The 72,089-nt window shown below is 46.7% G+C and overlaps 1 long non-coding RNA gene across 1 annotated transcript in view; it reads left to right on the top strand.

The window, feature by feature from the left end:
• LOC147109327 (uncharacterized) overlaps positions 1-1,140 on the top strand; it is an 8,128-nt gene extending 6,988 nt beyond the window's left edge. Inside the window, exon 3 of the long non-coding RNA XR_015080424.1 lies at positions 1,024-1,140. This is a non-coding gene — a long non-coding RNA (uncharacterized LOC147109327). The remainder of the gene's footprint in view (positions 1-1,023) is intronic.
• Positions 1,141-72,089: the final 70,949 nt, after the last annotated feature.

Below are 72,089 nucleotides of genomic sequence, written 5' to 3' on the forward strand. Positions count from 1 at the left end.
AAACACTTGGGGCATACAGTCGATGAAACACTTGGGGCAGGCAGTCGATGATACACTTGGGGCATACAGTCGATGATACACTCGGGGCAGGCAGTCGATGAAACACTCGGGGCAGGCAGTTGATGAAACACTCGGGGCAGACAGTCGATGAAACACTCGGGGCAGGCAGTCAATGAAACACTCGGCAGACAGTCGATGAAACACTCGGGGCAGGCAGTCGATGAAACACTTGGGGCAGACAGTCGATGAAACACTCGGGGCAGGCAGTCGATGAAACACTTGGGGCAGACAGTCGATGAAACACTCGGGGCAGGCAGTCGATGAAACACTCGGGGCAGGCAGTCGATGAAACACTTGAGGCATACAGTCGATGAAACACTTGGGACATACAGTCGATGAAACACTTGGGGCATACAGTCGATGAAACACTTGGGGCAGGCAGTCGATGAAACACTTGGGGCAGGCAGTCGATGAAACACTTGGGGCAGGCAGTCGATGAAACACTTGGGGCAGACAGTCGATGAAACACTCGGGGCATACAGTCAATGAAACACTTGGGGCAGGCAGTCGATGAAACACTTGGGGCAGGCAGTCGATGAAGCACTCGGGGCAGGCAGTCGATGAAACACTCGGGGCAGGCAGTCGATGAAGCACTCTGGGCAGGCAGTCGATGAAACACTTGAGGCAGGCAGTCGATGAAACACTCGGGGCAGACAGTCGATGAAACACTTGGGTTAGGGTTTGGTGAAGTGCGGAGTGGCTGACTGGTGAACCAATTGTGGCAGGGAGCGGCAAAAGACTCAGCCAAGCAGCTGGCAAAAGGCTAGGACAGCTGGCAAAAGGCTCGAGTGGGTGCCATCTGTTGAAATATTCAGGTGGTTGGCCAGCAAAAGTCTCAGGCGGGTGGCTGGCTAAACATGCAGAGCAGGCAGGCAGGCTAGGAGGCATTTAACTTTCTTATATTTGTCTGGCATTTGGGATGTGCCTCCCAGTGAGTGAGGACAGGCCTTTTTTTTTTTAAAGACAAGTAATGGATCTTCCATGGCACTGGCCAGGGCTGCACCAGGAGACAAGAAAACAGTTACAGCCAAACTCAAACCTCAGGCCTTAAGTAGAAATACATTTCCGACAGGAGTCAATCTTATAGGTAAGTTTAGAATTCTACACGTTTATTCTATTATAAATTGTACTTACTGCTTGTGTGTAGTTGTCTGACTGAGAAACCAAGATGGCAAGCAAAAAGCTCTTTATAACAACAACAACAACTTGTATTTATAGAGCGCCTTTAACGTAACAAAACGTCCCAAGGCGCTTCACAGGAGTGTTATAAGACAAAAAAAAATTGACACTGAGCCACATAAGAAATGAGGGCAGATGACCAAAAGCTTGGTCAAAGAGGTAGGTTTTAAGGAGCGTCTTAAAGGAGGAAAGAAAGGTAGAAAGGCTGAGAGGTTTAGGGAGGGAGTTCCAGAGCTTAGGGCCGAGGCAACAGAAGGCACGGCCACCAATGGTTGAGCGATTATAATCAGGGATGCTCAAGAGGGCAGAATTAGAGGAGCACAGGTATCTTGGGGGGGTTGTGGGGCTGAAGGAGATTACAGAGATAGGGAGGGGCGAGGCCGTGGAGGGATTTGAAAACCAGGGTGAGAATTTTGAAATCAAAACGTTGCAATACCGGGAGCCAATGTAGGTCAGCGAGCACAGGGGTGATGGGTGAACAGGACTTGGTGCAAGTTAGGACACGGGCAGCCGAGTTTTGGATCACCTCAAGTTTACGTAGGGTAGAATGTGGGAGGCCAGCCAGGAGTATGTTGGAGTAGTCAAGTCTCGAGGTAACAAAGGCATGGATGATTATAAAGGATTTGAACCAGTTTCATTGGTTTCGCATCTGTTTTTTGTCATTGGTGGTATTGATTTAGAATTGTAATTTTTATTCTTGCTTCCTATATGGTGATTTGTCACTGCTTTACAAATACAAAATTTAAAGCAAGTGTGACATAGACATTTGCATGAGTCACGCAGGGTGACAGAGGAAGTGTGATCATTAAAATGCACAGTAGATGCCACTTTTGTGGCATTGATCATGGCGAGTCAGAGGCTATGCTGTTTCTTAACAATAAGGGTGTTATATCATGTAACATGTAACTAAGAACTTTTGCCGGTTTAAAAACCTAGGTGGTTTTTACTTTTAACAGCAATAATTGGGAGATGATAAGGCAGAAAAAAACCAGAGCCTAAATGATCAGGATAAATTCAGATAGCATCACTCAAGAAAACAAGCAAGAGACTAACATTGGATAGTTAAGGTCGATGGCAACCCACAACTATTTACACCGCGTGCCTCCTCTCCCATTGCTTTTGCCTCTACTGCTCTACCTGGAATGATATTGATCACAGGCTCGGGACTTAAGTTCTGCTTCAGTCTCAATTGGAAATGGTTACTGGAGCTGCAGCAGTTGGGGGAGGGAGGTGAGAGAGACAGTCTGTGTGTGTGTGTGTGTGTGTGTGTGTGTGTGTGTGTGTGTGTGCGCGTGTGTGTGATGGGCACATGTACACCAATGTCCAACAAACAGAAACAAAATCTTAAGTGGGGAAAAATACCAGTTTACCATGTTACAGCAGTGAAGGCTGCAAGTTTGATTCCCCCATGCCAGTGAGTTGCTGATGCCAGCCACGTTGCTGTAAGAAAGTGATTAGCGGGTGGGAATGATGTTGCATTTAAAAAAAAGATGTGGGCTGCATTGTGCAAAGTAGGAGGATGAAGTATCTCACTACAAAATATAAATTGGTAACATTCTAATTATTTGACCAATATCATATAACTAGAGCTGTAGAGAGGGCTTTAAACTAACTAGTGGGGGGGGGAGGTTCCTAGAGAGCAAATAATAAAAATGACAACAGAGAAGGTAATAGACTTAGGTAGCAGTGGGGAAATTAAAAACCAGAGCGTGTCAGGAAGGGGCAGAAGGTATGGAGTAAAAGGTAAAGTAATAAAAAGGGCAAAAGCAGGAACTAAGTGTCACAAAACATCTTTGAAAGTTCTCTATCTGAATGCACGTAGCATTCGTAACAAAATAGACGAGTTAATGGCACAAATAACTACATATGGGTATGATCTTGTGGCCATTACAGAAACATGGCTGCAGGGTGACCATGCCTGGGAATTAAACATACCAGGTTATTTAACGATTAGGAAGGACAGGCAGGAAGGAAGGGGAGGTGGGGTGGCTATGTTAATAAAGGAAGGAATCACTGTAATACAGAGAAATGATATTGGGTCAAAAGATCAGGATAATGAAACAGTTTGGGTGGAGGTAAGGAATAATGAGGGGAAAAAAACACTAGTGGGCGTAGTCTATAGGCCTCCGAACAGTGGCAACTCTGTTGGACGGAGTATCAATCAGGAAATAGTTGAGGCTTGTAATAAGGGAACATCCATAATTATGGGGGATTTCAACTATCATATTAATTGGACAAATCAAATTGGGCAGAGCAGCCTTGAGGATGAGTTCATTGAGTGTATTAGGGATGGGTTTCTTGAGCAGTATGTAACTGAACCGACCAGGGGGCAAGCAACCTTAGATCTGGTCCTGTGTAACGAGACGGGATTAATTAAAAATGTCCTAGTAAAGGATCCCCTTGGAATGAGTGACCATAACATGGTTGAATTCCATATTCAATTAGAGGGTGAGAAGGTTGGATCTCAAACAAGCGTGCTAAGCTTGAATAAAGGAGACTATGAAGGTATGAGAGCGGAATTGAGTAGAGTGGATTAGGAAAATAGATTAAAGGGTAAGATGATACATGATCAGTGGTGTACATTCAAGGAGTTATTTTACAACTTCCAAAAAATATATATTCCACTGAGAAGAAAAGGGTGTAAAAGAAAAGACAGCCATCCGTGGCTAAGTAAAGAAATTAAGGATAGTATTCGACTAAAAACAAGGGCACATAAGGTAGCCAAATCTAGTGGGAGGATAGAGGATTGGGAAAACTTTAAAAGACAGCAAAAAACAACAAAAAGATTGATTAAGAAAGGAAAGATAGATTATGAAAGTAAATTAGCAAAAAATATAAAAACAGATAGTAAGAGTTTTTATAGTTATATAAAAAGAAAAAGGGTGGCTAAAGTAAATTTTGGACCCTTAGAGGATGAGACCGGGAAATTAATGGTGGGAAATATGGAGATGGCAAAAACACTGAATGAATATTTTACATCAGTCTTTACAGTAGAAGACACTAAGAATATCCCAACACTGGACAAACGGGGCTAAAGGGGGGGAGGAGCTAAACACGATCAAAATCACTAAGGAAGTGGTACTCGGTAAAATAATGGGACTCAAGGCGGATAAATCACCTGGACCTGATGGCTTACATCCTAGGGTCTTGAGGGAAGTGGCGGTAGGGATTGTGGATGCATTGGTAATAATTTTCCAAAACTCCCTGGACTCGGCAAAGGTCCCGGCAGACTGGAAAACTGCTAATGTAACACCCTTATTTAAAAAGGGCAGTAGACAGAAGGCTGGAAACTATAGACCGGTTAGCCTAACATATGTGGTAGGTAAAATTTTGGAGTCCATTATTAAGGAGACAGTAACAGGACATTTGGATAATCATAATTTAATAGGACAAAGTCAGCATGGTTTTATGAAGGGGAAGTCATGTTTGACAAATTTGCTGGAGTTCTTTGATAAAGGGGAACCAGTGGACGTAGTGTATTTAGACTTCCAAAAGGCATTTGACAAGGTGCCACACAAAAGATTATTGCTTAATATAAAAAATCACGGGATTGGGGGTAATATTCTGGCATGGATAGAGGATTGGCTATCTAACAGAAGGCAGAGAGTTGGGATAAATGGTTCATTCTCAGACTGGCAATCAGTAACTTGTGGTGTTCCGCAGGGGTCAGTGCTGGGTCCCCAACTCTCTACAATCTATATTAATGATTTGGAGGAGGGGACCGAGTGTAACATATCAAAGTTTGCAGATGATACTGAGGGTCAGGACTGGCAGCTCAATATTCCGGGGTATAGAATCTTCAGGCGAGACAGAGGGGGGTGTAAAAGGGGAGGGGGTGTTGCAATATTAATTAAGGAGTCAATTACTGCTGTAAGGAGGGATGATATATTAGCGGGTTCCTCTAATGAGGCCATATGGGTAGAACTTAAAAACAAAAAGGGGGCAAGCACTTTGCTGGGAGTGTACTATAGGCCCCCAAACAGTCAGGGGGAGATAGAGGAACAGATATGTAGGCAAATCTCAGAAAAGTGTGAAAATAATAGGGTAATAATAGTGGGGGATTTCAACTTCCCCAATATAAATTGGGATAGTCAGAGTGTGAAAGGCTTAGAGGGTGCAGAATTCTTAAAGTGCATCCAGGAGAGCTTTTTGAGCCAACATGTAGAAAGTCCTACAAGAGAGGGGGTGGTACTGGACCTAATTCTGGGGAATGTAGCCGGGCAAGTGGTGGAAGTGTCAGTAGGAGAGCATTTTGGCGACAGTGACCACAATTCGGTGAGATTTAAGGTGGTCATGGAAAAAGACAAAGACGGCCCGGAAATAAGGGTTCTAAATTGGGGGAAGGCCGATTTTAATATGATAAGGCAGGATCTGGCCAAATTGGACTGGGAGCAGCTACTTATAGGAAAATCCGCATCAAAACAGTGGGAGACTTTCAGAAGGGAAATAGAGAGAGTACAATGCCAACGTGTTCCTGTAAAGGTCAAGGGTGGGACCAACAAGCAAAGGGAACCTTGGATGACAAGGGATATACAAAAATGCATTAGAAATAAAAGGGGGGCTTTTGGCAGTTACAAAAGACTAAAGACGGAAGAAGCCCTAGAGGAGTATAAAAAATGCAGGGGCATACTTAAAAAAGAAATTAGGAGGGCGAGGAGGGGCCATGAAATAACACTGGCGAGCAAAATCAAGGAAAATCCTAAGATGTTTTATAAGTATATTAAGGGCAAGAGGATAACCAGGGAAAGGGTAGGGCCCATTCGGGACCAAAGTGGCAATCTGTGTGTAGAGCCAGATGATGTAGGCGGGGTTTTAAATGAATTTTTTGCATCTGTGTTCACTATGGAGAAAGACGATGCAGACATAGAAATCGGGCAAGGGGGCTGTGACATACTTGAACATATTAGCATCGAGAGGGAGGAGGTGCTAGTGGTTTTAGCAGGCCAAAAAGTGGATAAATCCCCAGGCCCGGACGAGATGTATCCCAGGCTGCTGTGGGAGGCAAAGGAGGAGATTGCAGGGGCTCTGACACAAATTTTCAGAACCTCTCTGGCCACAGGGGATGTACCAGAGGACTGGAGAACAGCTAACGTAGTACCATTATTCAAGAAGGGTAGCAGGGATAAACTAGGGAATTACAGGCCAGTGAGCCTAACATCTGTGGTAGGGAAATTATTGGAAAAAATTCTGAGGGACAAAATTAGTCTCCACTTGGAGAGGCAAGGGTTAATCGGGGATAGTCAGCATGGCTTTGTCAAGGGTAAATCATGTCTGACAAATCTGATTGAATTTTTCGAGGGGGTGACTAGGGGGGTGGGTGAGGGAAATGCTGTGGATGTGGTTTACATGGACTTCAGTAAAGCTTTTGACAAAGTCCCGCATAGGTGACTGGTCAAGAAGGTAAGAGCCCATGGGATCCAGGGTGCCTTGGCGCGTTGGATCCTAAACTGGCTGAGTGGCAGGAGGCAGAGGGTGATGGTCGAAGGTTGCTTTTGTGACTGGAAGCCTGTGTCCAGTGGGGTACCTCAGGGATCGGTGCTGGGTCCCTTGTTGTTTGTGATCTACATAAATGATTTGGATGAGAATGTAAAAGGTATGATCAGTAAGTTCGCAGATGACACGAAAATTGGTGGGGTGGTAAATTGTGAGCAGGAAAGCCTCAGGCTACAGGACGATATAAACGGGTTGGTCAGATGGGCGGAAAAGTGGCAAATGGAATTTAACCCTGAAAAGTGCGAGGTGATGCATTTTGGACGGACAAATAAGGCAAGGGAATACACAATGAGTGGTAGGACCCTAGGAAGTACAGAGGGTCAGAGGGACCTTGGTGTACATGTACATAGATCCCTGAAGGCAGCGGAACAGGTAGATAAGGTGGTTAAAAAGGCATATGGGATACTTGCCTTCATTAGCCGAGGCATAGAATATAAGAGCAGGGAGGTTATGATGGAGCTGTACAAAACGCTGGTGAGGCCACAGCTGGAGTACTGTGTGCAGTTCTGGTCGCCTCACTATAGGAAGGATGTGATTGCTTTGGAGAGGGTGCAGAGAAGATTCACCAGGATGTTACCTGGGATGGAGCGCCTCAGCTATGAAGAGAGGCTGGACAGGCTGGGGTTGTTTTCCTTGGAGCAAAGAAGGCTGAGGGGGGACCTGATTGAGGTGTACAAAATGATGAGGGGCATAGATAGGGTAGATAAAGAGGAACTTTTCCCCTTAGTAGGGGGGTCAATAACAAGGGGGCATAGATTCAGGGTAAGGGGCAGGAGATTTAGAGGGGATTTGAGGAGGAACTTTTTCACCCAGAGGGTGGTTGGAATGTGGAACTCAATGCCTGAAAGGGTGGTAGAGGCAGGAACCCTCACAACATTCAAGAAGCATTTGGATGAGCACTTGAAATGCCATTGCATACAAGGCTATGGACCAAATGCTGGAAAATGGGATTAGACTGGACAGGGATGGATGGGCGGCGCAGACACGATGGGCCGAAGGGCCTCTTTCTGTGCTGTAAAACTCTATGACTCTATGACTAAGATGGGGGGGAAAGTAGTGAGTGAGGAGGACATAAAAATCCTTTAAGGGGACATAGACAGGCTAAGTAAGTGGGCAGAGATTTGGCAGATGGAATACAATACTGGAAAGTGTGAGGTTATGCACTTTGGCAGGAAAAATCGTAGAGCAAGTTATTATCTTAATGGCAAGAAACTGGAAAGTACTGAAGTACAAAGGGATCTGGGGGTCCTGGTGCATGCAACTCAAAAGGTTAGTATGCAGGTGCAGCAAGTGATTAAGAAGGCCAATGGAATGTTGGCTTTCATTGCTAGGGAGATAGAATATAAAAATAGGGAGGTATTGCTTCAGTTGTACAAGGTATTGGTGAGACCGCACCTGGAATACTGCATACAGTTTTGGTGTCCATACTTAAGAAAGGACATACTTGCTCTCGAGTCAGTACAAAGAAGGTTCACTCGGTTAATCCCGGGGATGAGGGGATGGACATATGAGGAGAGGTTGAGTAGATTGGGACTCTACTCATTGGAGTTCAGAAGAATGAGAGGCGATCATATTGAAACATATAAGATTGTGAAGGGGTCGGATCGGGTGGATGCGGGGAAGATGTTCCCGATGATGGGTGAAACTAGAACTAGGGGGCATAGTCTTAGAATAAGGGGCTGCTCTTTCAAAACTGAGATGAGGAGGAACTACTTCACTCAGAGGGTGGTAGGTCCATGGAATATGCTGCCCCAAAAAGCTGTAGAAGCTACATCATTACATAAATTTAAAACAGAAATAGACAGTTTCCTAGAAGTAAAGGGAATTAAGGGTTACGGGGAGCGGGCAGGAATTTGGACATGAGTCTAGGTTCGGATCGGTCATGGCCCTGTGGGCAGCGGAGCGGGCCCAGGGGCTGTGTAGCCTGATCCTGCTCCTATTTCGTGTGTCTAATTCTGTTAGATTCAGGAGATGGTTCTGTGATAGTGGATTGGCGGTTAGGATCAGATCAGCCATGATCTTATTGAATGGCGGAGCAGGCTCGAGGGTCCGATTGGCCTACTCCTGCTCCTATTTCTTATGTTCTTATGTTCTTAAATTGTTTATATCACAAAAACTTGCATTTCATGCAGTAGGCCGTGGCCTATTTTTGTTCTTAGCCGTCACTGAAATATTCTTATACAATTCAAATAATTTTACATCAAATTATTTGGTGCAGTGATTAACTTCAGTGGTATTAACATGCAAAGAATTCTAAAAAACAATCCTTTGCACTTCTCACACCAGTTTGCATTTTCATGGATTAATGCCACACAAGGATCAGAAAGCAGGTGAAATGCCTAAAATCACAGAGGATTTAGAACTTAGCAAGTAAAAGTAAAAAAAAGGTATGTAGATAAAAATGAGTAGAGGGTTAACAGGTAATGCTTCAGATGATCTAGATCAAAGAACTTGATAAACCTTTTTTGCTTTACTCTTGTGATTTATGTTGTTATGGCCTCATAACTGTTACATAGCTGTCTTTGTGTGCTGGTAAAGGGGATAACATCTGTAACACTGTACATACAGATTATATCAAAAGGTCAAACATCAAGAGTAGGCATTTCAACAACTGTGTGATAAAAGTCAGACCAGGTTGAAGAATCCCGCCAGCATGACAAGAAACAGGTACTGAGCATTTATCTGTTACAAATCAGCTTTGATTGAATCCATGTCACTGCTATCTCAGCACTGAGAGCACCAGAAACTGGACACCTACTGAGATCTTGATTTCTCATACCAGGCATGCACCAGCATATTTTGAGATGGATGAGAGATCTTTCCTCGATCCACTTTATTTATAACAGACTAGTTTTTCTGTTAATACCATAGACTTTTTTAAATTGTCCATTTCTTTGCCTTTACAGTATCTGCTGGTATGGTGAAAAAATGAACATAAATGGTACGCAATATCATGAACCAGTTATGTAAAAGTCCTGCAGAAATGTATTCATATGTAGCACATCATGTTTTTCATTTGATGAGCCGTGTGACAAATGTCCTCTGTTCAGGCAAATTCTTGTCGGATATTTTGATCTTCAAACAACAACAAAGCTTCTTCTTTATGGTTCCCTTGTTAAGACGGGCCTTGCTTTTTGCTGAACTCAACCTTTTCATTGAAACAATGAAATTCCTCAAACTTCTGCTTGCTGTTTTTACAGGGACACTTGCCAATTGATCCCTGAAACCTTACCCGTACTATCTTTATAACATCTGATGCCATTTAGGTTCTCAGTTATTTATTTGTTAAGGTTTTTTTTGAACTTGACAGAGCGTGCATGCTTTTTTGCATATTATAGGTTAGATTACAGGTAAGTGCAGGTACGTTTGTCATCTTAAATAGCACTGTTTTGAGGGTTATCAGCGTCGACCCCTGATTGAGGGTGGGGGGCTGCTAGAGCCAGGCAAGGAGAGAGGATTAAGGAGCTCAGAGTGGGTATTGAATGAGGAAAATGCTTAGGGTGTTTGTAATTTCTCTAGGTATTAATGCAGGTACAGGGAAGCTAAGGTCTCTCTATTCAACTGATGGTCCTGGGGTCTTTGTCAGGAGAGGGGAAGACGAGGGTTGTGTTGGCTTACAGAAAGAAGACCCATCCCTCCTGGTGTTTCTCCAGTCCCATGCATGGGCTGTCTACTGCTTGTTTAGATTGGCAAATGTTCTAAGGTTGCTTTGTCCACATGTTTATTCATTGGTGTCCAGTCCCCATAAGGTCTTAGAAGAGTTCCCCCCTTCTCTGAACCACTTTTGCCACCTTTACTAATTCACTTGCTTTGTTCTCAATTAAATTATATATAAATAAAACATAAAAATTGTTCCACCCCCCCTTCAAGAGCTCATGGAACAGTTACTGTTCATTTTCCCTTTGTGGGGGATGTTGGGTTTCGCCTTGACTCTGGGTGAACATTCTCGCTGCAGGAAGTGAGAACTAGGTGAGTTCAGGAGTTGTGGGGAACCATTCTTCTTTTAGGGACAGATCAATTAGGCATTAGGTGGGAAATGGGGGGATGTTAAGTGCAGTCAAGGTTTCCCGTAGCCTCCATGATTTTCATGCAGAAGGCTGGGAGTGGAGTCATGGCCAGGATGTATGCAGTAGGATGCCTGTTTGGCCATAGCTCTACCAGCACTCAATTTGTTAGATCCGTGTATTTTTGATGTTGTGTGTCCTTCAATAACTAGACACGAGACTGCAGGAACAATCAACAGGTATTTACTGGATGAGGGTTACTTTAAAACTAAACGTACAGATCCCTACTCAGGGTTTATATACAGGTGTGGTCACTGCCGGTACTATAGTATACAGGAGCTGTAAAAAGTAGTTCTCCCCTTAAAGGTACATACACTACAATTCCTCCCCTTTTAGATTGACAGTACCATAACATTCATTTAACAATTAACACTTTTAACATGCACATTAACTGAAAATAGTCCATTTATAAATTCAGTCTTTGGGGCGGCTTCCTGATCCTTTCTGGATAGCGCCTTTCCTGAATGTCTTGTTCTTGGTGCGGAGGCCCCTTGTCCGTCAGTTGGTTCATCAGCTTCCGATGCTAGTGTTTCTGGGGTAGATGCTACCTGTATGTCGGGTTCATCACCAGGTGCGTGAAACATGGGGTTGACTCGTTCCTGTGACTCTAGGATCTGGTCGACATGGCGTCTCACAATGTTCTCCCCAACATCCACTGTGTACATTAGTGGCCTCTGCCGTGTGCATATCGTTCCTGGTTGCCATTTCTCTGTTCGGTAGTCGTGGGCCAAGACTGGTTGCCCTACATTGAAGCTCCTTGTCGGTTTCTCATTGATGTGCTGGAATTGCTTATTCTCAACATCTCTTCGTACATTTGGTCTGAGCAAATCCAGACGAGATCTCAACCTTCGGTTAAAGAACATCATGGCCGGGGTCTGGTTGGTGACTGCATGTGTCGCATTTCTGTAGGCTAACAGGAAATTGTCCACCTTATGCTGCAGTGGAATGTCGTCATCGCACATGGCCCTTACTGCTTTTTTAAAGGTTTGTACGAACCTCTCAGCCAATCCATTTCTGGCTGGATGATATGGGGCGGATGTGTAATGCCTTACCCCATTCCTTTTCATGAATCTTCGAAATTTTTCGGACACAAACTGTGGTCCGTTATCAGAGCAAATCTGCTCTGGCAAGCCGTTCCTGGCAAATATGGTCCGTAGGACTGCAACAGCTTTCTCCGTGGTGGTGGACGACATTTTGATCACCTCAGGCCATTTCGAGTGCGCATCCACGGCTATTAGAAACATTGAGTCCATGAATGGACCAGCAAAATCAATATGCACCCGTTGCCATGGAGATGAGGGCCACTCCCATGGGTGTGGAGGGGCATGTGGTGGTGCATTTTGGACCTTCTGGCATCCTGAGCAGCTCTTTGTCAGGTCCTCGATTTGCTGATCGATCCCTGGCCACCACACATAAGCCCTAGCAAGGCTTTTCATTTTCACCCCTCCCAGATGGCCTTCATGAAGCTCATTGAGCGCTCTCTCCCTTAACTTGCGTGGAATTACCACTCGGGATCCACACATCAAGGTCCCCTGGCATACTGACAGCTGTTCTCTTCTGGATGAGAATGCTGGCAACAGTGAGTCGCCATGTGTTGGCCATCCCTTCACCGTCAAGTCATATACCCGAGACAGTGTCGGGTCATTTTGGGTCTCCTTCTCTATATCAGCGTCAGTTACTGGCAAGCGTTCAATTATAGTCGAATGAAATGTTTCGACAGGGTCCACTGCTGGTTCTCCCTCTGCAGTAGGCAGTGGCAGGCGTGATAGCCCATCAGCGTTTCCATGCTGTTTCGTGCCCTTATACTCGATTTCATATTGGTTCGCCCCTAGAAAAAGCGACCATCTTTGTAGCCGTTGCGCAGTCATCACCGGCATGCCCTTCTTTGGATTAAAGATGGAGACAAGTGGTTGGTGGTCCGTCAGCAAGGTGAACTTCTGCCCGTGCAGATAGTTGTTGAACTTTTTCACTCCCCACACTAGGCTGAGGGCCTCCCTGTCAATCTGGGCGTAGTTACGCTCGGCTGAGGTTAGTGACCGAGACGCAAAGGCTACTGGCCTCTCCGAGCCGTCCGGGAACTTGTGCGACAGCACCGCTCCAATGCCATAGGGTGATGCATCACACACCAACCGAATGGGTAGTACTGGGTTGAAATGAGCCAACACCTCTTTTGATGTGATCAATTCTTTGCACTTCTGGAAAGCTCGTTTACATTCATCATTCCACTTCCATGGTACCCCCGTTTGCAGTAGAGTGTTCAGTGGGTGTAGTACTGTAGACAAATTTGGCAAGAACTTATGGTAGTAGTTCACCAGCCCGAGGAACGACCTCAGTTGTGACACATTTTCCGGTGCTGGAGCCTTGACTACTGCCTCAATCTTTTCAGGGGACTTATGTAACCCCTCTTCATCAGTAACGTGGCCACAATACGAGATCTGTTTCTGGAAAAACTCGCATTTGTGGCGATTTGCTCGGAGCCCATATTCCTTCAATCTAGTGAGCACCTGCTCCAGGTTGGCAAGGTGAGCACTGTCATTTTCACCCGTGACCAGGATGTCGTCCAAATAACACTGGGTCCCTGGAATCCCTTGCAGGACTTGATCCATTGCCCTTTGCCAAATAGCCGGAGCTGATGCAACCCGAACACCAGCCGATTGTATTGGTAGAGACCTTTATGAGTGTTGATCGTGAGGTACTGTTTCGAGCCTTCTTCTACCTCCATTTACAGGTACGTCAGGGCCAGATCAATCTTGGTGAAGCGTTTCCCTCCAGCTAGCGAGGCGAAAATATCTTCAATCCACGGAAGTGGATATTGTACCGTGTGAAGGACTGGGTTCACTGTCACCTTAAAGTCCCCACAGATGCGAACTTTCTTTGGTTCCCCAGGCGTATTACTCAATGACCTCTTCATTACAGGAACGATGGGTGTGGCCCACTCGCTCCAGTCCACTTTGGACAGTACTCCTGAATGTTCCAAACTTTCCAGCTCTGCTTCGACGGCTGGGCGGATTGCATAAGGCACCGGTCTGGCGTTAAAAAACTTTGGGCTTGCATTTTCCTCTATTTTGATCGTCGCTGTTATGCCTTTTAGTGTTCCAAGTCCCTCCTGGAACACTTCTTGTGCGTCAGTTAGCATTTTTGACAGTCGTCCAGGTGTGGCGTCGTCATCCTTTTTGGCATCTACAGTCAGTGCTTGTATGGAATGCCAATCTAGCTGTATCTTCCGGATCCATTCACATCCTAGTAGTGGTGGTCCTCCATCTGGCAATACATATAGGTCCATTTTTGGTGTTTCCTTATGGTTATATACAACATTCACCCTTATTTTTCCTTTGGGGTAGACTTTTTGCCCCGTGTACGTCTTCAAGACAATCTCTGTATCTCTCAAGGGTATATGTGAGAATAGCCGCTTGTAGTCCCTTCGGTTTATGACTGTTAGGGCTGATCCTGTGTCCAATTCCATTTTCACTTGGACTCCAGCTATCTTGAGCATGACCCAGATAGTTTGATGATCCTCCGTTTGGATCACCTTATGTAGTTTCAGACAACCCAGCTCCTTGCTTCCGGAGTCTCTATCACTTTTCTGTTCGTCTGAACTACACTCCGTCACCTTATGTACCTTCTTGTACTTCTCCTGTAGAGATTTCTTGCTGCTGGTTTTCTTTCCCGACCTGCAGACTCTTGCTATGTGTCCTACTTTTCCACACTGTCTGCACACTTTGTCCTTAAACCAGCAATCATTATGGTCGTGTGTTGTTCTGCCGCAGCGATAACACTTCACTGTTCCGTATGACATTTCATTTGTGCCATATTCTTGCGGTCTCCGTTGTATCTCTGCAGTGCCCCGTGCGGCTGCTTCGTGTGATACTGCCATGCTGAAAGCCTTTTCCAGCGTAAGGTCCTTTTCAGATAAAAGCCGTTTCTGGGTTCCTTCACTTTGAAGCCCACACACAAACTTGTCCCTTAAGGTATCTGCCAGTCCCGCTCCAAACTGGCAGTGTTTCGATAGCTTACACAGTTCCGTTAAATACTCAGCATTACTTTCATCTTTATGCTGGTTCCTTTTGTGAAACTTAAATCTTTCTGCTATCAGCAGTGGTGTGGGGTTTAAGTGGTTCTGTAGGGTTGACACTATGTTTCCAAAATCCTTGTCCAGTGGCTTCTCTGGGGTTACTAGGTTTCGCAGTAAGCCATACGTTTTTGCACCCATGGAATTCAACAATACCAGTGCTTTCCTCTTATCTGGCACTTCATTCGCCTTGCAGTACACTTCTATGCGTTCGACATATGTCGTCCAATCTTCGACTTCATTGTCGAACGCTGTGATACTGCCACTCTTTGGCATCCCTGGGTGTGGTTAGACTGGCTCAAAATGGCATTTTCCTGTGCTTCCCTTCTTCTCTGCTGCGGCTCAAAATGGCGTTTTCCCGCGCTCTCCCTTCTTCTCCGCTGCGGCTCAAAATGGCGTTTTCCCGCACTCTCCCTTCTTCTCCGCTGCGGCTCAAAATGGCGTTTCCCGCACTCTCCCTTCTTCTCCGCTGTGGCTGCTCGGCCCTTGAACACCGGCTGCGCTCTGCGCATTTCCCTTTCTTCCCCGCTGACGCGGCTCGTCCCTTGAACACCGGCTGCGCTCTGCGCGTTTTCTTTCGCGCCTCTCTCTCTTCTCCCGTCGACACCGTTTGGTCCTGAACACTGGCTGCACCCTGTGCGCTCTACCCTCTCTCTTCTCCCGTCGACGCCGTTCGGTCCTGAACACCGGCTGTGCCCTGTGCGCTCTACCCTCTCTCTTCTCCCGTCGACGCCGCTCGGTCCTGAACACCGGCTGCGCCCTGTGCGCTCTACCCTCTCTCTTCTCCCGTCGACGCCGCTCGGCCTTTTCTGTGCCGTCGGTCGGCTCTAGCCGCCGCTGTCCGGGAAGGGTCTGCGCCGTACCTGTTGCCAGCCTGTTTCGCTGGACCACCGTGACTGGAGAACCAAGCCCAGCTCTCAACAGCCTCCCCTGCGATGCTCAATCTCTGCTGGATGACTGGGCGGTTGCTCGTGGTCGACGCCCGTGCTTCTTTCTTCCACTGTTCTCCAGGAGCGAATCCCTGGGAGGTAATGCAGAGTTGCAGGTAGGTTCGAATCTGCCTCGTCGCCACTGTTAGATCCGTGTATTTTTGATGTTGTGTGTCCTTCAATAACTAGACACAAGACTGCAGGAACAATCGATAGGTATTTACTGGATGAGGGTTACTTTAAAACTAAACGTACAGATCCCTACTCAGGGTTTATATACAGGTGTGGTCACTGCCGGTACTATAGTATACAGGAGCTGTAAAAAGTAGTTCTCCCCTTAAAGGTACATACACTACACAATTGTTATCAGGGTAGGAATAAGTTTGTGGAGTTCATGTGGAATGAGTTAAGTTCAGTGGAATATTTTGCTGAAGGTGGGGCAGTTACTCTCATACCCTTTGCCAGTTCTCCCTTGTTAGTGGGTGGCCCACATCTCACTTCCAAGAGTGCACAGATTCTCTCTCTTTGCTTTTGCCATGGAGGAGATTAGATTCAAAAGAGGAGATACATCCACAGGGGGTCTCAGTTATAGCGTAGTTCTCTGCTAATTTTAAAACTTAGTACATTTTTATCTGTTACTTGAATATAAAAATGATATAAAATTGGATCTTTTCTCTTTTTCTTCCTATATTTAATAATATTTTAACCCCTTTAAGTTGGTAACATTCACTCTCACCCACACATTGGCCCAGTTCCTGACACAGGGGACTTACTGCCATATGCTGCTTATGCCATTTCTCAATCAACATTAGGATCTGTGTGAGAGTGATGTGAGCTGTCTTGCTCTCTGATATTCCCTTCACTATCATTAGGAAAGTTCCTCACTTTTGTTCTGTGTTTTATCTCTCTGCTCCAGATTGATTCAGTTGATCCCCAAAGATTGTTCATATTGATGACTGATCTCAGACATTAGAGGATATCATTTGAAAATTAAAAGTAAATAAGGAATTAAAGCAAAACTGTTTAGTACAAAGGGTCAATACTGGAAAAGACCATTGAAGCAATTAGTACAATTAGGTCAAGGGACAACTAGATGTATTTTGGGCAAAGGGTTATAACACTGTGGGGTAGATTTTCGTCTTGACCATCTGGGCGATAATCTGTCGGAGTGGATAGCCTGCACATTACAGAACCCATCTTCTTTTCATTTCATTCGCTTCAATAGAATGAAAATCAGGATATTGACGCGCTCCGCTGGATTACCGCCCATGTGGTCGAGACGAAAATCGACCGCATGGTGCTATGGTCAGATTGTGCTTCACCAAAAAAGTGTCTTTAGACCAAAAGGCCTTTTCCTAATCTTAAGATTTCCTTTATTTGTAACTCATTTTGTAGTGCAACTTGTCTGTGTAATAGAGAAATTGGAATAATTGGAATTCATATCAGCATCTACCTTAGCATCGCCATTACCTCCTTTGGCATGCAAAATGGCTGCCACATTTCTGCATGAAAATTGCAATTGGATTCCCATAACAGATGTAGGACCCCGATTTGCACATTTAAACAGCCTCCTGCCTGTTTTGGGTGGCAGCGCTGGTCCCCCATTTAAAGACCTGCTTGAAAGTTGATTCAGGCGGGTAAATGGGTCCACAAGGTCCACATCAGATTTTGAAATGCTGGTTGTCCATTTTTAGGCAAGAAACTGGTGGCTCTCAGGTGAAAGTCGCTTCGAGTGTTGCAGGAAAACACAACTCCCAACATTTGAGTAACTTTTTATTGGTGTAATTTTTTTTTATATCAATGCCTCTACATGAGCATGAAAATCTAAACCAGCCAGCTCAGGGAGAATGCTGCTTCCCTGTTATCTGTTTGAGGGTTAAGAGGCAATGCGAGAACTCCTCAATTTCCCAGGAGTGTCAAACTGAACCTAATGTGCTGGAATGGAAACTTTCCCACTGGGAACTGTTTGAATGAGGTGGGTAAGATATCAGTTTTCAGATAAATGGTTTGTTATTGGGTAATTTGTTCATGTCACTTTGATCAGTGTGTGTAACCTTATGATAGATACACCAATAAATCAAGATAAATGTAGCTGTGTTATCAACAACAAAGGCACACCAGTCGCTCTCTGAACCCAGGTCATTTTTTAGTTCACACCAGAAATATTGTGCATGAACTTAGAGATAAATATATTCAAAAAACTGCCTTCAATTAAACTTTGCTTCCTCATGTTGCTTCAAATTCTGATACTAGCTGTCTTTTGTGAATATAGAAATTAGTTTGACTTTTTAATTATTCTACTCAGGTGCTACTTTCTGTGGCCAAAACATGTGAAATAATTTGGAATTAAGTGATTTAGTACAAGTAGGTACTAAAAATGCTCCATTTTCTCCACTCTGAAATATGTTTCTGTGTAGAGAATATTGGCCTCATGACTCTGTATTATCAGTAAACTGTTGAATACAGTCTACTCCTGTTAATTCAAATTCAGTAGTATGAATTAAGCATTATAAATTATTCTTAAAAAGCTTTTTTATTTACACAATTTCAATTCAAATTAACCGATAATTCAAACTAAGCAACTTTGAATTAAGAGAAGTAGACTGTCTGGGGTTGATTTTAACCCCAAGTGGGTTTCAGGCAGGCGGGAGATGGGGCAAGTGCGGAACACATCGGCTGCGATTTTATCAATGGTGGTGGGGTGGGTGCGGGTCAGGTGGTCGGTGAGTCCCAGTCCCGCCTGTGCATTCAGCCGGTAGAAACTTGCGATTTTGCCCTAACTGGGCAATTAATTTCCTGCGTGTGCGCTCCCCTGGCCAATTACTGTTTCGGGTCTGGAACTCACCTCTGCTGACGTCTGTGAGCCAGCTGCATTTAAGGGGCCCATGCAGCATTGGTTCATTTTCTCCTTATTTACTGCTGGATTGTCTACTCTGCTAACTACTGCTAACATGCCAACCTCAAGGGCGAAGGCCTCACCACGATTGGCTGATGACTCCCTCCATGCTCTTGTGGAGGGAGTCAGAGGTCAAAAGGAGGTACTCTTCCCATCCTCTGGGAGGAAGAAGCCACCACAGGAGACCAAAGATGTGTGGCAGCAAATTGCACAGGAGGTCAGCTCGACATCGATGTGGAGTCGAACCTGGGTACAGTGCCGAAAAAGGTTCAATGACCTGGTCCGCTCAGGGAAAGTGAGTATAACATCACCATTACACTCAACCTGCTCCCCATCTCCTCTCATCACCATCACTCTGCATTGTCAACCTACTCCTCCACATCCCAATTTACCCTTACATCCCTTGCACCCTTAACCATCCCTCTCTCTATGTACACAATCTCTTCACTATTCGACTATGCTGCCCTCACACTTGCTACCACTGTTATGCAATGCCAACAACTAACTACGCACAGGGAGGGCCCTTGGTATTGGTACCTCACGCCATCTTTGTCTCCTTCTAAGCATCTATGCTATGGCTTCACTACACTCACTCCATCATTCTCACTCAATCTCCACTTATGTCCCTCATTGCAGGAAAAGAGAGCCACAATAAGAGGGAGAGGGCTAGGACAGGAGGAGGACCACCTTCAGTTGCCCATTTGACCAATGCTGAGGAGGCTGCCCTCGAAATAATCAGAGGTGATGAGGATCTGGAAGTGGGGGATGGACAGATGGGCACAGCAGAGCAAGCTGGTAACAGAATAGATTTGCATCTCTCTCATTTGCATTGCATGAGTGATTGATATGGCATCTGATGCTCAAATAGATTGACTTATGATCATCTGCACTATTACATGTGCACGCTTCATTAATATCACATGTCTAACTCATGCCTTTACTCCCCCACAGGACCATCGACAGTCCCCCTCCCCACTGTCCAGGAAGAAGAGCCGGAGCCAAAAGACTCCTCAGAGGAACCTGCAACCTCTGAGGACGCAGCGTCAGCAGAATTAAGCGCACAAAGGAACCAGCGCAGATACGCACACCTTGGTGGGACCTTCGCGACATAGAGTAGTGTTGTCACCTGGTGTATCACAGCTCACAAGTGAGCATCAGCAGATGGTGGAGACAGGGACAGCAGTGGAGAGCCCTCGTCGGAGGCTGCAGGGCACTCCCAGCTCTGCTCAGCTGCATGTCGACACTGTGCCTCTGGGTACATCCAGAAGGAGAGCGGTGCTGGAACTCCAGGAACAGGTGCAGGAGTCTCTGGCAGGTTTTGTCTCCAGGGTTACTGTGAGTGTGGAGCGAATGGAGGAGTCCATCTCTAACATGAGCAGAGCCTTTGTGGAGGCAATGGCACAAGAACGCACCACCAGGGAAAGGATGGCTACCTCCATGGTAAGGATGGCTTCCTCTCTGGAAAGGTTGGCTATGGTAGAGGAAGGGATGACTACGGCCATGGAGGAAATAAGTCGCCAGAGTCTGGAAAACATGCTGAATGTTCAGAATAGACTGACATCTCTGGAGGAGCGATGGGCAGCTATTAAGCAGAGAAAACAGAGCTTCATGGAAGTCCTTTTGAGTAGGACTGCCAGTGCAGATACGGGTCCTCATGGCTCCCCTGATGTGCAGCAAGGTGCTGTCAAGCCACTTGCTAGCACTGAATGGGGCTGACTCATGAGAGGGATGTTGGTGGCAGACAACAAGGAAGTGAGGGCTCTTCTCCAAGCACTCACACTCCCATGCCACTGAGTAGCCCTTGGTCAGAGCCTTCACCCAACTGAGATGGGCGTCTCAGCTCCTGCACAGGCGCAGGAGGAGCAGACTATTGCTGAGCCCTAACAGGCTCGCAAACCCAGAGGATGCCCGCCAAAGGTGTCAAAGCAGGAGCAGCAGGAAAGTGAGCAAGGTGCTTCCACATCTGCTGAAGCCACAGGGGAAGCATCACGTGGAAGAGGAAGATAAAGCACAATTAGTCACAAGGGTAGTCACTTGGGTGTTCTGTTCTGTTGTGTATAATTTTTGACATTGTCCTCCTTTTGTGAATGGATTAAACAGAAGTGATGACAAACAGTTGAAGTTCTGGCCTATGTGATCTGGGAAATGGAAGTCCCACATTGAGGGCTCAGGACGACTTGCATTTGTAATGATGATGGTCAGAGTGATAGGAACCCACAGGTTCTTGTACATTGTGTATGGTGTGTTAAGAAGGTGCCAGCCACATTTGTTTGAGTCGTCTACTTAAGCGAATCTGGCAAAGATTAGTGCATCCCTTACACCATGGGCAGCAATGTGCTTGCGTGCTGCTGGAACTGGCGCATCCACCTCCACAAGGTCTTCCTCCTCCTCCTCAGCCTCCTCAGATGAGGAGGAGGAGGAGATGCGCTGAGCCACTTGTTCCTCAGGCAGCTGCAAGCCATGATGCTTTGCGATGTGCACAACATACCACGATGATTCTGGAGGCCCTGGCTGCTGAATACTGTAGGGCTCCACCTGATCTACCAAGGCATCTGAATCGCATCTTCAGCAAGCCGATGGTTTGCTCAATGATGGATCTGGTCGAAATATGGCTGGCATTGTAGCGCTCCTCAGCTTCGTTCGATGTCCCCCTCAACGGTGTCATCAGTTACATCTTCAGGGGATAGTCCTTGTCTCCAAGGAGCCATCCGGAAAGTTGGTTTGGTGGAATGAAGAGCGGAGGCACACTAGACTGCCGCAGGATGAACGAGTCATGGCAACTGCCAGGGTATTTCGCGCAAACATGTATAATGTTCTTCCTGTGGTTACACATCAGCTGCACATTGAGGGAGTGGAAGCCCTTGCGGTTGACAAAAACATCTGGGTTGTGATGGGGTGCCCTAAGGGCCACATGTGTGCAGTCTATGACGCCCTGCACCCTTGGCAAGCCTGTCATATTTGCAAAGCCAACTGCACGTGTGGTGACACTTGCTTGATCCATCGAGAAGTGGATGTAGTTGTGCGCCTTGGCAAAGAGGGCATCAGTTACCTGCATGATGGAAGTGTGTGCGGCCGACTGGGAGATGCCGCTGATGTCTGCTGATGAGCCCTGGAAGGACCCTGAAGCAAAAAAATTGAGGGCGGTTGTGACTTTGACAGCCACTGGTAAGGGGTGTCCACCTGCTCCTCTGGACTCCAGGTGTTGGTGCAGCATTGCACAGATGTCACTGACTACCTCTCGCGAAAGTCCCAGCCTCCTTTGGCACTGCTGCTCAGTCATGTTGAGGAAGGTCATCATTGGCCTGTAAACCCTGTGTTGGGGGTATCTCCTGCGGCGACGTGCATCCCTGCGTTGACACCTTCTGCCCTGTGCAGCATCAGGTGTCTGAGCAGTAGGTTGGCGCTCCTGCTGTCGGTGCTGCTGTTGTGCCTGGTTCTGCTGCTGCCGCGGCTGCTCTTCCTCTGAATCTGAGGTCCAGGATCAAAGGAAATAAATGGTTCCCATGCTGCTGGTAGATATCTTCATTGAAAAAGCACTCAGTCAATGTGGGGAGAGGGTTTTCCCAGGAGGTCACAGTGGAAATGGATCTCAGCTTCACCACTTCCAAGATCAGTAGACATGCAAAAAGTTTTCCAAGGCCTGAAAAAACAAAGTTCTGCCATCTCCAACTGATCCTTGTTGAGAGCTCTGTTTTTATGCTGGAGCTGTAGCTGTCAAGAAGGAAGCTACTTGTGAACCCGGCACAATCAGCTGGCATGGTTTGGGAATGGTGTGGAACACACAGAAAAAGTGGTAAAATGTAAAAGGGCTGTCAAAATGGCATTATCCAGGCAGTTAACAAGCAGTTAACTGCCTTAAGTGCCTATCCCGCCGCTTGGTGGCGGGACTGAATGGGAGTCTGGGAGCCCGCCTTTGGCAAAGTTGAACGGAGGCGGGTTGACGGCGGGATCGGAACCCACCGTCATTTTTTCCTATTTTACCAGCTGACCTGCCTCCACACCCGCCCCCTGAGTGCCGGCATAATCGCGGCCTTCCACTGGCCTAAGTTTGAGGCTCGGGATATTTTAACTTCTGGGCCTCATCCATATGCTGCTGGTGTGCTGCCTGCTTGAAACAGGCAGAAAGCGGCAGCTGGTCGGTAGGCAGGAGGGAAAGTTTGAGTGAGCAACGTCTGACACTAGGGGGAAGGCTTGCCAGCAAGCAGGTAAGTCACAGAAAGGGAGATTTAAGAGGGTTTCACGGGAGGGAAGAGAAGGAGTTGGTGGCAGGGGAGGTTGTGACTTTCCTTGTGGGGCCCATAGGAGCACTCCTACTTCTCCAGCCCTCACAAAGAAAAGTTTTTCACTTACCTTGGAGGACCTCTTCTCTCTGCAGGATCTGCTTCAGCCGCTGTGGCTTGCCTGCTCAGGCCCCAGTTAAAATGCAATCAGGGTCCCTTTGACGTAATAGGACCCCTATTAGCATACATTCATGAGGCACCCACCTGCTTTAGGTGGCCGTATCATCCACCTGCAGAACCCTACAGGTTAAAATCAACAACATCGGGAAAGAGTCGAATTCCAAGTGGGTCAGTAACCCCCTCGTTTACAGCTGTCTACCTGTACGGTTTCTGCTGGGTGGAATCTATTAAAATCACTAAAATCATTAAAATCTGTTTCAGTAAATAGGTCATGTTCATTTTACACAGCAGGAAAATTCCTCTTTAGTGAGTCATTTTCCAATTTAAAACTTAACAAAATTATCAAGCAAATATAGAAAGTAAAAGTATTTGCATCTTATCCCTTTAATGCACTTTACTGTACTCGAATAACAAAAGGCAGCTTGATAGAAACTTAAAAACAGGCAGTGTGATAAATGAGAAAATTAGTTCAGGAATTTCAGTACATTGATTAATCCCCAATTCCGCTTAACGGTACACATACCCTGTAGTTACTGTTTGATTGCACATACTCCAAAATGTAATTGAGTAGACTAGGCCTATATTCTCTAGAGTTTAGAAGAATGAAAGATGATCTCATTGAAACATACAAAATTCTTACAGGGCTTGACAGGGTAGATGCAGGGAGGATGTTTCCCCTGGCTGGTGAGCCTAGAACCAGGGGTCACAGTCTCGTAATAGGGCGTCGGACATTTAGGACTGAGATGAGGAGAAATTTCTTCACTCAGAGGGTGGTAAATCTTTGGAATTCTCTACCCCAGAGAGCTGTGGAGGCTCAGTTGTGAGTATATTCAAGACAGGGATCGATAGATTTTTGGATATTAAGGGAATCAAGGGATATGGGGATAGTGCAGGAAAGTGGAGTTGAGGTCGAAGATCAGCCATGATTTTATTGAATGGCGGAGCTGGCTCGAGGGGCTGAATGGCCTACTCCTGCTCCTATTTCTTAAGTTCTTATGTAATAAATTATAGCGTTATGTGTAGCAATCCTCCCAATTTTCCATTCATCCATGCTGCCATTGCCAGCATGGCACCTTGGTGTGGTGTAAGACATGAGCTGAGGCTTCCGGCCTTGTGTGTAAGGGTGCCGTTAATTATATTGAGGTATACTCAATTCCTTTTGAAAATACAGTGCTCAAATGATTAGAACATTGGGTTACATTTGTTATAATTAAATTCAGCACAAGGGAATAGAATAAATACTGAAGCAGGTTGGAAAGGAGACAGCAGAGATACTAATCATAATTTTACAAATATCTTTGGAATCAGGAATAGTGCCAAGGGATGGGAGAGTGGTGAATGCAACACCCCTGTTCAAGAAAGGGGAAATGGATAAGCCAGGACGTTATAACCAGTTAGTCTTACCTTAGTTGTGGGTAAACTTTGAGTCTATAAAACAGGATGAAACTAGTAAACATTAAGAAAGAAATGGGCTAATCAGGGATAGTCAGCATGGATTTGTATAGAGCAGGCCATGCTTGACTGATTTAATTGAACCTTTATAGGAAATCATAGCAGTGTATAGATACAGGGAATGCACTGCTCTGGGAAAGTTGGAGAGGGAGAGGTTGGATGGGTGTTGTGTAATTTCTTGTCGAGTGACCTGATATTTGGAGGGATAGAATAAGGGGTAGTAGTTTGTGAACTCTGTGTTTATCTCAGTGGAGTCAGAGGTGAGGCTGCAATCAGTCCAATTAATTGACGTGATACAAAAGCAAAATACTGCGGATGCTGGAAATCTGAAATAAAAACAGAAAATGCCCAGGTCAGGCAGCATCTGTGGAGAAAGAGAAACAGAGTTAATGTTTCAGGTTCTGGCGAAGGTAGTCGACCTGAAACGTTAACTCTGTTTCTCTCTCCACAGATGCTGCCTGACCTGCTGAGTATTTCCAGCATTTTCAGTTTTTATAATTGATGTGATAGTCCTGTTATGAATTTGCTGTCATAGGATGTGTGTTAGGAGCTTCCCCTGCAGGTCACCCTGTTTGTAGTATTTGCCTCTTGGTATATTAGAGGAGCTTTTCAGCACGCACTGATAGTAGGCTATTTAGTTCCCCTCTGGCCTGTATCAGGATTCTTTCAGTCCTCTCTTTTCAGTGCCTTTTGTGATGAAATTCTAACTGCTTTACCTTTTGTTCCAGGCCTCTCTGGATCTGCAACCCTTTACACCTCTTGGCAGAAGTGAGGGAGCTGATTTAATCCCTCAGGACTGCATTGGTGATTTACCATTGTAACAGGGGGGAGGTGTGGGATTCCTGGATCTCAGTCATGCAGCAGGTTAATTTAGCCCAAAGGTAGGATAGGATCTGTGTTAGATTTAGGAAGGCAGGACTGAGGCACCAATATTTAGAGGGGTGGGAGGTAGCTCGGTTCAACTGAAACATAATTGAGGCATTGTCTGAGATGGCTATTGCCCTATGTCACAGCATGACACTTGGAATAGGTGGGATTACTTCTTGGAAGTAGGCTATCCCAGAGAATGTCATTGGTGGGTTTGAGTAGCAGGTGAATTCCTTCTCTGTGGGTGTAGGATTCATCAGATGTCCGCCATGCTCAAGTAATTATATTTCCCTCGGATTGCTTTGGCATGTTGTCCTGGATGGACTGTGTCTGCTGGGAGCCTGCCCCATTCAGGGTGGAAGGCACAGATTAAGTCTGCACCTATAATCACGGTGCTTTTCATATGCGGGGCGAGCACAATGAATGCTGATGTAGGGGAGTCCTCATTCAGGCGTACACTTTAAGCAATGTTATGAGTTCTCCTCCTTAATTGAGATGGAGCAGTCATCCTCTCTGGGGATCGTGAGGTGGGCTCTTGTAGGAATGCCACATCCACACATTCTGCCTTTAGGTAAGCCAGGATTTTTTCCCATTTGATTGGGTGATTCAGTTCCTTGATGTTTTGTGGTATAATTTTGAGATAGGCTACATTGGGGGCAATAGGTGGTGGTTTTGTGCTTGAACAAGCTGCAGGTTTACCTTCCCTGCATGGTGACTCTGAATTTGGGGACTACCTGATTGTTTAAGCTTCCCATGCATTCCTGTGTCCTGTAGAATGCTGAACCCGGGTCTCTCATTATTCTCCACGTCTTGTACATTCCTCTCTTTATTCCTTATTTCCCCAGTATTCTTGTTTGTGCTTAATGGGTGTTGGGCAGGGCTGGCCTATGCTTAGCTGCTTTCATAGTGCATGGATCTACTTTTCTGGCTGACTGCAGATTGCACATGTTTTAGTCAGGTGTTTGCTGAGGCTAATAAACTTTAATTGCCAGTTCCAACTTGTGTTAAAGGCGTGAGGTTCTTTGCATTTACTCAGCATGTAGCATATGTCTTTCCCATGGAATGACATCATGTACTGGCTTGTGTGCAGTGTGCCAAGTCATAACCATATGCGCTCAGAGTTTTCAGTGCTACTCCTCCCCCTGTTGTATTTCTTTGGCACTGGTTGTAGGCCAGATTTTCCTTTGCAGGAAGATAAAACAATGCTAAGGGTATGTGAGCGGCGTGGACACCTTCCCCCACATGAGTGCATCCATACCATGATGTTGAGATGTGGAATAGATTGTTCTTTAAATCAAGTGTCCTTAAAGACTCGGGGCTCGAATTTCATCGGGCCGTTGAGGCGGGATTGGAGACATGTGGGGGGTTAAAATTGCAAAAACTAGTGGGCGGGCCCAACCCTGCCTCCATCCCGCCTCCAAGCAATTTTCATTAAATCGTGTCTACTGGTCCCGTCTCTGTCCCGCCTCCAAGAGGCGGGATAGGCCGTTATGGCCCTTAACAAGCACTAAATTGCCTCTATAATGCCATTTTGATAGGCCTTAGTGATTTTAACCCTTTTCCCACGTGAAGCACGCCTGTTCTGAAACACGACGGTGAAACCTGGCAGTAGCACAATTGGATTGCTGACGATCAGCTGCAGCTCAGCCATTAAATAGGTGATTTGATCAGCCATCATTTGCAGGTGGCAGGACTTTGTTGTCTCACGTCTGGGGAAACTTTTAGAAGGCATAACCACAGCTGTGGAAGTTTGGAGCCTGACACCCATCTCCAGTGTGACCTCCTGGGAAACCCCTCTCGCCATCTTGACTGAGCGCTTCCTCAACTGAGGCATATACCAGAAGCATGGGAGGCATTTATTTCCTTCCCTTCTGGGCATTAGATGAGGATGAAGACCAGCCGCGGCACCAGCAGAACCAGGAACAACAGCAGCACCAACAGCAGCAGCATCAACAGCAGCAGCACCAACAGCAGCAGCACCAACAGCAGCAGCAACAACAGGAGCGCCAAGCTGCTGCTCACCCACCTGAATCTGCACAGGCCAGAAGGGGCCAGCGCATGGAAGCCCGTCGGCGCAGGAGATACCCCCCAAACAGGGTCTACAGACACAGGGTCAGCTACCTCAACATCTCTGAGCAGCAGTGCCAAAGGCGGCTCCGAATTTCGCGAGAGGTAATGGGTGCTGTAGTGTATGTGCTTTAAGTCAGAACTACTTTTTACAGCTCCTGTATACTGTAGTACCGGCAGTGACCACACCGGTATATAAGCTGTGCGCATGCCTCTGTACCCCAGTCTAGAGATTACCCTCCTCCAGTAAAGACTTGTTATTTGTTTATGTACAGCATCCGTGTAATTCTTTATCCACTGACCCACGGATCTAACAGTGGCGACGAGTGTTGATGTGAATCTATCTGCAACATAAAACAAAAACAAAACAAAAAAAAATAGTCGAGTCCAGGAACACGGGCGTCGACCGCGAGCAACCGCCCAGCAGTCAGGCAGAGATCCAACTTCGCTGGGGAGGCTGTGGAGAGCCGGGCTTGGTTCCCCAGCCACAACGAGCAGTAAGAGACCGACGACAGGTCCAGAGCAGACCCTTCCCGAGCAGCGGCGGCTGGAGCCGACCGACGGCAGAGAGAGAGAGCCGGGCAGCGTCGATGGGGTAAGAAAGAGGGTGAAGAGAGCAGGGCGCAGCCGGGGGTTGATCACCGAGCGGCGCCGAGGAAAAATACTGCAAACCGGAGAGAGAGAGGGTAAGAAACAGTCGGGTTCTAGACGGAGCGGCGTCGACAAATATCAAGAAGAAGAACGCGCAGAGCACAGCCAGGGATCACGGGCTGATCAGGGTCCGTGGGGTGAAGCAAGGGGAGACGCTATTGAGCCGCGGAAAAGCAGGGAGAGTGCGGGAGGCGCCATTGAGCTGCGGAGAAGCAGGGAGAGCGCGGGAGGCGCCATTGAGCCGCAGAGAAGAAGGGGAAGCGCGTGAGGCTCCATTGGTGATAGTTAACGGACAACCAAGGATGCCGAAGAGTGGCAGTATGTTTACGTTCGACAATGAAGTCGAAGATTGGGCGACATGTGGAACGTATTGAGGTGTACTGCAGGGCAAATGAAGTGCCAGATGCTAATAAAGCACTGGTTCTGTTAAATTCCATGGGTGCAAAAACTTATGGGTTACTGCGAAATCTAACAACCCCAGAGAAGCCGGTAAACAAGAATTTTGAAAGCATAGTAGAAATCCTACAGGACCACTTAAACCCCACACCGCTGCTGATAGCAGAACGATTTAAGTTCCATAAAAGGAACCAACATAAAGACGAAAGCAATGCTGAGTACCTAACGGAACTGCGCAAGCTATCGAAATACTGCCAGTTTGGAGCAGGACTAGCAGACACGTTAAGGGACAAGTTTGTGTGTGGGCTACAAAGTGAAGGAACCCAGAAACGGCTTCTATCAGAAAAGGACCTTACGCTGGACAAAGCTTTCAGTATGGCAGTATCACACGAAGCAGCCGCAAGGGGCGCTGCAGAGATACAACGGAGACCGCAAGAATATGGCACCAACGAAATGACCTATGGAACAGGGAAGTGCTATCGCTGCGGCAGAACAACACATGACCAGAAAAATTGTTGGTTCAAGGACCAAGTGTGCAGACAGTGTGGGAAAGCAGGACACATAGCAAGAGGCTGCAGGTCTGGGAAGAAAACCAACAGTAAGAAATCGCCACAGGAGAAGTACAAAAAGGTACACCAGGTGATGGACAGTGGTTCAGACGAACAGAAAAGTGACACAGACTCCGGAAGCAAGGAGCTGGGTTGTCTGAAACTACATAATGTAACTGAAATGGAGGATCACCAGACTATCTGGGTTACACTCAAGATAGACGGAGTCCAAGTGGAAATGGAATTGGACACTGGGTCAGCTCTAACAGTCATAAATCAAAGAGACTACAAGCGGTTATTTTCACATATACCCTTGAAAGCTACAGAGATTGTCTTGAAGACGTATACGGGGCAAAAAGTCTACCCCAAAGGAAAAATAAGGGTGAAAGTGACATATAAAGGTCAGGAAATACCTAAAATGGATATATATGTATTGCCAAATGGAGGACCACCACTGCTAGGACGTGAATGGATCCGGAAGATACACTTAGATTGGCATTCCATACAGGCACTGAAGGTGGAGGCCAAAAAGGATGACGATGTCACACCTGGACGACTGTCAAAAATGCTAACTGACGCAAAAGAAGTGTTCCAGGAGGGACTAGGAACACTAAAAGGAATAACAGCAACAATTAAAATAGAGGATAATGCAAGCCCAAAGTTTCTAAGGCCAGACCAGTGCCTTATGCGATCAGACCAGCGGTTGAAGCAGAGCTGGAAGGGCTGGAACGTTCAGGAGTACTGTCCAAAGTGGACTGGAGCGAGTGGGCTACACCCATCGTTCCTGTAATGAAGAGGTCGTTGAGTAATACACCTGGGGAACCAAAGAAGGTCCGCATCTGTGGGGATTTTAAGGTGACAGTGAACCCAATCCTTCACACGGTGCAATATCCGCTTCCACGAATTGAGGATATTTTCACCTCGCTATCTGGTGGTAAACGCTTCACCAAAATTGATCTAGCCCAGGCGTACTTGCAAATGGAGGTAGAAGAAGCTTCGAAACATTACCTTACGATCAACACCCATAAAGGTCTCTATCAATAAAACCGGCTGGTGTTTGGAGTAGCCTCGGCTCCGGCTATCTGGCAAAGGGCGATGGATCAGGTCCTGCAAGGGATTCCAGGGACCCAGTGTTATTTGGACGACATCTTGGTCACGGGCAAAAATGACAGTGATCACCTCGCTAACTTGGAGAAGGTGCTCGCCAGATTAAAAGAATATGGGCTACGAGCTAATCGCCACAAGTGCGAGTTTTTCCAGAAACAGATCTCGTATTGCGGCCATGTCATCGATGAAGAGGGGTTACATAAGTCCCCTGACAAGATTGAGGCAGTAGTCAAGGCTCCAGCACCGGAAAATGTGCCACAACTGAGGTCGTTCCTCGGGCTGGTAAACTATTACCACAAGCTCTTACCAAATTTGTCTACGGTATTACACCCGCTGAACACCCTACTGCAAACAGGGGTACCATGGAAGTGGGATGATGAACGTAGACGAGCTTTCCAGAAGTGTAAAGAATTGATCACATCAAAAGAGGTGTTGGCCCATTTCAACCCAGCACTAGCGATTCGGTTGACATGTGATGCATCACCCTACGGCATTGGAGCGGTGCTGTCGCACAAATTCCCAGACGGGTTGGAGAGGCCAGTAGCCTTTGCGTCTCGGTCACTAACCTCAGCCGAGCGCAACTACGCCCAGATTGACAGGGAGGCCCTCAGCCTAGTATGGGGAGTAAAAAAATTAAACCACTATCTGCATGGACAGAAGTTCACTTTGCTGACTGACCACCAACCACTTGTCTCCATCTTTAATCCTAAGAAGGGCGTGCCAGTAATGACTGCACAGCGGTTACAAAGATGGTCCCTGTTTCTAGGGGTGAATCAATATGAAATAGAATATAAAGGCACGAGACAGCATGGGAACGCTGATGGGCTATCGCGCCTGCCACTGCCTACTGTGGAGGAAGCACCAGCAGTGGACCCTATGAAGATATTCTATTCATCGATAATTGAACGATTGCCAGTAACAAACGCGGATATAGAGAAGGAGACCCGCAATGATCCGACGCTGTCACGGGTATATGAATTGACGGTGAGGGGATGGCCAACACATGGCGACTCACTGTTGCCAGCATTCTCATCCAGAAGAGAACTGCTGTCAGTATGCCAGGGGACAGTGATGTGTGGATCCAGAGTGGTGATTCCACCCAAGTTAAGGGCGAGACTGCTAAATGAGCTACATGAAGGTCATCTGGGGGGAGTAAAAATGAAAAGCCTAGCTAGGGCTTATGTGTGGTGGCCGGGAATCGATCAACAAATCGAAGACCTAACTAAGAGCTGCTTAGGATGCCAGAAGGTCCAAAATGCACCACCACATGCCCCTCTACACCCATGGGAGTGGCCCTCCTCTCCATGGCAACAGGTGCACATTGATTTCGCTGGTCCATTCATGGACTCAATGTTCTTAATAGCAGTGGATGCTCATTCAAAGTGGCCTGAGGTGATAAAGATGTCTTCAACCACTACAGAGAAAACGATTGCAGTCCTACGGACCATATTTGCCAGAAACGGTTTGCCAGAGCAGATCTGCTCTGATAATGGACCACGGTTTGTGTCCGACGAGTTCCAAAAATTCATGAAAATGAATGGGGTAAGGCATTACACATCCACCCCGTATCATCCAGCCACCAATGGATTGGCTGAGAGGTTCGTACAAACCTTTCAGAAGGCGCTAAAGGCCATGTGCGATGAGGAAATTCCACTACAGCATAAGCTGGACAATTTCTTATTAGCCTACCGAAACGCGACACATGCAGTTACCAACCAGACCCCGGCCATGATGTTCTTTTAACCGAAGGTTGAGATCTCGTCTGGACTTGCTCAGACCAAATGTGCGAAGAAATGTTGAGGACAAACAATTCCAGCACATCAACGAGAAGCCGACAAGGAGCTTCAATGTAGGGCAACCAGTCTTGGCCCGGGACTATCGAACAGAGAAGTGGCAACCCAGAACGATATGTACAAGGCAGGGGCCATTAATGTACACAGTGGACGTCGAGGAGAACATTGTGAGACGCCACGTCGATCAGATCTTAGCATCACAGGAATGCATCAACCCCATGTCTCGAGTACCTGGGGATGAACCCGACATACCGGTAGCATCTACTTCAGACCCAGTAGCAGTGGAACCCGATGAACTACCCGATGAAAGGGGGTCAGAATCGCCTCTGCACCAAGAACAAGAACCTCCGGAAAGGCGCTATCCTGAAAGGGTCAGGAAGCCGCCCCAAAGACTGAATCTATAAATGGACTTTTGCTATTGAATGTACATGTAAAAATTTAATTGTTATTTGAATAGTAAGGGGGTATTATTAATCTAAAAAGGGAGGAATTGTAGTGTATGTGCTTTAAGTCAGAACTACTTTTTACAGCTCCTGTATACTGTAGTAGCGGCAGTGACCACACCGGTATATAAGCTGTGCGCATGCCTCTGTACCCCAGTCTAGAGATTACCCTCCTCCAGTAAAGACTTTTTATTTGTTTATGTACAGCATCCGTGTAATTATTTATCCACTGAACCATGGATCTAACAGGTGACATCTGCGCAATGCTGCAACAAGACCTGCAGGCCAGAGGACCAGGTGGGCAACCCTTACCAGTGGCCGTCAAAGTCACCACCGCACTCAACTTTTTTGCCTCAGGCTCATTCCAGGGATCAGCAGCAGACATCAGCGGCATCTCCCAGGCGGCCGCACACACTTGCATCACGCAGGTAACCGATGCCCTCTTTGCCATCGCGCACAATCACATCCATTTCACCAAGGATCAAGCAAGTGTCACGGTGCGTGCGGTTGGATTAGCTAATCTGGCAGGCTTTCCAAGGGTGCAGGGCGTCGTTGACTGCACACATGTGGCCCTTAAGGCACCCCATTGCAGCCCAGGTATTATTGTCAATTGCAAGGGCTTCCACTCCCTTAACGTTCAGCTGGTGTGTGACCACAAGATGGAAATTTTGCATATTTGTGCCATGACTCCTTCATACTGTGCCAGTCTACTGTGCCTCTGCTATTCAGTCCACCAGACCAACTTAATGGATGGCTACTTGGAGACAAGGGCTATCCCCTGAAGACGTGGCTAATGATGCCGTTGAGGAGCCCATCCAACGAAGCTGAGGAGAGCTACAACTCCAGCCACATGTCCATAAGAGCCATAATCAAGCAAACCATCGGTTTGCTGAAGATGCGCTTCAGATGCCTGGATAGATCAGGTGGAGCCCTGCAGTACTCAGCAGCCAGGGTCTCCAGAATCATCGTGGTTTGCTGTGCACTTCACAACATGGCACAGCGTCGTGGCTTGCAGATTCCTGAGGACCAAGTGGCTCGTCACATATCCTCCTCAGATGAGGAGGAGGAGGAGGAGGAGAGCGAAAATGAACATCTTGCAGAGGCCCATCAACCAGCGGCAGCAGTACGCGAGAACATTGCTGCCCAGGATGCAAGGAATGCACTCATCTTGGCCAGATTTGCTTAGTCTAGCCAATCAAGCACTTTTGCCTCACAGCTTCTTACCTGAGCATCAACAATGGCCAAGAACCAGCGGATTCCTAGCAATTTGACCACCATATTGACAATTGCAAGTAATCCTAAGCCCTCAATGTGGAAGTCCCATTCACGAAATGACACACGCCACAACTACAGCAGTAGCCATCAGATTTTTTATTTACAGTAATCATCTGATAGCTTTTTAAAATAATACAAGTTTAACATAATACACCCAAGTGACTACCCTTGTAACTATTTGTGCAGTATCTTTCTCTTACGCGTGCTCCTACGTGGTGCTTCCCCTGTGGCTTCAGCAGATGTGAAGGTCCCTTGCTCACTTTCTTGTTGCTCCTGTCTCGACACCTTTGGTGGGCATCCTCTGGGGTTGCGAACCTGTGAGGGCTCGCCAACAGTCTGCTGCAGGGGTTGAGACGCCGATCTCAGTTGGGTGTGGACTCTGGTGGGGCTCTGACCGAGGGCTCTGCAGTGGCATGGAAGTGTGAGCGCTTGGAGAGGAGCCCCCACTTCCTTGATGTCTGCCACCAACTTCCCTCTCATGGGTCAGGTCCCCCTCAGCGCTTGCAAGTGGCTTGAGAGCACCTTGCTGCACATCAGGGGAGCCATGGGGACCCGTATCTGCACTGGCAGTCCTACTCAGAAGGACTTCCATGAAGGTCTGGTTTCTCTGTTCAGTCGATGACCATCACTTCTCCAGAGATGTCATTCTATTCAGAACACTCACCATGTTTTCTGCACTCTGGCGACTTATCACCTCCATGGAGGTTGCCATCCTTTCCATGGTGATGCGTTCATGCGCCAATAACTCCACAAAGGCTCTGCTCATGTTTGCAATGGACTCCTCCATTCGCTCCACACTCGCAGCGGCCTGGAGACAAAACCTGCCAGAGACTCCTGCATCTGTTCCTGGAGTTCCAGCACCACTGATCTTATGGATGGACGCAGAGGCAGAGGGTCGACATGCAGCTAAGCCGAGCTGGCAGAGTCCTGCGCCCTCCGACTAGGATTCTCCACTGCTGTCCCTGTCTATACAATCTGCTGACGCTCACTTGTGAGCTGTGATACACCAGGTGACAACACTACTCTATCTTGCGATGTTCCCTCCGAGGTGTGAGTGTCTGTGCTGGTACTGGGTACGCTTAATTCTGCTGATGCTGCGCCCTCAGAGGTTGCAGCTTCCTCTGAGGAGTCTTGAGGCTCATGCTCTTCCTCCTGGATAGTGGGGACGGGTGCTTGCGATGGTCCTGTGTGGGAGTAAAGGAAAGAGTCAGAGATGTGAGGCCAAGGTTACATGCACATTGAATATTGCAGATGATCATAAGTCCATCTGTTAGAGCTTCAGAATCATTATCAGCGACTCATGCAATGTCACTGAGAGATGGAAAACTATTCTGTCACCAGCTTGCTGCGATGCGCCCGTCTGTCCATCCCCCACTTGGGAATCTTCCTCCATTCCCACGATCTCCAGGACCGCCTCCCCCCAGGTGGTGAGCTGGGCTACTGAGGGTGGCCCTCCTCCTGTCCTCACTCTTTCCCTCTTATTGTGAGCTCTCTTTTCCTGCAATGAGGAAGACAAGTGGGCCTAGAAATTCGGTGGGGTTAGCGCCCAATTAGAGGCGTTAGAGGGTCTTGCGCCGGAATTATAGCTGGTAACGAAATTGCGTTGGGCCCTACCATCAGCGTTAGCCGGTAGCGCTGCGCCGGCACCGATGACGTCATCGGTGTGCGCAGCGTCCCGGTTGCCGTGGTAACCCGGCCCCAAGCCCAAATTCAGTTGCGGCCGCCTCGCCCGTGGCAGCCGCAACCAACGATTGTTGAAAGGGATGTTACACACCTTTGCGCCGGCGCATAAAGGTGGAGCAGCGGCCGGCCGCTTTCCTGGCGGCCGCCTGCCCGCACCTCCCTCCCCGGACTCCTCCACCACCCCCCCACGGCACTGATGTGTTTGGCCCGCGAGCCCGGCTCTTCCCCGAGGTGCCGGGCTCATTTGTCGGGCGAATCGACCGGCCAGCGGTCGGCTGCAGGCAGCTCCTCCTTAACAGAAGGAGGAGGCCTGCAGTACCCCAGCCTGCCGCACCACCTCGGGTGCCGCAGCGGGGGATTAGCGCCTCAAAACTGCACTGAACGCCCATAGTGAGGCGCAAAAACCCTCCATTAGCGCCCGCCGCCGTCTGGGCCCGGGGCAACCGAATTTTCGTCGGGCGCAGCGGCATTAACGCCGGCGCAAAATTTCGGGCGCTAAAGCCCTGGCGGACCCACAACCGAATTTCTAGGCCGTGGAGTTTGAGTGAGAATGACGGGGTGAGTGTAGAGAATCCACAGCATCGATGCTTAGAAGGAGACAAAGATGGAGTGAGGTGGCAAGACCAAGGGCCCTCCCTGTGTATTGTAAGTTGTAATTGCATCACAGTTGTAGGGAGTGTGAGGGCTGCATAGTCGAATAGTTAGGTGAATGTGACCATAGAGAGAGAGGGTATGGGTAAGGGTGCATGGATGTCAGTGTCAAGTGGGATGTGGAGGAAGAGATTGCTAAAGCTGAGTGCTGGTGAGGAGAGGCAATGGGGATCAGATTGAGGTTGATGGGAAATTCATATTCACTTTTCCAGTGCGCAGAAGGTCATGAAACCTCTTCCTGCACTGAAGCCAGGTTCTGCGCGTTATTGACAAAGAGTTGACCTCCTCTGCCACCTGCATCCACACAGCCTTGGTTTGCTGGGGAGGCTTCTTCCTCCCTGATGAAGGGAAGAGCACCTCTTTATTTGCTCTTGCTCCCTCTACTAAAGCCTGCAGGGCAACGTCATCAAAGCGGGGTGCAGACCTAGGTCTCTGGCTGGCCATTCTTCCTGCAGGTGCCTCTAACATGCAAGGGCAAAAGCTTGGCAGTCTGCAGAAGAAGCAAGGCTTGTTGCAGACCTTAAATGCAGCAGCAATGATGACACCATCGGAGGCGACTTTCAGACTGGAAAAACTCATTGGCCATGGGTTCCCACACGCTGGAACTCAATTGGTCAATTAAGTTAAAATGGCATCATTTTCCCACATCGATTTAGAATCGGGTGGCTAACACGAACTGCGGATTACACGACCCCAGCCCACCCAGTATCAAAATCCAGCCCTAGGTGTAGCTCTTGTGGCAGGCAATATGAGTTGCCAGAGTGGTTTTGAGTAAAAAAGGTGCTTGAGTGCTTGGAGAGATTGCCTTTTGCAGAAGTGAGTTCCCCTGCCACCCAAATGCTGAAAGAGAAAGAGTATGAGCGGTAAGGAGCTGAGTAAAGGCTGTATGAGTGGTAGAGGATGTGTTTCTGGCAAAAAATGCCTTGATTTACCTCGACCACCCTTGTTAAGTTACTGAACGTTGTGCACTGGATGGCAGTTCTTAGGATGGTGCAGGTTGCATTGATTGCCTCTGTCACCTCCCTCCGGACAACCTTTACCAGTTCTTATGGGACCTCCTGCCCTTGTTGCTTAGTAGTCTGCCTCTTCTGGCTCTCACTTAAGCCAACAGCACCTCCAGAGAGCCAACTGAGAATAAGAACATAAGAAATAGGAGTATTTGGCCCCTCAAGCCTGCTCCGCCATTTAATAAGATCATGGCTGATCTTCGCCCTCAACTCCACTTTCCTGCACTATCCCCATTATCCCTTTATTCCCTTAATATTCAAAAATCTATCGATCTCTGTCTTGAATATACTCAACGACTGAGCCTCCACAGCCCTCTGGGGTAAAGAATTCCAAAGATTCACCACCCTCTGAGTGAAGAAATTTCTCCTCATTTCAGTCCTAAATGTCCGACCCCTTATTCTGAGACTGTGACCCCTGGTTCTAGACTCACCAGCCAGGGGAAACATCCTCCCTGCATCTACCCTGTCAAGCCCTGTAAGAATTTTGTATGTTTCAATGAGATCACTCTCATTCTTCTAAACTCTAGAGAATATAGGCCTAGTCTATTCAATCTCTCCTCATAGGACAATCCCCCCATCCCAGGAACCAGTCTGATGAACCTTTGTTGCACTCCCTCGATGGCAAGTATATCCTTCCTTACGTAAGGAGACCAAACTGTACACAATACTCCAGGTGTGGTCTCACCAGGGCCCTATATAATTGCAGTAAGATGTCTTCACTCTAATACTCAAATCCTCTTGTAATAATGGCCAACATACCAATTGCTTTCCTAATTGCTTGCTGTGCTTGCATGTTAACTTTCAGTGATTCGTGTACAAGGACACCCAGGTCTCTCTGAACACCAACATTTCCCAATCTCTCACCATTTAAAAAATACTCTGCTTTTCTATTTTTCCTACCAAAGTGGATAACTTCACATTTCTCTACATTATATTCCATTTGCCATGTTCTTGCCCACTCACTTAACTTGTCTATATCTCTTGACAGATGAAATTGCAGTCTGTGGCATCACCTGTTGCCGGGTGGCCCTTAATTGGCTTGCTGAGCCAGCTGGGCGGGCTCAACAAGGTCAATCAAGGGAAAATTGCGCGGATTGGCCGGACGTCGAAGTAGGCGGGTCAAAAACCCAGAAGGGGAAGTCCTGCCTTCTACCCAACAGGTTTGGGAAAATCTACCCCAAAGTATTTGTTTAATTTCTCTGCCATTTCCTTATTCCCCATTATAATTTCTCCTGTCTCAACCTGTAAGGGGCCCACACTTACTTTCACTAATCTTTTCCTTTTTACATACCTATAGAAGCTTTTACAATCTGTTTTTATGTCTCTCACTTTTTTACTCTCATATTCTATTTTCCCTTTCTTTATCAATTTCTTGGTCCTCTTTTGCTGAATTCTAAAATCCTCCCAATCCTTAGGCTTACTACTCTTTTTGGCAACATTATAAGCCTCTTCCTTTGATCTAATACTATCTTTAACTTCTCTTGTTAGCCACGGTTGGACCACTTTTCCTGTGGGGCTTTTGTGCCTTAAAGGAATGTATATTTGTTGTAAATTATGTATTAATTCTTTAAATGCTAGCCATTGCTTTGTTTAGATTTAAGATCCTAGTTTCGGATTTAACTAGATCACTTTCAAACTCAATATAAAATTCTTTCATATTATGGTCACTCTTCCCCAAATGCCCCTTTATTACAAGGTTATTAATTCATCCTTTCTTGTTGCACAATACTAGATCTAAAATAGCCTGAGAATCTGAGAGCCCTTCCAACTGCTTCCCTCCCCCTCCTTGAGGATGCTGCTTTGCACATTGCTAGTGTTCTCCCTCTTCCTGTGCTCAGAAAGTGATGTTACCTTTAGACTGGCTGCAGGGCTCTGGGAAGACATTTCAGTCGGTTAGCAGCAGATTCACATGGGTAGAAGATATTCGTGGTCCACTGCGAACCCACCAATGGGAGAACAATTCAGCCCAATGAGTCAAGGAGAGTAGGGAGGTTTGGCACTTAATCTGGGAAACAGGACAAGTCAAGCTGGAAGTGATTGGGGAAGCCTAGGACTGAGAGCTGAATGGTGGAGTCAAATCGAGTGGTCATGGAGAGTGAGACGAGAAGCCTGAGGGAAACAACTGTAGCTCCATGCTTTTGAGGTTGACGCAGGAGTACAGTTGGGAAGAGGCGTGGCAAGGCAGAAGAGCAGTGTCCGAGAAGAACCACAGATTTTCACATCTACTTTCAGAGCTTGGGCCCATAATCTAGGTTGACATTTAAGTACAAAGGGAGTGCTGCACTGAGGTTACAAAAGGCGCTATATAAATGCAAGTTCTATCTTTCTTTGAAGTGGAAATCTTTTGTTAGCCTGTTTCTTAATAACACACCAATGGATAAGGGAGTAATAAAAATGCTTTATAAAAATCATTATGGAGACTAATAACCTCTTCTGTTATCTTGTTCTTTGTTTTGTCATTGGCATTTTAAACTCAGCAGGTCAGTAGGAACCAGTAGTGATAAACCAATGCTTTTGTTTAGATACAAGTTTTCCTGAAGGATCCCAACTGCTGACTGTAAGCAGGCCTTGGTTGAATGTTTATTCAGTAGTCATCATTCAACAGCAAGTACAGGCTTTTGATAGATCACTTCACAGTGCGGTCACAGGAGAAATGTGTAAGTAATGACACACAGATGTTTGTTTCCTGTTGCTTAAATGCCTCCAAATAACAGATACTGTATTGAAAATATGTGGGTTATGCATTAACTTTGATGGGAGTGTACTTTATAATCAATTATGAGTAAGGGTACAAATGAATCCTGAATGGCTGAGAATGATAAACCCTCGTAATAACACACATTCATTCATTTTTTTTACTGCATCTTAGTTGTTGCTGTGAACCAATTGGAATCAAGGACAGCAACTGAATAACAGTTTAAGAACTGCATTAAAAATAATAGTGATTATCTGCAGAAATATATGTTTAGTTAGATCCTAGCTTAAACCTGTGCAAAATTGTAAAAAACAAAACATGGCTTTGTTTTAACGTTATTATCTAAAAATATCGGGCTCAGTCCAGGCTTTTATTCTTGTGGCAACCAATGCAATGGATACTGTGTAATAATATCCCCTTCTACTTGGTTCATTGAAAATTTGATAATTGAAGCAGTGCTATTACTCTGTTAGGTTAAGGTGGATAGATGGAATGTAGAAACATCTGGGAATTTTAATAGTAATGAACGTGTGGGTCGGGGTTCGGGAGGGTGGTTAAATTTGCTGAAAATGGAATCGCGACCGGAAGCTGGCTCCAATGTGCAGACTTTTGGGTTTAACTCGGGCGCGTTTGGATTTGTGTGTGTAACCCCCTCCGGAGAGGCGGGTTACTGCTTATAATATTCAAATTAGGCAATTTCAAGGAGATTTTCACTGGGATTTCAATTTAATATGATGTGTACAGGTTTTCCGGGCTTCTTGAATGGCCACGGGGTACAGCATCTATGTCTAGCTGAGCAGAGCTTGGAGAGGGCTGTGCCCCCCCGACACAGGCTCTCCATGGTTGTCCCTGCCACCACTGTCTGCTCTTGCTCACTTGTGAACTGTGAGTCACCAGGTGAAAACCCAACTATCTGTCTAACTGGACCCACCGAAGTGCGAGTTTCTGCGCTGATGCATGGTAAGCATGAGTCCTGTGATGGTGCACACTCAGAAAGAATCAGCTCCTCCTCAGGATTTGTCGTCCGGGAGGTCCACCAACTGCTGCTGTACTTGTGAAGATTCTGGCATAGAGAAAAGATATGAATTAGTACTGGCAAGCTAAGAATGTTTCAACTCAGCATTATGAAGATGATCGTATTTCACTCGTTGCTGAAATCAAGTCAACTTGACTGAGTGCTGTATGACATTTGGATCGCTCATGTGTAATTCTGTCACCAGGTAGCTGTGAGGTCCCAATCTCTCCATCTCCGATGGTCAGGGACGCCAAAATGGGGGAAAGAACAGGCCTATGAATGACTGTAATGACATGTGTTCACCTGATGTATGTAGTACATTTGGTGAGGGGGAGGCATCAAATTGCATAAGGATCAGGGTGAGTGGCTGTGGTGGATGGATAGATAGCGATAGCATAGAAAGAGAATGATGCATGGTAGGTGGGTGTGAGGAGTGATGTGATGGATTAGGCTTGACAAGTCAGAGTGGGGTGGTGGGGGAGCTGCACAACAGAATGTAGGTGAATGTGCAACTGTACTCACCTTTCCTGACCTGGTTAGGTCATTAAGTGCTTCCTGCACTGAATCCAGGCGCGCGCCACAATGCTTCTGCTGCTGAACTCTTTGGCCACCTCCGGCTATGCCCTCTTCATTGCAGCAGTAGGTTTCATCCTCCTGTTGCTGGAGAAGAATATTTCTCTCCGACTCCTCACTGCACTCAACAGTACATTAAGTGATGCGTCGTTGAATCTTGGTGCAGCCCTTGACTGTCCTGAATCCATCACAACAGTTCTCCCTCAGTTTGTTGAAACTCCTAACTCCTCTAAATTCCATCCTTGCATTGGCCCTGCTGTGGAGTAATTTCAAATCACTCAACACAAGTGATTAAAAAAGAAATTAGGAGAGCGAGGAGGGGCCATGAAATAACACTGGCGAGCAAAATAAAGGAAAATCCTAAGGTGTTTTATAAGTATATTAAGGGCAAGAGGATAACCAGGGAAAGGGTAGGGCCCATTAGGGACCAAAGTGGCAATCTGTGTGTAGAGCCAGATGATGTAGGCGGGGCTTTAAATGAATTTTTTGCATCTGTGTTCACTATGGAGAAAGACGATGTAGACATAGAAATCGGGCAAGGGGACTGTGATATACTTGAACATATTAGCATCAAGAGGGAGGAGGTACTAGTGGTTTTAGCAGGCCAAAAAGTGGATAAATCCCCAGGCCCGGATGAGATGTATCCCAGGCTGCTGTGTGAGGCAAAGGAGGAGATTGCAGGGGCTCTGACACAAATTTTCAGAACCTCTCTGGCTACAGGGGATGTACCAGAGGACTGGAGAACAGCTAACGTAGTACCATTATTCAAGAAGGGTAGCAGGGATAAACCAGGGAATTACAGGCCAGTGAGCCTAACATCTGTGGTAGGGAAATTATTGGAAAAGATTCTGAGGGACAAAATTAGTCTCCACTTGGAGAGGCAAGGATTAATCGGGGATAGTCAGCATGGCTTTGTCAAGGGTAAATCATGTCTGACCAATCTGATTGAATTTTTCGAGGGGGTGACTAGGTGTGTGGATGAGGGAAATGCTGTGGATGTGGTATACATGGACTTCAGTAAAGCTTTTGACAAAGTCCCGCATAGGAGACTGGTCAAGAAGGTAAGAGCCCATGGGATCCAGGGTGCCTTGGCACGTTGGATCCTAAACTGGCTGAGTGGCAGGAGGCAGAGGGTGATGGTCGAGGGTTGCTTTTGTGACTGGAAGCCTGTGTCACAGAAATCACAGAAATCACAGAAACCCCACAGTGCAGATAGAGGCCATTTCGGCCCATCGAGCCTGCACCGACACATATCCCACCCGATCCCCGTAGCCCCTACACCAACACATATCCCACCCTATCCCCGTAACCCCACGTATTTAATCCCCCTAACATTAAGGGTCAATTTATCATAGCCAATCAACCTAACCCGCACATCTTTGGACTGTGGGAGGAAACCGGAGCACCCGGAGGAAACCCACGCAAACACGGGGAGAATGTGCAAACTCCACACAGACAGTTGCCTGAGGCCGGATTCGAACCCGGGTCCCTGGCGCTGTGAGGCAACAGTGCTAACCACTATGCCACCGTGCTGCCCTCAGGGATCGGTGCTGGGTCCTTTGCTGTTTGTGATCTACATAAATGATTTGGATGAGAATGTAAAAGGTATGATCAGTAAGTTCGCAGATGACACGAAAATTGGTGGGGTGGTAAATTGCGAGGAGGAAAGCCTCAGGCTACAGGACGATATAAACGGGTTGGTCAGATGGGCGGAAAAGTGGCAAATGGAATTTAACCCTGAAAAGTGCGAGGTGATGCATTTTGGACGGACAAATAAGGCAAGGGAATACACAATGAGTGGTAGGACCCTAGGAAGTACAGAGGGTCAGAGGGACCTTGGTGTACATGTACATAGATCCCTGAAGGCAGCGGAACAGGTAGATAAGGTGGTTAAAAAGGCATATGGGATACTTGCCTTCATTAGCCGAGGCATAGAATATAAGAGCAGGGAGGTTATGATGGAGCTGTACAAAACGCTGGTAAGGCCACAGCTGGAGTACTGTGTGCAGTTCTGGTCGCCTCACTATAGGAAGGATGTGATTGCTTTGGAGAGGGTGCAGAGAAGATTCACCAGGATGTTACCTGGGATGGAGCGCCTCAGCTATGAAGAAAGACTAAACAGGCTGGGGTTGTTTTCCTTGGAGCAAAGAAGGCTGAGGGGGGACCTGATTGAGGTGTACAAAATGATGAGGGGCATAGATAGGGTAGATAAAGAGGAACTTTTCCCCTTAGTAGGGGGGTCAATAACAAGGGGGCATAGATTCAAGGTAAGGGGCAGGAGATTTAGAGGGGATTTGAGGAGGAACTTTTTCACCCAGAGGGTGGTTGGAGTCTGGAACTCGCTGCCTGAAAGGGTGGTAGAGGCAGGAACCCTCACAACATTCAAGAAGCATTTGGATGAGCACTTGAAATGCCATTGCATACAAGGCTATGGACCAAATGCTGGAAAATGGGATTAGATTGGACAGGCCTTGATGGACGGCGCAGACACGATGGGCCGAAGGGCCTCTTTCTGTGCTGTATAACTCTATGACTCTATGACTCTAAGTCTGAGGTCGAGAGTCCAAACAGCCTTTATTCTCACTGGTGGGGCAGCCACCGGTGGGGAGACAGCCTGCTTCCGCCTTTGTCAAGCTTCTCCAAATTGTTACAGCAATTGTTAAACATTTATACACATAGGTATACATGGTTGACCTCCTGCACGATCCTTTCTAGTAATCTGATTGGATTGTACCCCGCACGCACATTTACTGATTGGTTACCTAAATCGCGTCACATTGTCTTCGCCTATATTTCAAAGATAACTATATTAATCATCTTAATAAAGCAATCATTTTAGTAAAGCTGAGGCTGCAACTTCTAATCTTTGCATTGTTTAATTTCTTCTTCTGCTTTCCTGCAGCTATGGTCTCCCACAACCCTATCGTTCCTGTCTTTGTTCTATGTCTGTGATTTGATCTACCTGTGTGTGTGACTCATTTGACGTCTGGCCTTGTTTTGTGGTTTAAGCTGAGGTCGTCTGTTTGCACAGCTTCCGCATTATCTGCTGCAAGGCTGGCAGCTCTTATCCTGTCATTAAAATGTGTTTTGTTCTATATTAACCCTTGCCCAGATAGTAAACCAAGCCCCTTCCTGCTATCCTACCCTACACTTATTTTTCTCAACATCTTTCAATTTTTTCCCCTTTCAGGCCCTTTAAATGCTCTAGTTGTGATTGCGTCTTATGGGTCCTCACCATGCCCGCTGCCACGCATTCAATGCCAATCCTTGCGAGCTCCGTGCCTACCAGGCAGCTAAGTGTTCTTGCTGCTTGGTGCTCTCGGCTCGTCAAGAAAAAAGCATTTCACTGACTAGATTACACTTCTTGTATTTAGTTATGTGACCAATAAAATTGAAATTGAAAATTGAAATTGAAATTGAAATTGAGTTGAAGTAAAATTATAATAAGATGGCCCCATTGAAATTGCATATTCTGACATGCCAAGACTTCTTCCGGGTTTCACACCCAATATCGCACTACTCCCACTCTGAACACTCCTCTGAATTATTATCGGGCTCAGCTGATGTGAAGCAATATATATAATGTCACAATGTGCAGTGTTATAACGTCAATGCAGAAACCCAAAGTAGTCATTTTTGGGCCAAATCTGGGTATTTACAAGTCATCGTAAAATGGCTGTTTTATGTTATCCAAGGTGTCTATTGTTCAGTTTTAATATAATATAATCCATTACAGAAAAATGCATGAAGGAAGTCATTTTAATTGGGTTAAAGCACAATCATATCTACAAATTATTATTGTTATGTGTAAATATCTATAGCTAAAAGCACTTTTTATAGGCTGGAGATTTGACATAACATCTCCTAAAGAACTTTAATCATTGCAGAACAGAGGGGAAAAATCAACAGAATAAATCTTGTGAAAGGAGCAAAAGAAGATTTTGTTTTGCTGGTAGAATTTTTTTATTTAAAGGAGAATTTGCTATTTTACCAAAAATTTCCTACAAACACCAGCTTATTTAAGATTAGTTTAGAAGTGAAATTGAAATTAAGTTTCTCTCTCCACAGATCCTGCCTGGCCCGGTCCCAGCATTTTCTGTTTTTATTTCAGATTTCCAGCATCCATAGTATTTTGCTTTTGTTGAAAGCCATGTATTCACTTGAGTGCAAGATCCTTTCTGTGTTTATTGTGATCTCTGGATTGATGATGCTGGAGTGTTTATATTGGAATTATTTTTGAGTTAAAACCCTCCTGTGTCACTAAATTATAAAAAGTAACATTCCGTGATACCAGTTTAAACTTTGTGGGGTTATAATGACCACAGTTAAAGGATTTTTCTTTTATGCAAAAGAACTATATTATTCCCTACCAACACCAGCACCAAAAAAAAGTCTGCCGCATATGTCCTTAGAAACGAGTTTCTGTCATTCTACTAATCAGATGGAGAGGTGGAAGTGTCACATGGGGTAAATCTGTCATGGGCAAGGTGGATCAGAAAGACTGCTGTAAGAAATAGACACTAATGTTTAAAATACAAACCCTAGACTGATCAAAACTTCATGGTAAATGAGGTATTCATTTGCAAAGAGTCACTTTCATCAGGATTAACTGATGTTCATCAGTCCTGTTCAGAGAAGGAGGGACTGAAACACCTTTCCAATTTTCTGTATCATCAGAAACAGAAATTAAATGTGTAGTATCTTACAGTATAAAGTTAAATTACAAAAATGGCTGGAATTATGGGCAATTCTTTTTCCAGCCCTCTCTGGCAGAGCTGAATGTTTGATGTTTTTTCCATGTTCCATAACAGCCTTCATAGGGTCAAATCTTCCTTAATGGATTCTGAGGCCTAGAAATTGGATAGCGCTAAAAAAATTAGTGTGGGTAGCGTAATGCAAGATATGCCCATGCCCATTCAAAAAACGCAGGCAGCACGTCAACTTTGGGCTGCCTGCTAATTATCATGATTGTGGTGCACAGCCTATCGCTGACAGGCTGTGAGCTCAGCAGGGGCTCAAGTTCACATTGCTCGAGTGAGACTAGCTTTACTTAAAGCTAGCCTGCTCCTCTTAAAGGCAGTCTGTACCTCTTAAAGGTGAGCTGCCTTCTGCACATGAAAAAATGTAAAAGTGCTTCAGCACTAGGCAGTCTGCACCACTTAAAGGTGAGCTGCCTTCTGCTGATCAGAAATAATAAAAGTGCTGCAGCATTAACACAAATGGATCAACAGGCCAGGGAAAGGGCACCCAGGATCTCGGACGCAGCACTCAAGCTTTGTGTAGGGGATCAACACTGGAAGAGAGGTCCTCTACCCACAGGGGGCCAGGAGGCCCTCCAGAAAGAATGATATGGGACCAGATCATTGAGGTGGTCACTGCCAGCAGTGTTGCCCCCAAGACCTGGCTCCTGCCCAAAGAAGTTTCATGTTCTCAGACGAGTGGTCAAGGTCAGTGAATGCATCTTAAAAAGCCATTCTCCTGCCAACAGCACCACTAGCCTCACACACTGCTCAATGCATGACCCCCGGCCCCTTCACTCACCTACTGTTGTGTATGTAACCTGTTCCACCTTGAGAGCTTAAGCCTGTTCCACCTTAAGAGATGTACTACTTTCTCAGGCTGCTGTAGACGTAATACCGGGGGTGAACACACCGGTATATAAGCACTGTGCAGTAATCTTGTATTCAGTATAGTCCCTACCTCCAACCAGTAAAGACCTGTTTTTATTGTTACTCATTAGTCTGTGTCTTAATTAACTAAATAATTCACAGACTTAACACTGGCGATGAGTCAGGTTCTTACCCTGCGGCAGTTATTCCACGGCGGTTGAAGAGAGGTTTCAAACCACACCACCCCACTGGAAGCGACAGGCATTAGGACCCTGAAGCCTCCATCAGCTTGTGAACCGGAGTAGAAGACAGGGCTGGGGAAGACGAGGTACAGGGCGATAGCGATCGGCAGATAAGGGCCGGGCCGCTTTTAAGTGAGGGGCGCAGCCGGGCCATCGATCGCAACCACCGATAAGGGCCGGGCCGCTTTCAAGTGCGAGGCGCAGCCGGGCCATCGATCGCATCCGCTGATAAGGGCCGCACTCGGGCGATCGCGGCGAAGATAAGGGCCGCACTCGGGGGCTGAAGGGAGACGGCGTCGGGGGACGGGTGAAGACCGGCAAGCGCGGGAAAACCGCCATTTTGTGGGCGGAGGACGACGGCAAGAACGGGAAGCCGCCATCTTTGATAACAAGTAAAGAAAATAAAGCCTGAGAAAGTAGTACATCTCTTAAGGTGGAACAGGCTTAAGCTCTCTTAAGGTGGAACAGGTTACATACACAACACCTACCAACAATCTCTACCAAACACAAGGCACACCTCACGTTCCTAGCTTCAGCTCACCCTCTTGAGGAGACAGTGCTGGCCATCCTTGGCATGGGCATGCATGGCCCTTGGCCAGCAGCAGGGCTGAAAGAATACAAGATGCTGGTATCCTCATACGTTATCCTCCTTCTCACATTCCACTTCCCCCTCATCTCACAATAGCTTCTGATTTACAAACTCCACATGGTATAAGCATGCACCTCTTGCTTTACCCCCCTCCCCTCACCACAACCCTACCCTTGTGCCTTCCTTATTTCACACACCCAAGAAATCCAGCCTGCCCAGCCAGTGGTTGACCAAGAAGAGGGAAAGGAGAATGAAGAAGAAGAAGAAGAAATACTGTCACTCGATTTGACTTTCCCAGCCACCAGCTCCTTGAGGTGGTCGTGTAAGGCCAACTGCAGTGTCCCCCACTGAAAGTCAGCAGCCTTCCACCAGCCATGTTGCAGCCACTCGGGGTAGCACTGCGTAACCCCACTAGGATAGGCAAAGGCATACGCAGGAGTCTCTAAGGTAATGCACAAGAGTCATTAGTTGATTTTTTTATGTAATATTGGATGCATTTATGGATAAAGTTGGATTGGAAAGTTTGCTTTGTGGTCGCTTTTGTTTCAGCATCGTGGCCAAAAGGATGCTGTGATGGTCAGTAACAGAGGGAAGGTAAGGTTGTGGGACAAATGTTGAATGGAGAATTAGGGTTGTGTTCACTGGTACTGAAGGTGGATGATTCGATCCCGGATATCCCAGCCAGAAAGTGGCTGTCTGGGTTGCCTCCTTCCTTCCGCATCCCCCTCTTCTGCTTCCTCCTCTTCTGCTTCTGTTTCTTCCTCCTCCTCCTCCCTCTGCGAGCAGCTTGTTCCCTTTGCTGCCTCTGCTCCATCTCCATATCATGCTGCAGCCCAAGGGGTCTGCAACTAGAGCCCCCAGGACTGCGAGCAAGTGGTGCTCTCAGATGCCTTCCTTTAAGAGCCAAAGCCTTGCAAACACCCAACAGCACTCCGTGCACTCCCTTCACACTTTAACAACTTTTTAAATGTATTGCACCAAGCCACTACTCCAACACAATGTAAAGAAACCAGTACAAAAGCAAAAATCTAAACTTACCTGAAAGTTGTGTATGTCCCTTTAAGAAGTGCTGGCAGTGGGTCTGTTGTACTGCTGCATGTTCATTCTGCCTTGCGTGGTTTGGAGAGGGTGTTAATAAGAGCGGTGATGTCAAAAATACCAGATCGGGTGTCAATTCAGCGTTGCACACCGATTGGCGTCACGATCTGGCTCATTTAAATATGTGAAGCGAAGGCAAAGGCAACGCTGCTGACCTGCCCAAAATGATGGCCGCCGCATTCTGCGCCAGAAGCGGGCAGAAGCGAGGTGGCCACCATTTCTTCTTCTAAACTGGCCTTAATGGCCAATTTCCCAGCCTAACTGTCTTAACAGGCTAAGTGAAAAGAGAAACAATTACTGCCATTTACTATTTATGGAAAATCATGTTTTAAAAGCTCTACTTACAAAAATATAATTAAATCACTCACTCTATTTAGTCATTTTTTTTGTAAAATCAACTATTAGAACATTGAATCTGATTACCTCTCAACTAAAACCCTATAGTTTAATAAATAATAACACTTGCATTGAAATGGTGCTTTATCATGTTGCAAGATCTCAAAGCATTTAACATACTGAATTACTTTTTGAATTGTGATATTTCTTAAACTGACAACACCCAGTGGCAGAAGCATAAACTATCACAATATGTGTGCAACTAGATGTTTTCATTATAAATAGATATGGATGTCTTAATGTAAGGCATAAAATTACATAGTTCCCTGCTGGGAAAGGAGAAGTAAAAAAAATAAGCAGTTATAAAGCCTACAGTTATACTACTTTTGTTTGATGTGAGGTGGTTTCAGGTGCACTGTAATGCAACAAGAGCCAGATCCTGATTTGACTCCCAAGCATATTAAAATCAAGCAGACCCTCTTCAGGAGGCCATCTCACAATGCTTTGGATCAACACCATGGATGTTATAACTCCAGTCTGGTGTGCAGTAGAATTTAAGAAGTGCTTAGTACTGGGCACTTTATAAACATCATATTAATAAAGAAAAAAATGCATTTATATAGCGCCTTTCACAACCTCAGGACATTCTAGAGCACTTTACAGTCAGTGATGTACTTCTGAAGTGTAGCCACTGTAGCAATGTAGGAAATGCAACAGCCAATTAAAAAAAAAAATCATTCATGGGAGGTGGGCGTCGCTGTCAAGGCCAGCATTTATTGGCCATCCCTAATTGCCCTTGAGAAGGTGGTGATGAGCTGCCTTCTTGAATCGCTGCAGTCCTTGTGATGAAGGTACTCCCACAGTGCTGTTAGGGAAGGAGTTCCAGGATTTTGACCTAGCAACGATGAAGGAATGGTGATATATTTCCAAGTCAGGATGGCGTGTAACTTGGGGGGATCTTGCAGGCAATGGTGTTCCCATGAGCCTGCTGCCTTTGTCCTTCTAGGTGGCAGAGGTCATGGGTTTGGGAGGTGCTGCCAAAGAAGCCTTGGTGAGTTGCTGCCATGCATCTTGTAGATGGTACATACTGCAGCCATGGTGCGCCGATGGTGGAGGAAGCGAATATTTAAGGTGATGGATGGGGTGCCAATCAAGCAGGCTGCTTTATCCTGGATGGTGTCGAGCTTCTTGAGTGTTGTTGGAGCAGGCAAGTGGAGAGTATTCCATCACACTCCTGACTTGTGTCTTGTAGATGGTGGAAAGGCTTTGCGGAGTCAGGAGGTGAGACACTCGCTGCAGAATACCTAGCCTCTGACCTGCTCTTGTTGCCACAGTATTTATGTGGCTGGTCCAGTTAAGTTTCTGGTCAATGGTGACCCCCCCCCCAGGATGTTGATGGTGTGGGATTCGGCGATGGTAATGCCGTTGAATGTCAAGGGGGTGGTGGTTAGACTCTCACTTGTTGGAGATAGTCATTGCCTGGCACTTGTGTGGCGCGAATGTTACTTGCCACTTATCAGCCCAAGCCTGAATGTCATCCAGGTCTTGCTGCATGCAGGCATGGGCTGCTTCATTATCTGAGGAATTATGAATGGAACTGAACACTGTGCAATCATCAGCGAACATCCCCACTTTTGACCTTATGATGAAGGGAAGGTCATTGATAAAGCAGCTGAAGGTGGTTGGGCCTAGGACAGTGCCCTGAGGAACTCCTGTAGTGGTGTCCTGGGGCTGAGATGATTGACCTCCAACAACCACAACCACCTTCCTTTGTGCTAGGTATGACTCCAGCCAGTGGAGAATTTTCCCGCTGATTCCCATTGACTTCAATTTTATTAGGGCATCTCTTAAATTCAAAAATTACTGTACCTCAACCATATTTTCTCAATTACTTACACATGTTGTACATGACTCACATGAAAGCATTAAGTCCAATTGAAGATACAGAGAGATAAATGTCTGAGACATGTAGCTGTGAAGTGTGAAGCACAGCCAACAAGACCCAAGTTATAGTGCAAGCTGCACCTGGTATGAATTATATTCTACCTACCAGGAGCGAGCTCTGCACATGCATACTTACATCTCCACTCCCCCATTAACAGACAGAAATGTCTGCTTGCACATCATATATTAGCTGTTAGCCGTGGCTCAGTGGTAGCACTCTCGCCTCTGAGTCAGAAGGTTGTGGGTTTAAGTCCCACTCCAGAGTCTTGAGCACAAAATCTGGGCTAACACTCCAGCGCAGTACTGAGGGAGTATTCAGAGTATCAGAGGTGCCATCTTTCAGATGAGATGTTAAACCGCGGCCCCATCTGTCCTCTAAGGTGGATATAAAAGTTCCCATAATATAATTTTGAAGAAGAGCAGGGGTGTTTTCTCCAGTGTCCTGGCCAATATTTATCCCTCAACCAACATTACTAAAACAGACTATATGGTCATTATCACATTGCTGTTTGCAGGACTTTGCTGTGTGCAAATTGGACTTAATGCTTTCATGTGAAACATGTACAACACATGTAAGTAGATGAGAAAATATAGTTTAGGTACAGAGTCATTTTTGAATTACTCATTTCTTTAATTTGCAAAAATTTGTACGTCCAAGCCAGACCAAAACTATTATCATGAATGTTGATGCAACATTATATATCAGCATTAAATACTGATTATGGCACCTTTTTGCATTCAGTATATTGTAAAATATTATACAGAATATTACTTTCCTCTTTCCTATTCTAATAACTTATTTTGTATCACAAAAAATATTCTTTTAATACAATAATACAGCATTGTGACACTACTTGTTGGATTGTTTATTGTATTTTGCTTTTTGGAATCTACCCTGGTGAAATCAATCTGTAAATAATACCCTGTAGGAATTAACAAATTCCTACGAATAACAGAGATCGACACAAGAGAACAATTAAACAGGTCTTTACTCAACGGAGATGCCACGAGGACTGCCTGGGCAGCCCCGTGGTTTGCGACGTGACGTCATCGCGTTTACCTGCGTTTTCCCGCGCTCTTAAAGGGGCCACGCCCCGTACATGCAAACTCTATATACAAAACACAGTAATGCCTAACACAATGGTACAGGTTTAGGCTGGTGTTAGAACATCGTTAAAGAGAATTATATACAGTTAGCCAGAGTCATTCAGTGGTTCTGCCACATGCGCCCCCCCAGAATTCGCTTTAACAGACAAAGTCAAACGGTGAGGGGGTCTGATGAGCCTGTCAGAATGACTCCTGTACTCTCGAGGCGGAGGCTGCTGGTCGGCTGGCGGTGTGGCGGGCGGTCGCACTTGGTCTGCCGTAACGACGATGGGTGGCCGACCCCGTCTCGGTGGTTGTGCTGTCTCGACGGGGCGGTCGAGGTCTAAATGTGCTGGTCGACCGAAATGTGATCCGGTTTACCACCGACATCTACCATGAAGGTTTTGTCCCCTGCTTCCAACACGCGGAAGGGACCGGTATATGTGGCCTTGAGCGGATCCCTATGTGCGTCATGGCGAATAAAAACGTATTCAGCCTTGTGAAGCTCCGTGGGAACGTGTGACCGCTGCAGCCCGTGGTGCGAAGTGGGCACCGGTGCGAAACATCTGGCCGCCTCTTGGTGACTAGCAAGCTGGGCAGACGCAGACCATGGCTCCGTCGATGTTGGTAGGAAGTCCCCCGGGACTCGCAGCGGCTGACCATACACAAGCTCCGCTGATGAAGAGTGAAGGTCTTCTTTGGGGGCCGTGCGAAGGCCCAACAGGACCCACGGTAGCTTGTCTGCCCATCCAGCATCCTGGAGGCTGGCCCTCAAGGCGGCTTTCATTGACCGGTGGAAGCGGTCGCAGAGGCCATTCGCCTGCGGGTGGTAGGCTGTGGTGTGGTGCAATTTGATACCGAGTCCTTGGGCCACTGCATTCCAGAGTTTGGAGGATAACTGCGGTCCCCTGCCTGATGAAATATCTGCGGGCACTCCGAAACGGGCGATCCAGGAGGAAATGAACGCCCTGGCCACGTCCGCCGAAGTAGTGGATGACAGGGGGACCGCCTCCGGCCATCTGGTGGTGCGGTCAACCATGGTCAGGATGTGTGAAAAACCATGGGAGGGTGGGAGTGGTCCTACCAGGTCCACGTTGACATGGTCAAAACATCGCTCTGGAACTGTGAAGGTGGCCAACGGAGATTTGATGTGGTGCTGTACCTTGGCCTTTTGGCAGACCACGCAGGTGTTGGCCCAGTCGCGGACATCTTTATGCATGCCATGCCATACAAATTTCGCTGACATCAGTTTCTGAGAGGCCTTCATTCCTGGGTGTGACAACCTATGTATGGCGTCGAACACTTTGCGGTGCCAGACGACCGGCATGACAGGGCAAGGGTCCTGAACGGAGACGTCACACAACAGCGTGGTACCTGCCGAATGGAACATGACGTCGGCCAACTGGAGGCCAGTGATGGCCGTTCTGTAAGCTTGGACTTCTGGGTCTGAGGCTTGGTCCGCTGCCATGAGGGCGTAGTCGATGTCCAAATGAATCGTATTGACGATTGCGCGGGAGAGGCAGTCTGCCACCAGGTTGTCCTTACTGGCCATGTGCTGTATATCCGTGGTGAATTCGGATATGTAGGTCAGTTGACGCTGCTGTCGGGCTGACCACAGTTCGGCGGTCTTGGCCATTGCAAAGGTTAGCGGTTTATGGTCCACAAAGGCGGTGAAAGGACGTCCTTCCAATAGGAACCGAAAATGGCGGATGGCCAGAAAAAGGGTGAGCAACTCCCGGTCGAACGTGCTGTATGCTCTCTCGTTCTGCCGTAGTTGACAGCTGAAGAATGCCAACGGCTGCCACGTCCCGTTCACCCACTGCTGTTGCACGGCACTGACTGCGTAGTCCGACGCGTCGGTGGTGAGGGCGATGGTGGCTCCTGGCAGCAGGTGCGCCAGCATAGTCGCGTTGGCTAAGGCGCTTTTGGTGTCGGCGAACACTCGGGCCATCCAGTCTACCGGGTTCATGCCGGTCTTGCCCTTGAGGGCCTCGTACAGGGGCTGCATGAGTAGTGCTGCCTTAGGCACGAAATGGTGGTAAAAGTTTACCATGCCTAGGAATTCCTGCAGGGCCTTTACGTTCTGCGGGCGTGGAAAGGATGTCACCGCCTCTACTTTCAAAGGTAAAGGAACCGCTCCCTCTGAGGTGATGTGATGCCCCAGGAAGTCAGTTTGGTGCAGGCCAAACTGACACTTGGCCGGGTTGATAATCAGGCCGTGTTGGCTGAGGCGTCGAAAAAGGGTGCGTAGGTGACAGGTATGTTCTTCCTTAGTAGGACTGGCAATTAGAATATCATCTAGGTAGACGAAGAGGAACTTGAGGTCCGCAGCACGGAGTCCATCAGGCGTTGGAAAGCCTGGGCGGCGTTCTTTAACCCAAATGGCATTCGTAAAAACTCGAAGAGGCCGAATGGGGTGATGACTGCGGTCTTCTGGATGTCTTGTGGATGAACTGGGACCTGGTGGTAGCCCCGGATGAGGTCGACTTTTGAGAACACGGTGTTCCCTGCCAAATGGGCAGAGAAATCCTGAATGTGGGGGATCGGGTACCGATCAGGAGTGGTGGCGTCGTTTAGGCGTCGATAGTCGCCGCATGGCCGCCATCCGCCGCCAGGCTTCGGGACGATATGGAGGGGTGAAGACCAGGGACTATTTGACCGGCGAATAATCCCTAACCGTTCCATGGTTGCGAACTCCGCCTTTGCGACCGCCAGCTTGCTAGGTTCCAGGCGCCGGGCCCGCACGTAGACCAGGGGGCCGTTGGTGGTGATGTGGTGTTCCACACCATGTTTCGTGGCTGTGGAGGAGAACGTGGGTCTTGTCAGGTCGGGGAATTTGCCGAGCAGGCGAGCGAACTCATCAGGAGTCGGGAACGCACAGGAGACGGTGCGCAACGTAGTGTTACTGCGGTAACACGGAAGAGAATTAAAAGTTGCTGCGTTGATCAGCCGCCGGTTCCTAACGTCGACCAGGAGGCTGTTGGCGCACAGGAAATCCATGCCGAGGAGGGGCTGGGAAACTTTGGCCGTAACAAACTCCCAGTGAAAACGTTGCCCCCCGAGGCACACCTCCACTCGCCGTCTGCCGAAGGTCCGAATTGTTCCGCCATTGGCCGCTTCAAGGGCGGGGCCGTGATTCCCCATCTGCACATCGAGGGCGGACGCAGGTAAAATGCTGCACTGCGCTCCGGTGTCGCACAGAAAACGACGACCGGAGAGAGTATCAGTGATGAACAGCAATTTTCCCGCGTTGCCGATCGCCATCACCGCCGCGGGGTACCCGTTAGACCCATTCCTCGGTGGTCGCAGTGTCAGTTGTTGTTTGTTTTGCTTGGGAAAAGCGCAGGGAGGGCGGCAACGCTTTGCCTTCGCGCCGAACTGCGCATGGTAGAAACACAGCCCAGCAGGCTGATGAGCTGGGGCGGCGTCTGCGGGGGATGTGTGCCTCGTGGCGGCGCAGTACTGCCAAGTTACAGCGAAAATTTTGTCAGCCTCTGCAGCGAGTGTTGCGCGGTCTTCAATTTCAGAGCTGGCCAGGGCAGCTTGTACCTGTTCAGGCAGTTGGCTGAGGAAAATCTCGCGGAATAGGAAACATTCCCGTTCTGAGCCCAGGAGTGTGAGCATTTGGCTCATCAACTCTGAAGGCTTGGAGTCCCCGAGCCCGGGCATAGCGAGTAATCAACGGGCGCGCTCCGATTTTGTGAGCCCGAAAACCTGCAGTAACCGCGCTTTGAGGGTTTCATACTTGCGGAGACCACATAAAGGTACTTGGTCTGATCCGCATTGATGTTTCTCAGGGCGAACTGGGCCTCGACCTGAATAAACCACGAGGGCGCTTGCTGCTCCCAGAACTGCGGTAGCTTTAGCGAAACGGCGTTTGCTTCCATGCTGTGCTCTTTTGTGAAAATGTTCACAAAAATGGGGTCACCAATGTAGGAATTAATGAATTCCTACGAATAACGGAGATCGACACAAGAGAACAATTAAACAGGTCTTTACTCAACGGAGATGCCACGAGGACTGCCTGGGCAGCCCCGTGGTTTGCGACGTGATGTCATCACGTTTACCCACGTTTTCCCGCGCTCTTAAAGGGGCCACGCCCCGTACATGCAAACTCTATATACAAAACACAGTAATGCCTAACACAATGGTACAGGTTTAGGCTGGTGTTAGAACATCATTAAAGAGAATTATATACAGTTAGCCAGAGTCATTCAGTGGTTCTGCCACAACCCCTTGTATTCTGCAAAGTGGCCAATTAACAATTAAAACAGAATTTTGAGTTTCTCTCTTTAGTGAAGGTATAATGCTGACCACAGTAATACTTATTGGGCAAGAAACATTTGCCATTGTTCTTTGGGGTGGTTCAGAATCAGTAGGACTTTCATGTGAGTTCAAGGAGCACATGGGTGGATGGAATATCACTTAATGTTCCATGGACACTTTGTATACACAGCAGAGATAAAATGATTATCTGTCCAAGAGAATGTTCTTTTGAAAATGATCATTCTGAATTAGCCATAAAGAGTCATGCTATGTTGATTGCTCAAATATTTTTAATTGAGTGCTGTAATACTTTCCTATTTCATGAAATGACTTTAGAAAATATGTTAGTGACCACTGAAGCGCATGCTGGGGATGGGGGAGGGGGTGCTTTTGCTGATACAGTAATAATGTCCTACCAGTAAAAGTGAGTGTGGCACTAATAGAAAGCACATTAATTGGAAAACCTTCCAATTCTACAAAGGCTCTTTGTTGGTTGTTTTTGCTTAAAAGAACAGCTGCTAAAATGAGTTGGTAATAAAGAACAGATTTAGATAACAATCTGAAATAAAAAGGAACTGACTGCTACAGGCTCACTTTGGGAAACATGCATTATCTGGATGAAACCTAGTTTTCCCAAAGGCCATGAATGCTGCAGTACTGCTATAAAAACAGTTTCTCTTTTCCATCTCGTAGGGCCATTGATTCTGAAAACCTAGGGATGCATTAAATGTTTTGTGATAATAGGTGTTTGCCAGTAACTCTACCAGTACGATAGCAAAATACTGCAGATGCTGGAAATCCGAAATAACAACAGAAAATGCTGGAAAAACTCAGCAGGCCAGGCAACATCCGTGGAGAGAAATTAGAGTTGACGTTTCGGGTCGAAACCCTTTTTCAAAACTGGAAAGGAAATAAAATAGATTGAAGGCAGGGCTGCGATAGAACAAAAGAAGTAAAAGAGACATTAAGAGGTATTCAAAACCAGACAAAATGGTAATAGGACAAGTGGAGACAAAAGATGGCTGAGATTAGGTGTGAAGTGTACTGGCAGGATGAGACAGAGCTGCCATGTGGGAGAGAGAAAAAAAAGGAAAAGGGGGGGGGAAGGGAAGACCCAAAACAAAGGGGTGGAAAAAAATATAAGTAAAAATGTAATAGGGGCCGAGGTTATGATCTGAAATTGTTGAACTCGATATTGAGTCCGGAAGGCTGCAAAGTGCCTAATCGGAAGATGAGGTGCTGTTCCTCGAGTTTACGTTGAGCTTCCGTGGAACAATGCAAGAGGCCAAGGACGGTGAGGTCCGAGTGGGAATGGAGCGGTGAATTAAAATGACAGGCGACCGGAAGCTCGGGGTCACCCTTACGGACTGAACGGAGGTGTTCCGCAAAGCGGTCACCCAATCTGCGTTTGGTCTCCCCAATTGTGGCAACTCTACCAGTAGCCACAAACAAACAAAAAAGATGAATCTTCCTGCCCTCAGATCACCAACAACGATGAGTCAGCCTACAGGGAGGAGGTCCAGCATCTCGTGAAGTGGTGCGGCGATAACAACCTGGCCCTCAACATCAAGAAAACCAAAGAAACCATTGTGGACTTCAGGAAGTCTAAAGGCGGAAGTCACACCCCCATCCACATCCATGGGGCTGTGGTGGAAAGGGTGGACAGCTTTAAGTTCCTCGGAGTCCACATCACGGAAGACCTCTCCTGGTCCCTCAATACCTCCTCTCTGGTGAAGAAGGCCCAGCAGCGCCTATATTTCCTAAGGAGGCTGAAGGGATGTAACCTGTCACCCCTGATCCTCTCTAGCTTTTACCACTGCACAATAGAGAGCATCCTGACGAACTGTATCACAGTATGGTATGGCAGCTGTAGCTACTATGACCGGAAAGCCCTGCAGCGGGTAGTCAAAACTGCCCAACGCATTACCGGCACCCGGCTACCGACCATAGAGCACATATACCAGAAACGCTGTTTACGGAGGTCACGGTCCATCATCAAAGACCCTACCCACCCCAGCCACAGTCTGTTCACCCTCCTGCCATCTGGGAGACGCTACAGATGCATTCGCACCTGTACGACCAGATTTAGGAACAGCTTCTTTCCCAGGGCTGTCACCCTACTGAACTCCACAAATAAACTCTAAAGCCTGCAATTCTGCCAATGCACTTTATTATGTTTATGCTAATGTATTACAAGCCAAATGAATGTTGAATGTTTAAATGTCTTAATCTAAATGTACACTCTCGGGAGCCGCAAGCCTACATTTCGTTGTACTGCACTTGTGCACTAACAATGACAATAAAAGTTGATTATTATTATTATTATAGTAGAATATAAGCACAAGTATATTGAATTGCTATTTGATTGCACCTTTTAACAAACAATGGATTATTTTTGCTTGGAGAAGCTTCTAAACTGCAGATGGATGCCATTGCCCAATAAAAGATCAATTTTAACCCTGTTCGCTCGATGAAAACTGGGTAGACTGGCAGTTAAAATGACCACAGCGACTTACTCTCTCCAAACATACTCCCTTCACGTAATTTTAACCTGCTCCTTTGACCAGGCGAACCGGACTCCCGCCAGAAGGAACTGGGTGTTTCCAAGATGACATGCCTCATGATTCAAGTTTGGAACCAAGTCCACCCTTTGTGGCAGGTTCAATAATGCAATATGTGAGCCAGGCAGATTTTCAGTATGTGCTTTTGATGATTGATCAGCAAGCCTGGCTCAGTAATGGAACCTGGAAGGGTAAACCTGTCCATCGGGGCTGCTCATTCTGCTTCAAATAACCCTGCAAGCCAATGCCCTAAAGAGTAGGGAGACCTACCTGGATGGAATCTGTACTAGTAGGCTACATTATTTCAGCTGGCTATACCCCTGCACACAGTTGGGAGTTCCAAGATCCTTAGAATTTAGGTATTCTAATCTCTTTGGATTTAGTGGGGAAGAGAATGTGCAGTACATGTTGGGCAAATAGAAATTCTACTTGTGTAGACTTCTCAGTAGTTTGGCTTGAAGACTGTTAAACATACGATGGATTTCTGTTTGGGTCATACGACATAGAAAGAGGGAATGCATAGGATCAAAAGACACCATTTAGTCAGTCTCAAAGTTTGAAAAATGCCATACACACTGTATCTCTCATACCCCTCAATCATTTTCTCTGCCAAATATCTATCCAGTTCCCTCTTGAATTTGCTTGCATTAGCTGGCTCCACTGTCTCCCCAAGCAGTTTGTTTCATATAACCACACCTTCCATCTTTGTGAGTTTGAGTCCATGACACATAGCTGTAGAGTTTGTGATTATGTCAAATTTATTTTTGGGGTTCTATTTATCTATACCCCTTAGAATCCACATGAGCTGATTGTTACTAATTGGACAGTTTCACTCACAGAGGACATAGGAAAGGGAAATGGAAACGACTCGCAACCGGTGCAGTGAGGTTCTACCGCCTGAGCCTTGTGTTAAGTCACATTGTTGAAGTGATCTGGTGGGAGCTCTGACTGCAACTAAGCTATACCTGGCCAGAGCCCAGTGCTTATACTCGCCACATCTAAACACAATGAAATACATATCCATGACTTTGATTGAAAAAAAATCTCTCACAAATCTGTGATGCATCTTTACACATTCTCAATTATATTTTTGCAGAAGGAAATTATTGGAAGCTATGCTTTTCTCCTCCAGTTTTTCCTGCTGAAGAATGGTTCCACGTATGGTAGTGGTCCTCAGGTACCTCATTGAAGGGCCCATATGATCACTGACAGTGAGTATTAGTATGTATTTAACTGTGGAGGCCCTCAAGTGATGTTCACAGACACACACTTCCAGTTGGTGCCCTTTTATACTTACCAGGAAAACAAACCCTGGCTGATTTTTATTTCTGTCCACATCATAGCCCATAGATACTGAAGCTAATTGTTGCATCTCGACTACCTCGCTTGTTGATGTCAGGTAACAACACAGATTGCAACTAGGAGTCTGACAAAAGGTCATCGACCTGAAGCGTTAACTCTGTTTCTCTCTCCACGGATGCTGCCCTGGCCTGCTGAGTTTTTCCAGCGTTTTCTGTTGTTATTTCGGATTTCCAGCATCCGCAGTATTTTGCTATCGTAGGAGTCTTCATAGTTGGTTTGACTTGGTGCCAGACTGCATTGTGTATTGCCCATTGAACCAGATAGTGGTGATCAAAATTTTAATGAAAACAACTCACACATGTCAGTGAAAGATCACACTTTTGGGGCAGTGTACTTTTGTGTTGGGGATTTAAATCCACTGATTTCAACATGAACGACATGTTCTACCATATTGTGCAATCCAGACTCCTAATCCGATTAGGTTTTGCTGTTGAGAAATAAGGCCTCAGCAATCTAGGTCTTTCTTTGAAAAATATTAGAATTTACATATTTTGCCAAAACACTGATTAACATGTTATGAACTGATGTGGAGATTCAATCTATTTATGCAGAAGTAAAATCAATTTTCTTCTACAATCCTATCTACAGCCTAACATACTTTGTTAAAATACTGTGTGCAGGAATATTATTTTTCATTTACGATTTTGAAGAGCTTTTTCTTTAAACTGAACAAAAAGGTGTTTCTTACTTGAGTGAGATTAGATCTTTGATATGGACTAAATTGCCTTTTGTAGAGTTGCAGAATAACGTGCAAGTATTAGTTTATTAAACAAGGGACAAAAAGGGTGTTTTTTTTGTCTTATAAGAAAGTGTTATTGCCCTGAAAAGAAAACAATGCATTTTTGTATTTTCATTGCCGAATGCCAACATTTATGACATTATTACAACCAGCATCGCTCACTATATTTGATAATAGAAACAATGCTCTTTATATTTTTGTGAATTAGATTCTCTTCTTCTTCTTAGGCAGTCCCTCGGGACTGAGGATGACTTGCTTCCACATTAAAAATGAGTTCGCAGGTGACTGATTAGTCCAATGCGGGACCTACAGTCTCTGTCACAGGTGCGGCAGACAGTGGTTGAAGGGGCGGGTGGGTGGGGTGCTTGGGTTGACGTGCGCTCCTTACGCTGCCTGTGCTTGGCTTCCGCTTGCTCCCGGCGAAGAGACTCGAGGTGTCCGCCGCCTTCCCGGATGCTTAGAGTCATAGAGTTTTACAGCACAGAAAGAGGCCCTTCGGCCCATCGTGTCTGCGCCGCCCATCCATCCCTGTCCAGTCTAATCCCATTTTCCAGCATTTGGTCCATAGCCTTGTATGCAATGGCATTTCAAGTGCTCATCCAAATGCTTCTTGAATGTTGTGAGGGTTCCTGCCTCTACCACCCTTTCAGGCAGTGAGTTCCAGATTCCAACCACCCTCTGGGTGAAAAAGTTCCTCCTCAAATCCCCTCTAAATCTCCTGCCCCTTACCCTGAATCTATGCCCCCTTGTTATTGACCCCCCTACTAAGGGGAAAAGTTCCTCTTTATCTACCCTATCTATGCCCCTCATCATTTTGTACACCTCAATCAGGTCCCCCCTCAGCCTTCTTTGCTCCAAGGAAAACAACCCCAGCCTGTTTAGTCTTTCTTCATAGCTGAGGCGCTCCATCCCAGGTAACATCCTGGTGAATCTTCTCTGCACCCTCTCCAAAGCAATCACATCCTTCCTATAGAGAGGCGACCAGAACTGCACACAGTACTCCAGCTGTGGCCTCACCAGCGTTTTGTACAGCTCCATCATAACCTCCCTGCTCTTATATTCTATGCCTCGGCTAATGAAGGCAAGTATCCCATATGCCTTTTTAACCACCTTATCTACCTGTTCCACTGCCTTCAGGGGTCTATGTACATGTACACCAAGGTCCCTCTGACCCTCTGTACTTCCTAGGGTCCTACCACTCATTGTGTATTCCCTTGCCTTATTTGTCCGTCCAAAATGCATCACCTCGCACTTTTCAGGGTTAAATTCCATTAGCCACTTTTCCGCCCATCTGACCAACCCGTTTATATCGTCCTGTAGCCTGAGGCTTTCCTCCTCGCAATTTACCACCCCACCAATTTTCATGTCATCTGCGAACTTACTGATCATACCTTTTACATTCTCATCCAAATCATTTATGTAGATCACAAACGACAAGGGACCCAGCACCGATCCCTGAGGTACCCCACTGGACACAGGCTTCCAGTCACAAAAGCAACCTTCGACCATCACCCTCTGCCTCCTGCCACTCAGCCAGTTTAGGATCCAACGCGCCAAGGCACCCTGGATCCCATGGGCTCTTACCTTCTTGACCAGTCTCCTATGCGGGGCTTTGTCAAAAGCTTTACTGAAGTCCATGTAAACCACATCCACAGCATTTCCCTCATCCACCCTCCTAGTCACCCCCTCAAAAAATTCAATCAGATTTGTCAGACATGATTTACCCTTGACAAAGCCATGCTGACTATCCCCGATTAATCCTTGCCTCTCCAAGTGGAGACTAATTTTGTCCCTCAGAATTTTTTCCAATAATTTCCCTACCACAGATGTTAGGCTCACTGGCCTGTAATTCCCTGGTTTATCCCTGCTACCCTTCTTGTATAATGGTACTACATTAGCTGTTCTCCAGTCCTCTGGTACATCCCCTGTGGCCAGAGAGGTTCTGAAAATTTGGGTCAGAGCCCCTGCAATCTCCTCCTTTGCCTCACACAGCAGCCTGGGATACATCTCGTCCGGGCCTGGGGATTTATCCACTTTTTGGCCTGCTAAAACCGCTAGCACCTCCTCCCTCTCGATGCTAATATGTTCAAGTATGTCACAGTCCCCTTGCCCGATTTCTATGTCTGCATCGTCTCTCTCCATAGTGAACACAGATGCAAAAAATTCATTTAAAACCCCGCCTACATCATCTGGCTCTACACAGAGATTGCCACTTTGGTCCCTAATGGGCCCTACCCTTTCCCTGGTTATCCTCTTGCCCTTAATATACTTATAAAACATCTTAGGATTTTCCTTTATTTTGCTCGCCAGTGCTATTTCATGGCCCCTCCTCTCCCTCCTAATTTCTTTTTTAAATATGCCCCTGCACTTTTTATACTCCTCTAGGGCTTCTTCTGTCTTTAGTCTTTTGTAACTGCCAAAAGCCCCCCTTTTATTTCTAATGCATTTTTGTATATCCCTTGTCATCCAAGGTTCCCTTTGCTTGTTGGTCCCCCCCTTGACCTTTACAGGAACATGTTGGCGTTGTACTCTCTCTATTTCCCTTCTGAAAGTCTCCCACTGTTTTGATGTGGATTTTCCTATAAGTAGCTGCTCCCATTCCACTTTGGCCAGATCCTGCCTTATCATATTAAAATCGGCCTTCCCCCAATTTAGAACCCTTATTTCCGGGCCGTCTCTGTCTTTTTCCATGACCACCTTAAATCTCACCGAATTATGGTCACTGTCGCCAAAATGCTCTCCTACTGACACTTCCACCACTTGCCCGGCTACATTCCCCAGAATTAGGTCCAGTATCGCCCCCTCTCTTGTAGGACTTTCTACATGTTGGCTCAAAAAGCTCTCCTGGATGCACTTTAAGAATTCTGCACCCTCTAAACCTTTCACACTCTGACTATCCCAATTAATATTGGGGAAGTTGAAATCCCCCACTATTATTACCCTATTATTTTCGCACTTTTCTGAGATTTGCCTACATATCTGTTCCTCTATCTCCCCCTGACTGTTTGGGGGCCTATAGTACACTCCCAGCAAAGTGCTTGCCCCCTTTTTGTTTTTAAGTTCTACCCATATGGCCTCATTAGAGGAACCCGCTAATATATCATCCCTCCTTACAGCAGTAATTGACTCCTTAATTAATATTGCAACACCCCCTCCCCTTTTACACCCCCCTCTGTCTCGCCTGAAGATTCTATACCCCGGAATATTGAGCTGCCAGTCCTGACCTTCCCTCAACCATGTCTCCGTGATAGCAACAATATCGTACTCCCATGTGTTCAACAACAACTTCAGTTCATCCACCTTATTTGCAAGACTCCTTGCATTAAAATAAATGCCTTCCAGCCCTGCCATATTCCCTTTTGCCTTCACATATTTGCTTTGCCTTGTTTTTTTCTCTGTATTTGGCTGTAAATCACCCCCTGCTATAGCTCCACTCTGTACCCCATCCCCCTGCCAAGTTAGTTTAAACCCCCCCCAGCAGTGCTAGCAAACCTCCCCGCAAGGATATTGGTTCCCCTCTGGTTCAGGTATAAACCGTCCGACTTGTACAAGTCCCACCTTTCCCAGAAGCAGACCCAGTGATCCAGGAAACTAAAGCCTTCTCCTTCACTTTGTGCGGTCTTGGGCCAGGGATTTCCAGGTGTCGGAGGGGATGTTACACTTTTTCAAGGAGGCTTTGAGGGTGTCCTTGAAGCGTTTCCTCTGCCCACCTGGGGCTCTCTTGCCGTGCCGGAGCTCCGAGTAGAGCGCTTGTTTTGGGAGTCTCGTATCGGGCAAGCGTACAATGTGACCCGTCCATCGGAGCTGATCGAGCATGGTTAAATGCTGGGGATGTTGGCCTGAGCAAGAACACTGACATTGGTGCGCCTATCCTGCCAATGGATTTGCAGGATCTTGCGGAGGCAGCATTGGTGGTACCTCTCCAGTGCTTTGAGGTGCCTGCTGTACATGGTCCATGCCTCTGAGGCATACAGCAGGGCGGGTATCACTGCTGCTCTGTAGACCATGCGCTTAGTGCCGGGTTTGAGGTCCTGGTCTTCAAACGCTCTCTTCCTCAGGTGACCGAAGGCTGCATTGGCATACTGAAGACGGTGTTGGACTTCGTCATCGACGTCTGCCCTTGTTGACAGTAGGCTCCTGAGGTATGGAAAGTGGTCCACATTGTCCAAGGCTTTGTGGATTTTGATAATCGGGGGGCAGTACTGTGTGGCGGGGGCAGGTTGGTAGAGGACCTTTGTCTTATGGATGTTTAGTGTAATGCCCATGCTCTCGTATGCTTCAGTGAAGGTGTTGACGATGGTTTGGAGTGAGCGCAGATGCAAGCGTCATCTGCATACTGTAATTCGACGACAGAGGATGGGCCGACCTTGGATCTGGACTGGAGGCGACGGAGGTTGAACAGTTTCCCGTTTGTTCTGTAAATTAGCTCCACTCCAGTGGGGAGCGTACTGAGGATGAGATGGAGCAGTGCAGCAAGGAAGATCGAGAAGAGCGTTGGTGCGATGACACAGCCTTGCTTGACCCCAGTTCGTACGTGAATTGGGTCTGTGGTGGAACCGTTGGTCAGGATCATGGCTTGTATGTCATCGTGAAGCAGGCAGAGGGTAGTGATAAACTTTTGAGGGCAGCCGAATTTGAGGACACTCCATAATCCCTCCTGGTTGACAGTGTCGAAGGCCTTTGTGAGATCAAAGAAGGCCATGTACAGCGGTTGGTGCTGTTCCCTGCATTTCTCTTGTATTTGACGTGCGGTGAAGATCATGTCCATTGTGCCCCTTAGTGGGCGGAATCCGCATTGCAACTCTGGGAGGAGCTCTTCGGCCACTGGGAGAAGGCGATTGAGGAGGATTCTTGCGATGACTTTCCCTGTGGCAGACAGCAGGGAAACTCCTCTGTAATTACCACAATCGGACTTGTCACCTTTCAACCTCATGCTGGGCTGGGGTTGTGCTGAGATGGTGACGGGTAGCATGCTGTGGGATGGAGTTGAGGACACTTGTGTCGGAGACAGAGTCATGGTTAAGGAAATCTTCGAAGTGCTCCTTCCAGCGGGCACTGACTGCCTCTCTGTCCTTGATGAGTACCTCTCCATTCTTGGCCTGCAGTGGGGAAGGGCCTTGGGTGCTTGGGCCCTAGATGGTCTTGACTGCGCTAAAGAATCCACGCGCGTCGTGGTTGTCGGCTAGCTGCTGGATCTCCTGCACTTTCTTCACCCACCATCTGTTCTTTAGGTCGCGAGTTTTTTGTTGGACTTCGGCCTTCAGGCTTCTGTAGAGCTGCTTTCTTGCAATCCCTCGAACAATCCCTGTCCCGAGTCCCAACGGGCGACAAGATGATCCTCCTTGGTGACTTTAACGCCAGAGTTGGAAAGGACTCAGACCTCTGGGGAGGTGTGATCGGCAGAGAGGGGGTAGGGAAAGCCAACTCAAACGGTACCCTCCTCCTGTCGAAATGCTTAGAACATGGCCTCGTCATAACCAACACCTTGTTCCATCAGAGAGACAAGTACAAGGCTTCATGGCAGCACCCTCGTTCCAAGCACTGGCATCTGCTGGACTACGTCATCGTCTGAGCGAGGGACCGCAAGGACGTCCACATCACCCGCGCCATGACAGGAGCTGATGACTGCTGGACAGACCACCGCCTAATCCGCTCTGTCATCTCCATCAATGTAGCCCCAAAACAGCGGCGGCAACAGAAACAATGCCGCAGGAAAATCAACGCTGGAGCACTCAAAGACCCCGCTAAGAAAGCCCTATTCAGCCTGCGCCTCACAAACAACCTGACGACTCCCAGCGATGCAGAGACACAGAATGCCCACAGCACCTGGTCTGCACTCAAGGCCTCCGTAATCACCTGTGAAGAGACACTCGATCACTCGACCAGGAAACACCAAGACTGGTTCGACGAGAATGACCAGGAGATCCAGGAGCTAATAAGCTGCAAGCTCAAGGTATTCCTGATCTGGAAACAGCAACAGAACTTGAGAATTAGATTCTATGCATAATATCTATGGTAGTCATTGAATTTCATTGCCCTTGCTCACTGCCTTTGGCATTACATATTTACATCTCTAGATTTTTCATTATTCTTACCTCAAGTAATGTGAAGAAGCTACAGCCATATTATAATTGCAATTTATCAGTAAAACAAACCCATTCTCTGAGGCTTAACTGTCCATTGCCAGATCTGGCTCAACTACCTCAAGCTTTACATCGATCCCTTTCCACTGTTAAATCAGCGGACTACTCGCAGATTATCCTGGTGAGCAGGAACAACACCTTTTCATCTGCTCTGACTTTCTTGAATTGCACCCCCAGTCCTTGTTCTGGATGTATTGAAATGTCCGGCAGGTAAATGAGTAACTATTTCAGAGAACCAGCAGAGGCATAATGGGCCATCTGTTCTGTAAGATTCTATGATTTTATCTTAATGTTGGCAGTACTGAGCCATCTTCCTTAGCTTTGCCGATGTCCAAATATGGTTCTGACCTTGACTCCATCAATCTCCTGGGCTGCCTTCTCAAACCCAGTGCAGAAGTGCTAAGTGCAGGTGTGGAACCTTGGCATAATGCTCAATCCTGAACTGAACTTCCTTCTCCACATTTGACCTATTACCAAGACTGCCTTTTTGAGCCTCCAAAACCTTGGCACATGAAGCCCGGGAGATTTTAACTCCCGTGCCTCAGCTGCATTGGTCACCTGTGCCCCACCTCTCCCTCACTACTGATGAATTCTAATCCATGCCTTTATCAAGGCTCGACTTCACTAAAGCTTTCCTTGCCAGCCTCTCAGTATCTCTATGCTCCACACATTACAATTACTTCAGTATGTCATCCTTGCATCCTCACCAAAAGTCCCATCTCTATGAGCAGCTCTATTGAAATGTTAATTGTTGTACATACCTGATTCTTTATGTAAAAAAGCTGCAATGTATTTAGGAATGTTGTACCCAACTGTCCTATCATGGAGGAACTGCATTTAACAAAAACTCAATTATGTGATTCTTCACCTTGTGACCTCTCTCAAACACCATCTTTTCATTTTAATATGAACATAATAAATAGGAGCAGGAGTAGGCCATTCGACTCTTTGAGCCTTCTCCATCATTCAATAAGATCATGGCTGATCTTCTACCTCATCTCCACTTTCCTGCACTATCTCCAAATCCCTTGATTCCCTCAATATTCAAAAATCTATCGATCTCTGTCTTGAATATACTCAATGACTGAACCTCCACAGCCCTCTGGGGTAGAGAATTCCAAAGATCCACCACCCTCTGAGTGAAGATTGGCCGACCCTTATTCTGAGACTGTGACCCCTATTTCTAGACTCACCAACCAGGGGAAACATCCTCCCTGCATTTACCCTGTCAAGCCCTGTAAGAATTTTGTATGTTTCAATGAGATCACCTCTCATTCTTCTGAACTCCAGAGAATATAGGCCTAGTCTACTCAACCTCTCCTCATAGGACAATCCCCCCATCCTAGGAATCAGTCTGGTGAACCTTCGTTGCACTCCCTCTGTGGCAAGTATTGTAATGATATCAGCAAATAGTGATGGTATTTGCCTGTTTGATTATTTATGCCTTACCAGCATATTTGCCTGATTGATTATTTATGCCTGACCAGCAGAGGGCATGTGAGAGACAAGCAGTTTAGTTTTAGTTTCGTTTTAGATGGATCTCTAAGATGGTGTCTCCTGTAATGCTGTTAACTGAGTTGAACATACTTTAGATAAAAAGTCATTCTCTTTCATGAATGTGTCGTCATTGAACCCACATACAAATCAATACATGGTGTCAGAAGTGATTGAAAGAGATGAAGAGGAAAAATCTGAAGTTAAATCAGCTCTCCACATATTAGCAAGCCAAAAGAGAACATCGTAACTTACCATTGGAGAATAGCTAACGAAGTGAAAAATGGAAGGATTACACCCACCGGCGAAGCTTCAGTTGACAGGTAATGTGGCTGAAAATCGGAGGAGATTTAAACAACGTTTGGAGCTGTATTTAGCAGCAATCGGAGCTGACGAGAAAAGTGATAAAATGAAAGCGTCAGTGTTCTTACATGTCATGGGTGATGAAGCGCTGGAGGTGTATAATAACTTCACATTCGCTGCTGATGGTGACAAAATGAAGCTGGATAAAATAATGGAACAGTTTGAGGCCTACTGCATACCTAAACGTAATGTGACGTTTGAGAGGCACAGATTTTTCACATGTGTACAGAAAACGGGAGAGACTATTGATCAGTATGTGACTGAACTGAGAAACCGAAGCAAAACATGTGAATTTGGGGGACTGACAGACTCGCTGATAAAAGACAGACTGGTGTGTGGTATTCCAGATAATGGTCTAAGGGAAAGACTGCTAAGAGAGCAAGATCTAGACCTGGGAAAAGCCACAGCACTGTGTAGGGCTACAGAGACTGTGAAGTCGCAGGCAAAAGAGCTGTTCAGTGATAGTAGCTGCAATGTGAATGCAGTGAGAATGAACGGACACAAACCGTTTAACAAAAAGAGCGCCAATGTGAAAAAAGAGGCGTGGCCAGCGAACAAAAATGAAAGGGGCAATCGACAGTCATGTAGTCGATGCGGTACACAGCATCCACCAAAAAAGTGTCCAGCATATGGTAAAACATGCAATAGTTGCAACAAAAACAACCATTATGCCCGTTGCTGCGAGAACCAAGCGCCACAAAGCAAGGTCCATGTAGTAGATGAAAGCGAGATAGAGGAGTTCCATGTGGATGTCATGTCTGAAAACAAAGAAGAAAAAAGAGACTGGATGTTGACACTAAAAGTGAATGACATACACATTCCATTTAAATTGGATACTGGAGCACAAGTTAATGTGATATCAGAGACTGTTTTTAAGAAAATTAGACCCAGACCAAAGATACATGGAATAAAAGTGAAAGTGACAGGATACTCAGGTACTGATATACCAGTGAAAGGAAAATGCATTGTCAAAGTGACACACAAGGACAGAGAGCACACGTTAGCATTAATCGTGGTGCCAAAGGATGTGCAAGCCATACTAGGTTTAATAGCCTGTGAGAGACTGAACCTGGTAAAGAGAGTCCTCGTTGTGGAAAGCGAAGGAGAGACAGTCTATGATGAACTCATGAAAGAGTACAATGACCTATTTAAGGTTCTAGGCTGCCTTCCAGGAGAACACACGATCAGAGTAGATAAAAGTATGCCAACGGTCATACATCCATGCAGAAAGGTTCCGTTTGCTCTTCAAAAGCAACTGAAGACAGAGTTGGACAGGATGGAAAGCCTGAACTTGATTCAGAAGATAGATGAGCCAACTGAGTGGGTGAGTTCCCTCGTCGTTGTGGACAAAAAGAATGGAAAGCTCAGAATTTGCCTGGATCCAAGAGATCGAAACAGAGCAATAAAGAGAGAGCACTTCAAGCTTCCTACACGTGAGGAAATCATGTCACAGTTTGCAAATGCAAAGTATTTCAGCAAGTTAGATGCATCATCAGGATTTTGGCAGATGAAACTGGATGAGGCAAGTTCAAGACTGTGCACGTTCAACAGTCCATTTGGCAGATACAGATTCCTAAGGTTACCATTTGGCATCGCCTCAGCTCCTGAAGTGTATCACAAAACTATCCATATGATCTATGAGCACCTGGAGGGAGTTGATACATCAATGGATGACATCATAGTATGGGGAACCACGAGAACTGAGCATGATGAGAGACTGAAAAAAGTGCTGGAAGCAACAAGGAAAACAAACCTGAAGCTGAATAGAGAGAAATGCCAGCTCGGGGTGACAGAACTGACATTCGTGGGAGATATCCTTAGCAGTGAGGGCATCAGACCAGATCCCAGAAAGGTGTCTGCCATTGAGAATAAGCCAAAGCCACAATGCAAAAAGGACATGCAGAGGTTTAATGGAATGATCAACTACATGGGTAAATTCATATCCAACCTCTCAGAAAAGATGGCGCCACTGAGACGACTAACTGAAAAGAACATAGAATGGGAATGGAATCATGAGCATGAGAAGTCATGGAGCGATCTAAAGAAACTGCTCACAGAGGAACCAGTTCTGAGGTTTTATGACCCAGCGAGACCCATCAAGATATCATCAGATGCATCACAGAGTGGGCTCGGAGCCGTTCTTCTGCAAAAATATGACTACTGGCAACCTATTGCATATGCATCGCGCTCAATGACAGATGCGGAGACGCGATATGCTCAAATAGAAAAGGAGCTGCTCAGCATCACATACGCCTGTGAAAGATTTCACCAGTTTGTGGCAGGACAAGCAATCAGTGTAGAGACTGACCATAAGCCCTTGATTGCATTGTTCCAAAAGCCACTAAATAGCTGTCCACTTAGAATACAAAGAATGATGATCAGGCTGCAACGCTATACACTGAATGTTGCGTACACACCGGGTAAGCTGATGTATACAGCAGACACGTTGTCCAGAGCTGTTGACCCAACAGAGCCCGCAAACACCAAAATGGATGAAAAAGTGAACGCCTACGTGGACATGATCACAAGTGCACTGCCCATAGCAGATGCAAAAATGGAGCTCATAAAGACTGAGACAAACAAAGCTGAAACAATGAGACGACTGAGGAAAAGCATCTTGGATGGATGGCCCAACATGAAGCAAGACTGCTCACCTGACATGGCAGAGTACTGGAACTGCAGGGCGGAACTATCAGTGGTTGAAGACATCATCTACAAAGGAAGTAAAATAGTTATCCCAAAGAGTCTGAGAAAAGAGATGCTAAAAAGGATCCATGGAGGACATCTGGGAATCGAAAAGTGTAAGAAAAGAGCACGAGAGGTGATGTACTGGCCACGAATCAACCAAGATGTGACAAATGAGGTGTCAAACTGCACAATATGCCTGAAATATTGAGCAAGCAATCCGGTAGAACCACTAAAGCCACACCCAGCGCCAGACAGA

Source organism: Somniosus microcephalus, chromosome 12, assembly GCF_052327205.1.
Source record: "Somniosus microcephalus isolate GS21.2 chromosome 12, FLI_Smic_1.0, whole genome shotgun sequence".
NCBI classification, from domain to species: domain Eukaryota; kingdom Metazoa; phylum Chordata; class Chondrichthyes; order Squaliformes; family Somniosidae; genus Somniosus; species Somniosus microcephalus.